The following is a 72,089-nucleotide window of genomic DNA, read 5'->3' on the forward strand; positions in this document are numbered from 1 at the left end:
AGCTGAAACAATAAACAATGTCTTTTAATATCTTACACACTTCTGTGATACCACTCTCATGCACATAATCATATAATGACAGGATATTTTTTTCTTTTCTTCTTTTTTTGGTTCATCCCAAATATATTCATATGCCTTTAGATCTAATCCAAGCAACGCTGTGACACAGGCAAAAATACAATTATTAATTATTCATTTTCTCTCATTCATTTCGCCACTGAAATAGATGAGAATGTCGGATGTAATGCAATTATTTTCATAGTAGTAGCAGGAATCTACCAGTAGGAGGCAGTGTAAGACTGTAATCGCTCCAGAACCTGTTAGCTTAACGCAATGTTTCTCAAGTATTTACGGCAAAAGTGCCCTTCCGTCCCCAGAATTAAAAACTATTGCAAATCTGTTTATATTTAATTCATATTTTATTATAGAAACCATTGGCTCAAGCATAATGTGACCTTATCAAAACCGCCGTTTTACTGTTCCAAGCCTCAAAATAATGTCCAAAATCAGCTTATTGAGTGAATCACTAACATTTAATCAAGACTACTCAGTTTGAAAAGGAAAAAGTGCAAATGATTTACTGGGATGTGCATTTTTACACATCCCACATCCCAGACTTAATATAGTAAAACTTTTAACAACTATAAGCATTGGTTACTATCAGCTTCTTCAGTTTAGTTTATCACAAGGTACAGCACAGGTCAAAAGTTTGGACACACAGTTGTGTCCAAACTTTTGGTCTGTACTGTATATAGTTTTAAACATTTGTTGTGGAAAAATTTGCAGCAATATTCCTAATATTTCAGCTGATCAGAGGAGAAGAAAGGAAAAGTGCATAACATTTTGCAGTAAAATAATAAAACAATAAAAATATAGGGTTTGTATATTTTCTGGCCTTTTTTCTGCGAGCTACAGTTACTTGTTTATGGTGGAGCATAAGGGCCGGGCTCCGACTTTTTGATTTGGATTTTAAATACAAATAAAGTTGGACGAGAATAACGTCCTCATGTCATGAAACTGATCATAATGACATAATAACGCCTTGTATCTCAGAAACAGAGTCTGTGAGGAGGTCGCGTCCACCTCTGGTGCCCGTGTGGGTTTTCTTCATGTGTTCCGACTTCCTTCCACAAAACAAGAACACAGTTCAAAGGTCAATACGTGACAGTAAGTCGAGAGGGTAGATGGCTGCTTCTCTTGCAACTCTCATGAGGAGCGCAAAGCGGCTGATGTGATGGGAGAATGGGGAGAGAACTTGCCGTTAAAAACCTGGAACTAGACTGGCTGTAAAACTGGAGAAAGACGACGAGACGACCTCTCAGTAAAATCTCATGTCTTTCAGCAGCAGGTTTCCAACTCAGCGTCAGAGGGACTTACTTTTCAAACCCAAATATTCTGAGCTTTAGTACGTAGTTCCAGTTTACATTTGGAGACTCAACAGGTAAAAAGTGTGAAAGCAAAGGTGTTTTTTTTTTTTACTTATTCATTGAATCCTTGAAAGAAGTAAGACTGGTTAAAACAAGCCTGTAGTTCCTAAAATCAAAATCTGATCATGGAGTCGACACTAAATGTATTATTACACAAAGCCTTTCTGCAGGAATAACAATTGTTCTGTTTTTCTAAAGCAAAGGGGGGCGATTATGTTATATCGCAAATGTACACAAATATAGGTAGAGGGTGCAGCGCATCCAGTCAGTTTCTAACACACATTCATTTATCTGTTTCATAAATTACTGCAAGCTTTAGAAATGTGTTGTTTTTGTCTGTGTGTGACTTATTTTTACTTTTTCGTTTCTGATCTCCTTCCTGTCTTAAATGCAGTTTTTGTGTTTAACCGAAGCAGGGAGGTTTCAATTCAGTTAAACTTGATGAAACAGCACCATCTTGTGTCCACCCTCTTGTGATATTTCTAATTTCTTCACGTTCACAGCTCATTAATGAGTCGGTGCTTGGTTATTGATTTCCATCAAATCAGTCAAATGCTGCTGCTCATCAGTTTTTAAAAATGTTTATCTTTCAGAAATAAACTTCTTTACAGGTGAAAGTAAAAATAGACTGGAAAAAAAAGGGTAATTTTGTGCGATTTAATCCCTTCCTTCTGGAAAAAAGAAGTTTTAAGATGCTATGATCACCATAAAGCTGTATGTCTACACATGTAGAGTTTAAAAACTAGGAGGTGTAGGAGACAACAAACGGTGCCTGTCATTTTACTTTTTAAACCAAAAAAATGCAGTCGGCTCTGTTCAAAAACAATCATTTCATCACCAGAATTAGGACGGTCCCCAATTGCAGCTGGTTTCCTGATGTTGGTTCTTGTTCTCATAAAGTCATGAAATGTTTTCTCTGAGGAGGAAAACCCAAAGGGCTCCAACGATGGAAAATCATTAAAAATATCAGCGGTTAACCACAGACATAAGGCTTGTCCGAAAACGTCTCATAAAACCCAAACGTTTTCTGGTAAAAACTTTAATGTGTCCACTGCAACATCCGTCAGCCTCCGGAGAAACGGAAAGCAACAAATTAAACCAGTATGTGAGTTTACACTTTGTTGTTTTGTGCTGCTGAAAGTGCTAAAGGTTAAAATGATTGAATTGAATCTGAAGGGAAACATGAAGTGGGATCCAAGAGGAGGATGTTCAAAGCTTTAAAGTTATTATTTTTTTTTTTTTCCTAAAGCAGGAGTTTTTACAAATCAAGCATACGTTTCTACTCTTGTTGTAGTCAAAGATATTTAAAGCCTTGCTTTTTCTCCCTCGATCGCTCAAGTGGTTTGTGTTGGCATCGCTCCTCGCTGCAGTCTGCCGTTACTCAACCAGAGCCGGATGATCACGCCTGCTGGTAATTCTGTTGTCTCGTAAGGCTGGATCCAATCTAATAAATCATTTAACTTATCGGATTAAGCACCAAATTAGCATACGGGCTCCCGTCCAATCAAAAGCAGCTGCTCCAGATAAAACCACCGCCCATTGGCTCACCAACACAGCGGTCGTAGGACTGTGTGCGAGAGGTCATGACCCCTGCTGACCTGGATTACTACATGCTCCTGTAGCAATCTCTTGAGCCACTAAAAATAGCCTGAGCCCGAGTTTCTCTAGTGAAGGGCTGCAGTGACCCGGCCTGCCCTGACCCAGTCTGAGGCCGTCTGGATTAGAGCTCTGCTGCAGAACAGCCAGAGACGCAGTTCAGAGCTGCAAACGGGCCAATTTATACATCCTTCTCCTGGTGAAGGTTCAAGTTTTTTTTTTTTTTTTGTCTTACATTTGAGCTTTGGAGATTTTTCATCTTTACTTCCTATATCATCTCTCTCTCTCTCTGTGTGTGCACAGTAGCAGAACAGACTTTGATCCTCACCCAGCTCTATTAAGAGCTCAAATTATGTCAAGTTTTTGAATTATTGCGTCAACTATAAATTTGGGCAAATTTAAGCAAGGAGCCAATTTCCTGTCGGGGTCGTTTTGTGCAATTCAATCCTTTCCTACTTACATTTCATGTCTGTAAAGACCCATTTAAACTCATAAACTTAAGCAGTCGCGGTTCAATTTACGCCTCGTACTCCATTTTTATGGCTCACATAGACAAAGTAATAATAATAATAAAAAACACTGAAATCTCAAGTACAGACAAGTTTTGCATCACTTTCCAGAAACTCATTTAGTCCTCATCTCATGTTAGCCAATTGACTCGTTACATACGACTATGATTCCAAATCAAACATCGATCTTTCAAAACGTTTTTTTAGCTTTAAGGATCCGATTACCCAACTGAAGCAAGAGCCAAATTTATTTTAAGGCTCTTAGACCAATTCAAAATTGTGTCAATCAATATAGAGGACTTTGAACCCATACAACTATCAATTCATTTGAAATTAAGGTTGCCAAACACATGTAGGTGAAGTAAAGCTTAATTTATTGGTTTATGGAAAATATATCACATTTTTTTACATTTGTGAGATACCTTCAGCTTTTAGTCCATTGAACATTTTATTCCAAACAGGTCTGAAAAAACATCTCAAAGCTGCATTTAAAACTCGCCCTGCGCAAAAATCCTTTTCAGTTATTTTAACCAAACCGTCCCACCGCCACCACTCTGACGACGCGTTAGCCAAAAGCACGTCTGCATCTTCGCTACAAAACATTTTCCCGTCCCGTCAAACAGTCCAAATCAAAGATACAACAGCCCGACCGCAAGTATTATTTGTGAAAACACAACGTATGAATTTTGGCGCATTAAAACAACAAGCAGACTGGAGTTTGCTCACTGGACTACAAATTGAAGAGCCGACACAAATACAATACATGAGTGAAACATACGCATTATTATAGCAGCAGCAACAGTGACATTTGGTTTGTCTTGTTTCTTTTTAGAACTTCTTTTTTTTTTTTTTTTTTTAAACATCCACATGGTTGATACCAAAGTGCAACTGCATGGAAAGGTTTACATCGTTACAGGCTGATTTATAATATTCTGATGAACTACGAGCCTTGCAAGGTTGAGATGCATTTAAAGAGTATTATGGCACATTTTAAAACCGAAGAGGAAACATGTCACAGATTTCTCTACTAGAACAATAGGCAATGCAAACGTTACGATACACTAATATATAGATATATTTTGTAACCAAAGTCTGTCGTCAATACATTAACGTAACATTTAAAAAGCATCACATCAATATATATATTTATATATATATTTTTTTTCATATCCGTTTGCAGAACAGATGTATTAACTGCAGTTACTACTGTGTTGTTGTTGGTTTTTTTTTCTTCCCCCCACAACAGTCATTGTGAAACGGCACAGAGTGCGCCTGTCTCCGATCTGCGCCGCAGGCCGCGTAAAGCCTGCAGCTCAAAACACATCATCATCATCGTATCCCACCAGGAAAAAAAAAAAAAAAGAAGCCTTCTTTACGTCTCAAGCTCTTCTTCCGTTCCTGAACTCCCAAGCCGCTCGCCTCCCGCTGAGCACAAACACCCTACATCTCAACTAACTGCTCTTGCAATAATCAATAGTGACACAAATTGTACAGATATATAGCTATATGTTCATGTATATACCTCCAGTGTGTACACAAGCTTGACCACTACCTCTGATGGGTTCAGAGCCTCCTTGTTGTCACAAGAGACGGCCACAAAAAGGGGTGCATGCAAGAAGAGTACTCGATTCATGTTTTTTGTTGGGGTTTTTTTTTTTTTCAGTTTTCTTTTTTAAGAGTTAACACAGGTGCAAGACAGTTTTCCTCCGTTGAAGACTATCTGGAAAGAACTAAAAAGCCAACGTCCCTGTACAGATTATAGCCTTAAGTTCTATCCTTCTACCAGTTCGGTGTTGCTCTTTCCTCTAAATTAATCAGCAGCTGGGTGACTCAGCAGATTCTTGGTGTGAAGTTGGAGGACTTTGGCCCTCTTAAAGCTTGGTCCTTTAACTTCTTTAGGGATTATTCTGTTGGTGTTTTTCTCTTTATGGTTTTTCTTTTATTTATTATTATTTTTTAAACAGATACCTTCGACGTATTATTTGGATGTTTTGAAGCACACATTGAGAAAATTCCTACAGGCGAGTGGTTTTTGAAGGGGGGGGGTGGTTGTTCAACATTTGAAAACTGTTCCTGCTTTTTAAGTTTCTTAAACGACGGTAATCTTAGTGGGACGAGCAACATTGAGAGAAATTTCATCGCTCTCTTCACTTGGCGGTCATCATCTGGACAAACTCTGGATGGAAGAAGACAGTGCAACATTTTTCAGATATACATGTTTAGAAATATTTTTTTTATTTTTATTTAAAAAAAAACAAAAAAAGGGCTTAATGGGTTGGTAGTAAAGACAACTCACCCTCATAGTTGACCTGGCCATCACCATCAATATCAGCCTCCCGGATCATCTCATCCACTTCCTCGTCTGTGAGCTTTTCTCCCAGGTTGGTCATGACGTGCCGTAGCTCCGCCGCGCTGATGTAGCCGTTTCCGTCCTGCAGATAAAACAACATCTTACTTTGGGAAGATAGGACATAAAAATGTTGTCTTGTAATATTCGGGCATTTCTTCTCTGTGGTTTGGCTCTTCCATGTGAAAATAGAAGGCCAGCCTTTTTCATCAACTATCCAACAAACCGGTAATTCGGTGTTTGATGCAAAACCCCGACAGACGAGGAAACGAAGAGGTTTTCAAAAATGTTGACCTGCTTTTATCAATTGTTTTTGGTCTGGAAAGTTGCTAGATATAGCCGGTAACAGTGGGGCGACTGTTGTTTACAGCAGACGTGATCCGGTGGGCGGGTTCATCTCTCAAGGTGGAGTACAAGAGGACGGTTTTTCAGATCTTTGCGGGGGCAGAAAATGTCAACGGACTAAAAGGTTTCACCTGCAAGAATTGAGCGATTATCCAAAATAAGGAAATGGATTCATCAGTGGTCTCCTAGTTTCTTTGTTTCTGTAGACTAGTTCAAAAATGTGAAAACAGAGTCCAGTTTAATATTTATTATGAGTTACTTTACCCAAAGAAAATTTAAAACCAAGATGGTGTTAAAATATTTCTCCTGTAGCTCTGCTTAAAACGTCTCCAGAAAGTTTAACTACGACTAAAGACAAATATCTTTTAATGTGTTTTTCACAACATTTGTGTAACAAATAAATTATACTTCAATACAAAAAAAAATAAATAGAAAATCACCATCTAGAATAATTTGGGTAAAATGTATTATTTTAGGACAACACAAAACTTGGACATTTTTCCACTTTGAAATAGTTTTGAATGCGTTTTTCTTGTCATGGTTACAGTATCAACATAAAAACATGATCCAGTTTTGCTGGGGACTGCTGAATAATTTATACCTTGTCAAATACCCTAAAGGCTTCCCTGATTTCCTCCTCACTATCTGTATCTTTCATTTTTCTGGCCATCATAGTCAGGAACTCGGGAAAGTCAATCGTTCCATTACCTGCAATGTTAAACAAAGAGAAACAAGTTGGCATTCATTTGGCTGACAGGGCAACCGTTACTGAAAAGCATCACATCGAAAACAAAATAACCGTTTAATTTTAGCAATAGTATAGAATATGTTGAATTGTCTCTAGGCTGAGGTAGACACATACATCTGCACTGAATACTTTCATTGTCTAGAACTAGGGCTGAAACGATTCCTCAAGTGATTTGAGTACCTCAATTATTAAAATTTATCTGCTCCGAAACTCCATTAAGTTACATTTTATTAGTTAATGCGCCCGTTGTGGCCGGGTTATTACTTGCGTTGCCCGGCGCTCTCACTTCTGCCTGAGTTGTTAGAAGTGTTAGCAGCATGACGTCCAGTTTTCATGTTCGGTCTGGGAGGATTTTATTGATTGATGATAATATCTGGGTCTTTGCAGTTTTTCACGGGACCAGTAAGGATCCTTAAAACAACTGGCCAATGTTGCCAATGTTTTCATTTTTTTTTTAATCCGATTAATTGTAAGAATAATCGATGGATTACTCGATTACTAAAATATTCCTCGACAACAGCCCCATCTAGAACATAAAGAAAAATCAGACAAGAGTGTCGAGTCTTTTGACTGCACACGGTTCTTTGTTTTGTAGGAGACCGATATGGTTGAGAAATTTTATTTGGCTTCTTTACCGTCAGCATCAACCTCGTTGATCATATCCTGCAGCTCAGCTTCGGTGGGATTCTGTCCCAGAGAGCGCATCACCGTGCCGAGCTCCTTGGTAGTGATGGTACCGTCGCCGTCCTTGTCAAACAGTGAGAATGCCTCTTTGAACTCTGCACAATAACAGAGACAGTGGCGCCAGTGGGCTTCAGACTTTAACAAAAAGTCTTAATAACGGTCAATAATTAAACATTGTGAAGCATTAACAAAGTATCTGCAATGGCATGCACTGCAAAGAAGAACCAAACCTTTTTGAAAACGTTGCTAATCTTGACTAATAATCGAATGCGACCTTCTTCAGAACATGCATTATTGGGGAAAAAAGCTTTAAAGGAAAGAGTAAACTGATAAAAATAATGTTCTAATAAGCACACATTTTCTCTAAACGTTTTGTCTTTCAAAGATCAACAGCTGAAAACTTGACACACATAATCCTAAGAACAACTTTTGACTAATTTGCTGGTTCACAAGATCATAACCATACTTGTACTGACAGAATGAACCCATTCCTAAACGCAACCTTTGGTTCGTTGACTCTGCTTTTTCAAATTTGGTGATGAATTAAGGTGCTCCTAAAGATAAAACAAGCCAAACATGGTTGAGGTATGCGCTCACCAGCAATCTGCTCCTCTGTCAGCTGATCAGCCTGTAAACAAAAGCACAAGACAGGAGTGAAGTACAGGCAGACCTACTAGAAAAAGAAGCACTTTTCACATTTCTGCTCAGTGTAGAATGTTCTGCAAGTTACAAGATTCAAAATTTATATAAATAAAGAGTGTTTGATTGCACAGATGTTTAAGGATCCAAATTTAGACAAGGCGATAAGTAGACCAGAAAAAATGAAGACTGAATAAAAATGCCTCTTTAAGGACCATTTCCCTACCTATACTCAATAAAAAAAAATAACATACTCAAAGTCTACCATATTTTAAAGAGTTGACTTTTTATTTAAAGGTCCACCCTGCCAAATTTATAACCTTGTGCATTTTTGGATGTAAATTATCTTTCAACAAGAACTCAAGTGGTTTGAAAAGCAATAGTGACTCCACTGTGGAAGGTCAGACAATGCAATTCCAAACTGCGTGAAAGTAATCTCTCCATGTGATATACCTATTCTCCCACCAGAACTAACACTTATCCAAGACAACACTCTCCCCTGCTTGTAAACTCTGAAGAGGCCTATCTAAGTCAGCCGATGTGCTCACTTCAGGCTGAGAAAGTGTGATGAGGGACGGGTATAAATTCTCCACAGCCCGAAATACACATGCCTGCTATAATTAGTGAGACACGAACAGGGTCGCCTATGTAGCACACTGAATATCACAGCAGCTAACCATCTCTTTGTAATATTCTTTACCGGGCAAATCTTAAGTTCAGGCCATAGAGACCCAACAACCTCAAGGACGGATCGTTTGGCCGTGCTCTGAATGCTGCTTTGAATATTTATGGAGTCTGAGGAAGACTGCGAGGTTGAATAGACTGTATTCAGCGATGAAGATGTAGGCTAATAACTGTATGTTGGCACAAAACCCAACTCTGATAAGTGGTGTGCATTTTGTGGCTCTCCCTCCAAAATGTAGACAGCAAAACTGTGCAGATTTCTTGTTCCTGTTGTTGTCCTTTTTCAAAACTAAACAGATTAAAGCGAACATTTCTGGAGCCTGAGGTGTTGGTAACGCCATGTGTTCTTCGAATCAAAATCAATGAGTCACTGTGTTAGATGAAATGGGGGGTGGGAGGGTTAAGCAAAGGGGAGCAAGACTATCCACACCGTCAAGAATGGAAGTGTGTGTGTATATATATATATATATATATATATATATGTTTATTGTAAGAAATGCAGTCAGCACAGCAGCTGTAAAGTGATGGTAAAACTGTCAAATTACAAGCATACAAGTATAAATTCCTATAGTGAAAACACAAACTCTATTTTGGGAAAACTGTAGCATTTTAAACCAGTATGTGACACACTGTGACAGCTCACAAAATTGACATGTTGCACGTTGTTTAGTTTTTTTTTTTCTCCCCCCTTGGCAACAAAGGTCATACAATATGAGAGACGTCCCAACAGTGAAACACACAGGGGTGGGAAAGAGGCAGGGAGTCATTTGTGTTCCGTCACTGGGCCGTTCAAAACTAGTTAGTTCCCGATTTGGAGGATGCACTGCGGCTGCTGCACCAAGCATGTTTTGGTTCAATGCGGGGGGAAGGGAAGGACGCGAGAGGAGGGGTGGCAAAGAGGATCATTCAGCAGAAGCAGAATGCGGTTCAACGTTGTGGCGCAATACGTAACCGAGAAGAATGGTGACATGGTGGTGCTGCCACAGCTGGAAGACTGAAATGTGGAAGAAACTGTAGCTAATCGCGTGCAGCCAGCTACTACCTGCAAGCCGTATTGTTATGTAATTGCAGTCATCAGATATCACCCCCCCATCTGCTTGTTGCGCATGTCAAGCTGCATTTAAACCATCCTGCTGATGTGCTTTGCAGGAAGAGCTGCATTAACAGCTACCGTGGAATGACAAAATGGTTGTTAGCATGCCATCTAACCCGAACGCCGAAGGCGTTCTTGTTAAATAAACAAGATGAGTCTTCGGATTTCGGCTATTATTACACTACAAAACCATTAAACGACGCTGCAACCACGCCCACTGACGGGTCAAAGAAAATAAACATGCTGCCAACCTTTATGCATGCAGGCTACAACCACCTAAATGTTTGCTTGGTGTCGCATTTCAAGTCGTTTCCGTAACAATTTCTTAAACCTGCGCTCCACTGTGTACACCAGAAAATTAAAGGGAGCTCTATAACTTGAGCTGCTGATTATAAATTTAAGTGAACTGCCAATAATAGGAAGCGCCACAAGGTAGATATGTTTGCTATAAGCTTCCCCACCGTCCTGCAAGATTACGATGCAAACTGCGTGTCACGTAGACTTTTAGGCTTTGCAAAAGCTTAAACGAAATATTCACGTTAACACACGAATGAATTCAACAGCGACCACTTAAGCCTTAGCATCGAGACGCCAGCGAAGCCTTGCTAACATGCTAAGCCTTAGCTTGATACTCACCATTTTTCCGTTGAGTTTTTAAGCTCTGCGAAGGAGACAAATGTTTTACCTGCGACTCTGACTTTAAATTTCTGCTGGGAATGTCACTCTGATAAGACAATCAAAACAGATGGAATATAAATGTCTAGAGTCTCGGAAATATGGTTAGCCTGCGCTCTAGTGTTGCCCGGAAACCTCAATCCAGCTACACCGGCGTTGTGACTCGGCTCCTTTAAAACAAAAAGATGTATCCCTCCGCAGCTGTTCCGCTGGTGTTCTACATCTCCAGAACTGACCAGAATTACAAGTACATAACCCACTGTTGTGTTGTTTGATTACTGCTTTTTTGTTTTTAAATCTTAATTTTAATTTAACGCTTAATAAACCACACTGCACTCTTTGCCACTCTAAGCAAGCAATGTGCGCAAAGACACAAAAAAAAAATCTAGGATGGGGACTTTTTCCCATGACAAAAAATGCTTTCAAGAAGTTATTAATGTTTTTGTAACTTTACTTGTGTAGTAAAATATTATCAACCTAAAATATCTATAAGTAGTTTATGTCATCCAGAGCATGTATCCCTATGGTGCAAGAAAAGCAATAAACAGACAGAATATTATGAATTGCATAAAATCTTGTTTTTGAGGTCAAAATATAGAGGAAAGCTGGCTCTGTAGTCAAATATTTGGAGATTATTGCGCAAGAAAGGATACTTCAGTCCAGTTTTACTTTTCATAAACTATTTTGATATAGTTCATATAAACATGAAATTTAAGTTTCAGAGGATTTTAAGTTTATGTTTCAGAGGAGACCACAAAAAAAAAGTTACTGAAACTACATTGATCAGGAAATCAAAATATCATGGATTATTATCTCGATTTCCTGAACAATGATAAAATAGTAAACCTTTAGTTTGCATCACAAATGTAAAACTTGATCTGCAATTTTTAGATGCTCCTCTGCTTCGACACACCTAAGTCAAATAATGAGATCATGAGCAATACTCTGTGGAACCTGACTGCAAATTCAGGAGGTAATCAAACCATTTGATACAGGTGTGTTGGGGGAGGGACACAGCTAAAATTTGACTAAAGTAGCAAAAGTAGCTACACCCTAATACAGCAGCGGTCCCTTAGGACTGGAAATGAGAAACACCGATTTACAGTCATGTTTGAATAACCCGAAAAAGAAAGGGAAGAAGATAGTGTTATAATATCCAAGGTGAGTGAAAATCAGAAGAAACAAGTGAAATTGAGCTTTTGACAAATGGACATTTTATTATCGCGTTCCCTGCTTTTTAGGTTAAATAAGCAGAAAAAGCTGTAAGTTTTGTTTAGACGTGTGTCATCACATCAGTTTTGTGACTAAGGCAGTAGGTGTTCAGTCAGATATGAACTCTTCTTTAAGAGGGTAGACGGCAGATCTGGAGAGAGCTTATGTCCTTTTTCTGATCAGAAACTGCATGGGGTTGTTTAGCTATACAACTTTGATACAATTAGCTCTTCTTCAGAATAAGTGGGATAGAGTTTTGTGCATGTTTTCTTTGCATTTTTTTTTCTGTTGCATACATTTGCAAACATTACACCGAACTCATCCTCTTGTGAACTTTATCCCTGTTGTCAGCTCATGTTAATTTAAAAAGAAATACCCAGTTGGTGCTGCAATAGGCTCCATGATTTATGCTGCACATCAAGTTGCTGCACATGGATGCCACTGATGTTTCCTCAATTATCATTGGTCCATCGACTTCCTAACTCAACCTTTGTTCAAAATTCTGCTTTAGCATATTCAGAAAATATGAAAAGAGGTTTCTTTAGTACCATTTGAGCGCTCTAGTCTTCAAAGCATCATTGTAAAAATGTTGTTTTGTTGTAAACCTGATTTCCAGGTGTCACAAAATTGGGACACTGTTTACACAACTGCACTCCTTTGTTTTTTTTGGGGTTTTTTACCAGTCAAGCAGAGATTTTCACAGTCCATCAGAGGGCAGTAAAAGATAAGACACAGGTTTCAAATGTTTATTCAGAGACTGTTTCCTTCCTTTTCTCAGGCATAATGTTTTACTTTATGTCTGTCTATATCTTTAACTATAAATCTATATATAGATATTACATATCTATATATACTGTGGATATCTATATATAAGGAGATATATACATATATATCTCTATAAATATATATCGATATATCTTTTTATATATATATGTATATTATTTATCTATCTATCTATCCATATGTGTGTGTGTATGTCCTTGAAGTTGCTAAACTAACATTAAAATCTAGAACCTTTTAATAAGTAACTCATGACAATGAAAGTACCACGAGGTGCAATGCTGTTTGTCGCTCTTCACTCTTAAAAAAGGCAAATGAACCTCTGGTACCAGTGAGGTTGCTGTCGATACGCATAAGTCAGGCTATCATCACAAGAAAATGTGATGATAGCCAGACTCTTATCTAGAGTCAAGGTAGTAATGGAAAAAAAAAAAAAAAACTAGAACTGTCATTAATGAGGCTGGAAGAGGATACATGATTTATTTTGCCAGAGCAGAATAGTATGAGGTACAGAAATCTCAAAAGTACACTGCCACTCTTACACACCTTTTGGCCTAAGCACATGCTACTCCAATGAAATTATTATCTTTTAAGGATTTTAAAACATTTTCACAAGGTGTACCAATAAATGTGCTCACATATACATTACCTGTCACTTAACAGAGAGGCACAATCTCATGTTCTCTCTATCTAATACCATCTTCTTCTCTGGTTTGATGGACAGTCAGGCCTTGAGCTTTCATTTTTTCTGGGCATGTCTGCGATAGCCAGAGCGTCTTCTGATGACGCTCACCTTCTCTGCTTTTATTTATTTTTTTTTATTTTTAGGGGAAACTAGGTTTAAATCCTTGAATCCTGAGAGATCGGACTGCTGAGAGTATTTTCTAAAAAGTTAAAAGATGGCTAATTTACAACATCAAGAATGGCCAATGTAGAACTAAGGCACCCAGATGTTACATTGAATGGTAGCAAACAGCCTCTCCCTTTATTTGGACATCTGGTAAACTTCCACACCTCACCTAAATCCCTTTCACAACTTTCTATCAGAGTTGTAACCTTTTGATCCTTTATTGACCTTCCGACCTTCTGTTCAGGTCTAAATGCTTGTGCTACCCAAAGACGTGCATCTGCTATGATGGCTGTTTTGACAAGACTGAAGCCACGGATCATGTATTGTTGTGTGTATATATATATATATTGATCTGATCAGCTGTGACTGTGTCTGTGACTTTTGTTTACATGTGAGGAAATAACTTCTAAATGTGACCACTGGGAGACACACAAATCCCACTTTTAGAAACAAAGATAAATGTTTCGCTGCTTCATCCCAAGCCTGAAGCTCCTCCTTTTCATTTACCGAGGGCGTTCAGCAAATGATGGATAACATCAAACGGGAGGCTGCATTGATGCTAACCGCGCTCGCAAAACGGTAACATTTATCTGATAAGCCATTAAAAGTTAATTTCACAAGTTATTTGTGAAATGTAGCATTCACCTGTTTAGTTACTCGGATTTCATTTTTGCTGGATTACTGCTCTTTCAGTGCTGTGGAGAACGGAGCCCTCTGCTGTAAAAACAGCCGGCACCAGGACAAGTGAGGATGGAGAGGAGTGTTTGACAAGCAGAGTGGCTCACACGGCTTCAGAGAGAGAGTGTGTTTGTGCTTCCGAGTGGCTTAAATCCCTGGAAGGAATTCTACCAGCCCCACGAAACTATCTGCTTCAAAGGACAAAGGTGAACAATCAAGCTGCTTTTTGTGATAATCAATGGATCAATATTTTTGCAGAGGTGAGCATTGGAGTAGATTGTTTTATGCAGACTAGGATTCTGGGTGTGGACCAACAGGTTTTGGGGAAAAACACAAACAGGAGTGGTGAGAAAAATTCCTTGGTGGACCATTTTCCACAATGTCTGGGATCCAGGAGCCAGGCTGGGTCTCTCTTGTTTTCCACTCTTATTTTATTTAAACAAAAGCAGCTGCCTCTGCATGTGAATGTTTAATCTGCGTCAATTTCTTAAATTCTTTCCACATTAAAACATGTTCATGTGCACGTCTTTGCCTTGTGTCTGTGCGGTTGGGTGTGCTGGTTTCACAGATCAATGTCTCTTGGAATTTTGCACCCACAAAAGTGAATGAGGAATATTTATGTGACATATTATTGTGAATTCCTAAATCATGGGTTGGGCCATGGGTTGACAAACTCTCCCACAGGACACGTAAATAAGTTTCAAATTTTACTTGAAACACGGACGGTCGCAGAGAGAGAAAGAGGTTCATAGATATAGTTGTCAAACAGTAAGGTATTTCTAGGAAGGTTCCACAAGGGTTAATTTTAGGACCCATGCTGTTTACCATTTATATTAATAAGTTGTGCCATGGTCCTACAAGTGTAGTTGTGCATTTTTATGCCAACAATTCAGTAATTGATTGTTGGCCAGAATCAGTTTCCTGTACTTTTGACCATCTGCGGTTCTCTTTTGACAGCTTTCAGTCTCAACCATTGCAAGTAAGACGAAGGGCATGTTGTTTTCCAACAAGAAGAAAGTGCCCACATTTCTCCCTGCTATCACTACCAGACAAGGTGTACTCCATGGATTTTGTACCACCTTAAAAATATGTTGGAATCACCCTAGATGCCAACATAACAAAAGTTGTTTCTTCATCAGTACTAGCACCTCATATTCTTGAGACACTTGCAGATTCTCACACTGGTACACTTTCATAAACAAATCCATTCATCCATCCATTTTCTGTTCACCCTTGTCCCTAATGGGGTCAGGAGGGTTGCGGGGTTCTTCTTCGCCTGGAAGAATCCTGCCTCTTCCAGGCGAGAGGCGGGGTTCACCCTGGACAGGTCGCCACAGAGACAAACAGGACACACAACCATTCACACACACACTCACACCTAGGGAGAATTTGGAGAGACCAATTAACCTGACAGTCATGTTTTTGGACTGTGGGAGGAACCCGGAGAGAACCCACCATGCACAGGGAGAACATGCAAACTCCATGCAGAAAGACCCCGGGCCGGGAATCGAACCCAGGACCTTCTTGCTGCAAGGCCACAGCTCTACCAGCTGCGCCACTATGCAGCCCCCACAGTCTCCACTATCAGGACTTTACTACCTTCAGTGTTCCTCCAGTACATACTGAACTTGGCGAAGAAAAAAAAGAAGCATTTTCCTTTTCTGATCCCTCCACCTGGAACATGCTGGAGCAGGACCTGAAGCTCTCCAATCTGGTCACACCTGGAGAATTCAACATTTTATTAAAGGTTTTGAAAATTTGCCTCTAGGCTCTTGCGTTTGCTGATACAAGGTTGGTACAACAGCTGATCTTTAATCTGCTATTCAATAATTCACTGCGTTCAGTGATTTATGAACTAACAACAGTATTACAAGTCTATTTTATGAGCTAGACTTTAGTGTAGGGACTTTAAAACTGGAGTGATGTGCTCTATCTTCCTGGTGAGCAGCAGCATTCTGGATCAGCTGCAGCTGGAGGTTTGATTTTTTTTCAGGCAGACCTGTGAAGACACTGTTGTAGTAATCAATGCGACTAAAGATAAACACATGGATGAGTTTCAACCATGTGTTGTAACTTGGGACATTAATCCTTTAACCTGAAACCTGAGATGTTCTTCAGGTGATAGAAGGCCGACTTTCTATCACCTGCCACATAACTATCTTTATGTGGCTCTGAATGTTCAGGTCAGAGTTCATCACTACACCCAGATTTTGGGCCTGATTCCTGGTTTTTAGTTGTAATAACTGAAGGTTTGCGTTAACTTTAGATTGTTCCTCTTTAGGTCAAAGATGATACCTACGGTTTTGTTTCTGTTTAGCTGTCGAAAGTTTTGGCACATCCACACATTGGATGGTTCAGAGTCACCCGGTGACATCGTGTTTTCTCTCTGTTCCATAATGATTCAGGATCATGGGTCGCTGGTGTCAATGGTCCACTGTGGACTGGTCACTAGTCCATCACAAGGCAACAGAGGGACACATGACAAACAACCGTACATACAGAGGCTCAGCTTGAAGAGCAATTAAAGGGACAATGTTATGTAAAATCCACTTATTGGAGCTTTACATCATGTTATAATTTTATTCTCTCATCAGAGGATGCGGGGGTTCTGGCAAGGTGGTTTTCGCAGGGCCCCAAACAGCCTAGGACCGCCTCTGGTATGTGAGCCACTCAAGAACTGGTGGGCACCATTTTATGTGGGAGCAGGAAGTTCACCAGCTGGATAGTCTGTGACTCCAGGCCCATTGGGGATATTTAGGAATGTATTCTTTAACCTTCGGTTGTTTGACTTAGTAAATTCCTGGGCTCAGTTTCCCATTTGTCTACATGCCCAGTTAGTCAGTGTCAACCTCCACCCAACCATTACTGGTTTGTTCATAAAAACAAAAGAGATCCTCCAGGCCTTAATGTTTTTGGCCCTGTGTTTAGATATCTGCTCAGACAACATTGACTGCATAAGACAGTGTAACGGATGACATCGGTCAGGGATAAAACAAAGTCATTTTCTCTCCCCAACATCCTGTAAAGCTCTATTATTCACAAACTCCACTCTCATAATTAATGCCAATGTTTTGTCTGTTTCCAAAGTTCTGCGATTGGTAAGCTTTTCTTCAACCTGAAACCAGCGCATTTCAATTAGACAGCTGTGCAGCATATGTATTTTATTCATTGAATAAACTTTGAAAAGTAAACACTTTTCAAATCGAATCTGAAAAGTAAACCTCAGTTCTAAAGATTTATCACTCATGAAACATTTAAAAAGTCTAAATTGAGTTTGTGAAAATTGAAACATTACAAATTCAAGAGCTGCTGGAGAAGTTGATTTGCAGCAAAAAGGTCATGGGTTCAAGTCACAGCCTGGAGTCTTTCTGCATGAACTTTACACATAGTCCTATTCAAGAAGTCTGTACTTGTTGAATATGATGGTTTCTGGTCAGTGAGCCCTCTGATGGAGGATGCAGCATACCCTGCCTCTCTCCCAACGACCCCTGGAGATTGGAACAAGACCCCTTTCACCCAATGGGTATAGATGACAGATGGATGGACTTTTCCAAAATGTGATAAAATGGCTTACACAGACGTGAAGAAGATTGTGAATGTCACAGTTGTCCAGTGGTCAAGACACTGACACACTCTAAAGTAGGGAAAGCTGCCAAAGACCAAAAGAAAAAAAAGTCAGGGCTTTCAGAATGCTGTATTCATGCACGTTGCCAGAAAGTTGAGTGGAAGGTAAAAATTCAGTAGTAAAAAAAGGTGTAGCAACACAACAGCTAAGGGCAGCCTTGGAGGGATTAAAGCCACCACCAGACATATCAATATCAATTCAGTTCTACTGATTTTCTTTTTCTGATCAGCAGCCAAGATAAGCTATTGGCCCAATGAGAAGGGTCAAAGGTCATTGGAGTGACTGCTCAAGGAGAGGATGCGAGATGACATCAAGGAAGCTTAAACTGAGGAAGGAAGCAGGAAACTGGAACACTATAACACAATAATACAATAATATTGGACTGCAGACTCATAAAAAAATGACTACAAGATTTATTACTGTTGATTGAGATCACTGAGTCACAATGTTTGTGCTGCACAGAATCATATATCCATAACACACCCACGCACACACACACACACACACACACACACACACGCACACACACACACACAAACCAGGAAGACTGTTCTTAAATAAATAATACAATATTTTAAAAAATGAATGCATTGTTTAGTAACACTGGGTTATTCTCCAGCTTTTTCTTATTGCGGGATTAATTGTAAGCAGTCTGTTGTCTGTATCCATGTACTAAATTGTTTGGTTGTGATGTGAGTGTATGCTCTGTGGCAGCCATGTTGTGTTGCAGCTAAACAGAAAAGCTGCCTCCGAAGCAGATCTTTTATAGTAGTTGAGGTTTTATCGTAACTTTATTGGTTGCTAAAATGGCTGTAATTAAGATAATAATAACAGGATTAATAAATTGTGTATGTGAATACTTACTTGTCGTGTTTGCTTGATATTTTATCATTGATAAATGTTAATATTGGGATTTATGAAAGAACTTTTTTGCATTTCTTTTTCTTCTCAGGAAAGCTAAGATAGTTGTTTAATTTAAAGCCAGGGTCTGAGAATATATATATATATATATATATATGTATATATATACATTTAGCAGTCACCTGCTGAATGTTGCGGATGCTCGGTATTTCCATTTAATTTACAAGACGTCCAGTAGGGGGAAGCAGTGAGCAGAGATCAGTATTAATAAGAGAAACGTTTCTAGGACCAGCAATGTAATCTATGTTGTATATTAACAACCCAAATCCCTCAAAGCTATTTTATTTATATCATTTATTAAGTGCATCAAAATCCCACTCACATTTTTGTTAGCATTTGATTTTTCCATTGACAAATAAGGTTTGATCAACTAAAGTTCTTTGTTATCAGGAATTACACAAAATTCCTAGTAGATGACACAATTATTTAGAGTTTCAAGAAAATAAAAGCACTGCACTAGTTGTCAGTTTTCTTCTATTTTACCATGCCAGTAAAGGCATCTTTTAAATAGTTTTCCACCTTCAGTAAAATTTCTATGTAAAGGTTAATCTAGAGCCAACTCCATCAGTAATCAAAATTAGTTGTTTAATTCTTTGGAACAATGTTTTCAGCGGCCAAAAAGATGTGGGTTTCCTTCTGGCATCACTTTCGGTTGCAATGGGGAGGAGTTCTCTGCTGATGCAACTTGACTAGTTTTAGAGAAACTGTAAACATCTTTTCTTCATTAAGAAAGGAAGTCTTTTCCAGTAACAATAAATCTGACTTTGTTTTTGTCTGAGGTTCATCTGGAAGTGCTTTTGATTTTGGGGAAAAAACAATGATCTTACTGAAATGTGAAATAAGACAAACCTCTTTGGGTGTTTCTTGTCTCCATTTGGCTATTAAAGATAAGTGATCACTCTAAGTCTGCTTCTGATGGAGCCTTCTTCCCATTAAAGTTGGGTTTTCTTTTGTCTGTCCCCACATGTTTGCTCAGGAGGAGAGCTTAAAGAGACTACTTGTCACAAAACGTTCAGTGAGAAAGTGATCACAGAAGAAGCCCTAAAGCCTTGTTTTGACTCCACAAACAGGATTTCTCTTTGGCAACCAGACAGAGATGACATCAACCTCATTGTCAAGTTAAAACAGCAAATGATGTCATCATAAATCAGCAACTGATCTAAAAAGTGATAATTGTGGATTTGACTTTAAAAGTTACCCACTCAAGAGATTAAAGTTCATTCAAACAGAAGTGGACAGATTCTGGAGAAAATGGAGTCAATTAGCTGGACCAAATTTGTTTATCAGAAGTAAATGGCATTCAAAGTGAAATGTTGCTGTCGGAGACATTATTTGGCTTGCAGACCAAAATGCTTTGAGGAGTCAGTACAAACTTGGCAGAGTGATCAGTGTAAACTGTGACGGAAAGGGGACTGTAAGAGATGTACATGTACGAACTTATCCAAGTTACCCTGTACCACTTATGAGAGCTGGAGGACAAACAAGGAGGACGAGGAAGGAACTTCAAATGAAGATACCCTCAACAATACTTCACAGAGATGTAAGGCGCATTGTTGTGTTATTGCCAATAGAAGAACAAGAAAACCCTGCTGGGACAAGATCTGGTGAAGAGAGAGAGGCGTGATCTCCTTGGGTTCAAAAAACCAGGAGCTCAAGTGGGAGGTGTCAAGTTAAAACAGCAAAAGGTGTATTTGTGTGAGCGCAGTACCATCTCCACCCAGGTGGCACGTGGCTCACAGAAAATCAAGCACACCCGTCTCTCACTCAGGCCTTCAAGAGCCTATAAGGCAACTCAGCACACCTGTGTTGAAATAATCTCTACAAACAAAGACGTCATCTTTAAGCTCCTGCAGAAACACCACTGGTTTTCAACCTGCTTGGGTGTCATGTATTGGAAAGTACAGTGATTTAAAGAAAAAAAAGAGAAAAGAGGAATAAAATGAAAAGATGACACTGAGAAGAGTTGGTCCTGGATTTCTTGGATGGGAGCAAGCCCTTGTCAAGTTTGGGCAGAAGCTAAGGTGATTTGTAGAGGCCAGAAAACTTGACACTCATGAATTTGTGACCAACATGATAAACTTCTGTGTGGGCAATTTTGTTTTACAGAAACAAAATGTTAAGTTTGAGAAGAAATAAATTTGCTTCAAAACCTCAAAAATCTTTAGAATTTATTTTTTTTGTATGTGTGTGTTATTTTGTGAGAAAATCAGATTTTTTTTTTCTTTTATAAAAAAGTTTTTGAGAAAGTCATGATTTGTGGTTTTGTTAGTTCGGACCCAGAAGCAGAGCGGTGAGGCAGCAGCAGCAGCTTAGTATGATGACACAAAACCAGGCAGCACAGGTGAGCAGAAGAAAGGAGTCTCACACTGGTAGCAACTGGCCTGAGACTGACAACAGACGTGACTTTCGACAAACAGAATAGACAAGGAGCCAACAAGGACCCAGAGACACAGGTGGGTTTAAATACACAATCAGGGGAACGACACACAGCTGAGAGCAATCACTGGGTGGCCGGGACGACGCTGAGACTGAACTGAACACAGAAACCTGAAATAAACACACAGAAAACTCAAATCCTCACAGAGAAGTGGAAAATTTGCTTGAAAGAAATGTTTAATTAAGTTTCGTCAAAAAAGTTTTAAAAGTCCTACATTTTTAGATATTAGAAATTTTCAACTTTTTTTTTTTAAGTGTCTGAATTCTTTTGAGCAAATGTAGCATTTATTTTTCTGAAAAATTAGTGTTTTTTTTGCAAGTTATTGACTTTTAAAACTTAGTTTAATGTTTAATAAAGTGATTAAAAGCTGAGAATTTCCTGACTTGTTTTTCGTGTATTACTTAGTTTAATAATTAAACGTAATCTAAGACAACTAAACATAGTTTTCCTTTTCTCCATCCTCTCCTGAACTAGACCAGACCCCCGGTTCTGCAGGATAGTATCCCAGTCCTGGACTGATTCCGTAAGTGGGAGGACACCGGACCTGAGCAGCATTGCTGTTTAATCTACTCAACCAGGATCTGCGACATGGATGGTGGTTCTACAACTGAGACCTTGTTTTTTTTTTCTCTTTTGTTGTTCTGCACTGACATGAACATCGGTAAAACCAAGCAACTCTACCGATGCATGGTACAACAGAGCCAGCGAAGCAGGAATAGATAAAACCAAACATTTGCCCCTCAAGAGCAAATAACACATCATTGGCAACAACACTGTCAAGGTTCTGGACAAAGACGTCCAGGAATAGCGGTGATGGATGCTTTGTCGAAAGGGAGCGACAAACATTTAACCAAGTTGGAGGGTTGTGGTCTCAACTTTGGTCTTTCTTCTGCTAACTAACAGAAAATAGGTCATATCTGTTGGTCTGTCAAGCACATATACACCTGTTTTGAAACTCACTCTATAGAAATGACTTTAGCAGTCTCATAATGATTCATTAAACTCACAATTCACTCCAAACAAATGAGCCAGATGAGGGTCAAGCAGGTTGGTGAGCAGGTTGGCTCTAAGGCCCTCTCTATACTTCTTATCATCTTCCAACTCCAAGTTGTTCACCTGCCGGCGTTCAGAAGTGGAAAACGCTTCTGGACAAATGTAGAAACGACTTTGGGTAAAACTGGTCAAAAATCCAGCTGCCTTTGATTCAATCCTGCTAGACACGATTGATGACATGAATGAATAAAAAAGAACAAGCTGCAGACATGAACCTTTTATGACTACACATTGTAAAATGTCCAAATGAGTTTTAAACTGATTAAGCAACTTTGCTTTGCACCTTCTGCAGGGTATAACACGGGGGAAACGTGATGCACGGCTTGCTGTATTTTGATAAGACAGACCAAATTTGGAGAGTCACAAAATTCTGAAATTAAAATTAAAATGAAAAATATTCACCTCTTGTAAGAAATTATAGAATCCTGCACTTTATGTGCTTTTCTGGAGAGTACAGACGCAGGGACAGCTGCAGAATTGACATGAAAAGATATGAAAATGAATTAATACCTGTCTTATTGTATTATTTCACAGTAAAGGAAATATGTTTGCTCTGTTAAAGACTCTTTATATCTCATCTGCTATGTGTACTTCAGCAGGGCTCAGGTTCATCTCAGCCAATTCAGGTGTGGAATCAGAATCACATGAAAAATACAAAGTCTGCACTGACAAGGAGTCATTTGGCTCACACAGTGGTTATTTATTCTGATTCATGGAGTTCTGTAATGTAAAACGTTTTTGATTGTTGTGGAACCACATGTTGTTGATGGTTTTGAGCACTTCATAGAATCAGGAAATGAAACTCACCTGTTTTGTTGTGATAATTCTTCACATGAAATATGACAGAATTTTGTGACTGTTTTCCACTGTAGGCAAGCATTGAGCAAATGTACAGATTCATTCCACAAAACAGAATATGACTGAAAAGTTCAATGTTTAGTAATTCCATCACCAAGTGAAAGACATTCTGTAGATTGATTAGACGACTGATGTTTTAACATCTTTATGACTCTAAGCATGCTAAAAGGTTATTATACTATTAATCAGCGGAACCTCATCAGTAAGGATATCCTAATTTATTGAATAAGACTGTGTGGCAGTCACATTTAAGTTTTGACCTTTGTCAGCACTGAAGAAGGCTTTCCATTTGCATAACTGTGGACGGATCTGCCAACCCCATAAATACTGCTTTTCTCCACCAATTTTCAACACAAAGTTACACCCTTCGCCTGCAAACTACGTGCAGTTTCAGTGTGTGTGGGATGGAATGATTCCCAGCTGACCGAAATTGGACTGGATCTGAGAAAACAGGAGTTTCTCTTTTGGCAAGGACAGCTGTGGGGAAAGCCCTAAAATGTCTTCTGATGCTGTTTTTGAGTTTATTATTGCTGGGTCAGAAAAACTGCTGAGGAAAGCGTGACCTCTGTGAGAGTCTGCGCGCTGTTCATCCGTTCTCCTGGTGTGGAGAGCCGAAGGTCAGACGGGACCAACCCCCATCATTTCCGACCGTGACACCTGCTGCGTTCTGTTTGAGCGATGAGCTCAGACTGCGGGAGGGTTTGATATCAATAACTTCATGTGATCTTGAATTAAGTCAGCTCAGTACACCAACTTTCAACACAAAGTTACACCCTTCGCCTGCAAGCTACGTGCAGAAACCCATGTAGCTCCAAGAGTTTCAACGTGTGTGGAATCAAATTCTTCACAGATGGCTGACATCTGACTAGTTAAGCCAAATGTCAGCGATAACAGCAGCTGCTCCTTTGGCAAGACACCTGCTGCAATCTATCTGAGTGTTGAGCTAGCTGGTGTTGTTCTCATGTTTTTTCCTCTTTTAAACCTTTAAAAAAATGAAGATGCGCATGAGAAACGCTTCTATTGCTCGCTGTTGCATCACTTGACTAACTTGGCATCCAGCCTTCCAAACACTGAAGTATTGAAACATGAGACAAATCCAGCTGCTGAGCTGTTTTTCCCGTCCATTCTCTCATATTCAACCTTTAGCCCTCCTGTGTTTCATCCCCCACATTCCCGCAAAAGTCAGACTCCTCAGGGAACATATAATGACAGAAAATGCATAAAACTTTTCGGCCGCTGTCAGTTTTTCCCTTGGCTGTTTGCCTTTATTGCTATCTCTCCTGAGTTTTTGAGCAACTGATAAAAGCTAATAAAAATAATGCTGCCTGTGAACTAAAAGGACACTTAATCCTGAAAGAGAAGAATCAGATCCAGTTCATTTAAAGTTAACAAGTTAATTTAAAGTTAATATTCCCTGTGGTTTGGTAGGGGAAACTTCTGATCTGGTTTTGGAGTCCAAATGAGGTCAAATGAAGAGCTAACCAGCCAGAAATCCTTAACTTAGTACTAACGGTCTATTTGTTGATGCTCAAACACTAGCAGGTCATTTTTATTCCTTCGCGGATGATAAAATGACAGATTCAATGTACACATACTTTTATTTCTACTCTTGTCACAAATGTGCAAGTGTACAACTTTAATGAAGTCATTTAAACCAACAGCATTCCTGTTTTAGGATACAGTGATGATTTGATCTTGTGGCTTCTTTTCAGTATTATCACTTGTTTCTTTTTCTCTTAAAGAAAACCAAAGAGGCCACTTTCCCTCTTGTCTCACAGAAAAACTAGCATCAAGTTCCCGTTTCTTCTTATCGCATTTTTGCCAACTTAAGATCCAACAGTGCTGAACGTTTTGAGGTGTGCTTCAATGTACACATGTAGTCTCATAATACATTTATTATATTTATACAACAAGCCATCATAGAACTCATTTACAAAAATAGGGTGTATTATCAGCTTTGTCAAACACACAACAGTGGAGAAAACTCACCATGAATTGCAATGTAAAGTGATGTAATCATTAATGTTCAAAGTTAGTTAGATGTGTGGATTATACCCACGTACCAGCTGTACCTTGTTGTTTTAATCTGCCAATTTCTGCCTGTATTTCTGACACATAAAACTTGTGATCTGGTCAAAGGCCAGCATACAGGATGATTCATTTCTCGTAAAGGAAATATCCTGTATCAAAACCAATCAAAGACATTCATATGACCTCATTGTTTGGCACAACTGCTGTCTGATCGTTATTTTTATGTTCACCCTTGTGTCAACTAACACATGCACCGGCCTGCAAACATTGTCACTTCCACCTCCTTCCTCTTGAGTTCATTTATTTTGCTTGTTAATGACCGGATAGTAGATTGTGGTATTCTGGGAAAGGGAAACACCTCCATGTAATCTGTAAACCTTCCTGTCATTTTATATCCTGTCCTAAGGTTACTGTTGTGGAGCTTGTCTGGATGGATCAGTAACTCCTGAAGCTTATTTCAAAGAAGAGACTGAAAGTTCAGGCTGAAAGTAAAGTGCTCTGATTTAACAGGATGCAGTATATTACTTTTGTTTGTTTATTCAGTTAATATATATATTTTTTAATAAAATCATTTTAACACTGGCTTTGAGCTTCTAGACTTGTTTCAATTTCTCCTCCAGATGAAGCCACAAAGGAAACATAATGCTACTACTTACTCTGTGCTTTTTCTTAAAAATAGATAAATGTTTAAGAAAAAAACAACATTCCTAAACAATGGAATGTAAATCTTTTAGTCTAGATATAAAGGAAGTCAGTGTTTTGGCTGTTTTGCAGTTTTCTGGAAGTTTGTTCCAGATGTGTGGTAATAAAGATAAATACATGGATGAGTTTCATCCATGCGATGTAACTTGGGACATTAGTCCTTAAATCCTGGAAATGTTCTTCAGGTGATAGAAGGCCGACTTTGTAACTGTCTTTATGTGGTTCTGAATGTTCAGGTCAGAGTCCATCACTACATCCAGATTTTAGGCCTGATCGCTGGTATCTTGTTGTAATAACTGAAGGTTTGCGTTAACTTTAGATTGTTCCTCTTTAGGTCAAAGATGATACCTACAGTTTTGCTTCTGTTCAGCTGGAGAAGGTTTTGGTACATCCACACATTGGATGGGTTCGGAGTCACCTGGTGACATCGTGTTTTCTCTCTGTCCCATAATGATTCAGGATCATGGGTCGCTGGTGTTAGTGGCCCACGGTGGACTGGTCACTAGTCCATCACAAGGCAACAGAGGGACACATGACAAACAACCGTACATACAGAGGCTCAGCTTGAAGAGCAATTAAAGGGACAATACTATGTAAAATCCACTTATTTGAAATTTAAATCATGTTGTTATTCCCTCTTCGAAAACATACGCTGAGTGTTGCTTTGATTCATTCATGCATGTTTGAGAAATCCCTGAATCTCCCGTGGCAACCATTCAGCTGTGCAAAACGCCTGAGTGAACCCGCCTCCACGTCAGAGATGTAGTTTCCAAACTTTCGCTTCACAGAGCACCCCTTCCCTACGACTCCCCTCTCAGCTCCTTCAGACTAGCCAGCAGCAATTAGCAAACACCTGGTGGAACTGCTTATCTGCTGAGGTCATTATAGGAGCTACTTTTCAGCGCAACACTGGTAAAAAACATTGTTCAAAGGTCAATGGAAGAGCAATATTGTGAAGACTTTCTGGAGAAAGTTGGAAAGAAGAAGAGTGTCTTAAGGATGCACTGGCCCAATTTAAAGGCTTCAAATTATTATGTCAAATTTCGCCTGTCATATCTATACCACTTTTAAAACAACTGAAGTTACTTGCTTGTGCTATAAAATGGCACTTTGTGGCTGGAAAACAAATAATACTGCCTGTTTAATGAAGACTACTATGTAACAGACATCATTTCGGACTGTGGGAGACAGAAAGCCTGAGAAAGGAAGCAAACCAGACCACCAACTGAGAACAAAAGGAGAGACATGTGAAGTGCCAAAAAATTACTTCAAACAATTTATTTCTCACAGCTCCGGTGTGGCCATGAAATAATGGAATGATTCAATTCAATAAATAGAAAAAAATTGCTGCAATGGAAATTAGTCAGAGCTCAGGAAACCCTGTCTCTCTGCTTCCTCTCGGTTGTTGAAGAACACCAATAGAACAGTAGCAAAGCTTTATCCCAGATGGATCTGGTTTAATTTTAGCTTGAAAACTAAATTATAAAAAAAAAATGACTGAGCAGGGCATTATCTGTCAACACATCCGATCTAGTGTATTGAAACTTGGTATTTAATTGTTTGCCATGGAACGACAAGACATTTTTCTAAGTTTGCTCTCATTTGGTAAACTGCAGCGCAGGGCAGTGGAAGCCGTCCTGCTCATCACATACAAGTCCCAACGAGACACATATGTGGGGAACCATTGGCACCAAAATGCATATTGGGATACCAACATGTGCATGTTTCAGGAGGAGGATTTATAGAAATTATACTTCCTGATGGCTTTGAACCCTTTTGGCAGGATAGTGCACCCTCCCACAAAGCCCAAACGATTGATTTAGGATTTTATGAGCATAAAAATGAGCTTAATTTACAAATCCCTCAGATGTGAATCCAAATTTCTTTTGCTGTTCTTGTGGGGTCCACTCTGATTTGTTTTCTAGTTGCTTTCTTTAGCCAACCAACAGAAAAATAACACTCAGGATGCAGCCTGTTATTTCCATGGATTGACGCACCAATCAATAAAGTGAAAGGATGCATCATAGTTTATAGTTACAGACTATAGAGTAATCTTCATTAATGAAGATTAATCTATAGTTACAGACTATAGACTAATCTTCATTAATGTAATGAAGATTAGTCTATAGTTACTTAGTGTAATGAAGTCTGGAATGAAGACTAATCAGTTTAGTCCCTGATCTTAACAAATAAATACATTTTACACAGGAGCAACCATTTATAATTTTCTGTCCGAGAACATGATATTTGAAACTAATAACAATTTTTAAAAAACTATTGGTGTCACAGATACTGACTTTTAAAAATACACCAGACAAAGACTGTCAAAAAACCTTTTCATGTGTGAAGCACATAACTTCAAATGATAAATGTCTTGCACTTATAAAGTCCAGAAAGAATCCTCCTTATGGCCAAATCTTTCATAAAATGGAAACTGGCAGGGTTGTGGCCAAGTGTCAGTTTTCTGTGTGTGGGTGCGTGTGTGTGTGTGTGTGTGTGTGTGTTGGGCCCACATGTTGCATCGTTTGCTAACTGCGGTAGGTCTGGAGTGAAACCGTTTGATAGTTATTAATTTAGCATGTGTCAATGTGGAGTCTTCCAGCCAGGGCCTCAGTGTTAGTGATGTTCCAGATGGCAGCGTGTTGCCTGGGCATGTGGCTATTTGACCGAGCAGGTAGGAGTCATACTTGTGCTTTTAACTAGATTGCATTGTATGTTTTTGTTTTTTTGTTTGTTTGTTTGTTTTTGTCGGGTAGGGCTACACCAGTTCCTTCAGGTCTGATTTTGAGTGCAGTGTTTTTAGATTGATTTGATGAAAGTGTTTATTATAACTCATAATTTAGTCATTTTTGTTTTTAACAGCATTATCACTGCTTCCTGCTGTCCCTTAGAGTTGTTTTTCTTTTTTTTCTTAGTCTGCCCAGGTTTTGGTTTGTGTTTGTTTCCCTTATTATACTTGAGGGGCGACTAACTATTTTCATTCTTTTTGTGTTTGTATATTCAGCGTTTTGTTTTCAGGTTCCTTTCCAGCATAAAATCATCGCATTTCGCTGTTAATCTTAAATGTCTAAGACCTGATCCTGCTTGGAGTGTTACTTTGGGTTTGCACTGGATGCAATTATTCTGCAGTGAATTATTCTGCATAGATTTGCAGTGAACAATTGTAGTGTTTTTTGTGGGTTTGTCCGCTTGAAGTGGTGTCTGAATTCGGCTTGACTGTTATTTGGACTGGTAATGAATGGAGAGAACCAACACCTGCACAGGGAGAACATGCAAACTCTGTGCAGAAAGAAACATAAATTGAAGCCACCTGTGAAATATGAGCCTCCGATTAAGTTACTTCACTCCAAGAGATTAGTAACACTTCAAGTTGAAAGAAACACTGGTAAACTTTAAAGATTACTTTACATCTAAAACTGTCAAGAATATGAATGATTTTGGGCTTATCCGTGTAGTATAGTTAACTTAGAACAATCTCAATATGGAAATAAGTTATGTTAATAAATAAATATTAATAATTAAATTATTATTAGAAACTGACGTAAAACATAAAGTGTTTCTGTTCCTCCCATTAGGAATCTCCAAACATAGCAAACGCTTCATTCTGAGAAGTAATCATTTAAACCAAGCTTAAAATTCACCCTCCTGCACACTTCAGGTCCAAACAGATTCAGGGAAACTGTCCAACATTGTGATGCAGCGAATTGTGGGAATTCACCAGACGGAAAGCAGGAAATCAAACCGATGGTGGCTTATGAATACCACATGTGAGCTACAGATGAGAAAGTCTGGGAGGTATCCTGCAGTCTGCATTTGTACAAGACAGACAGTGATTAAAGGTTATTAGAGGAAGCTGTCAGTGACTACCAGACAGAAAGTCAGCCAAGAGTCAGATGTTACTGGAGCTAAATGCTCCCATAATACAGAACGCTTTCTGATTCGCATTCAGATTATTTAAACTGGACATATTTCAATGCAGCAAACACCTTCCTGACCCTTTGACTCATACATCGGTTTCACATTTTCACAAGTCCTATGAATATATGTTTCTGTTCTTTCAGGTCTGGTAAAGGTTATTTTTCAGGGCCCACCTTGAATGTTTTTCTTTTTATATCTAGTTGTGGTTTAAATTCCAAGCTGAAATCCAGCTGAAAATCTGTGGCAAGACCTGAAAACTGCTCTTTGGAGATGCTCTCCATCCAATATGAGCTATTTTGCAACCAATAATGGGGTAAAATTTTCAGTTTCTAAGAGAGATGCTGCAGAAGAAGTTTAGCTGTGATGACTAAGTAACCTGGCTCTGCAAAGACCGGGGCTCCTGGGAACAGATGGCGTCACAAACCCTGGTGGGTCCGACAAGAGTTCTTGGTCATGAAACTGGGGAAGCGGTGGGTGACTGTCCCATAGGCCGAGGAGCAGTAGTTACACGGTTGTACCTATTTGTGGAAACGGTTTGCCGGCTAAATCAACCAGCCCAAGGAAGAGTCAAGCTTGACCAGCGGTAGATCGGTCACAGACAAGATGAAACTCCTCTCCGATATTTCCAGCCAGGATCACCCTTCTGGCTTATCAAAACTGGTGCCAGTGCAGATAGGGACGGAGCTGGTGCTGCATGAGGGAAGCTGCCTCTCCGGCTTGTTTGAGGCTGGACATGTTTGGCATTGGCAAACCACCCAGGGCGCTGGGAAATTCTTGATAGATTTTTTATATTCATACTATAAAATATAGCTTCACTGCTGCTTCTCACTGTTAAAACTGCTGGAGGGAATAAAATGCTGAACATCAACTTTTCATGTGCCAGACATATAAAAAGTCTGGCACGTCTAGTTTTTCTATTCAAAACTAGAGCGTTTTGAACAGAAGCGAGCGACTGATGGATGCTCGTGTTGTCAAAGTCTTTCATTATTTCGATGAGAGAAACATCAGAAATAAAAACCAGGGTCCCGTCAACCAGTTATTGCTGGATATAAGTCTCTGCTCCTTATCAACCCTGCACAGATGAATCGGTTTAGATTGATGGATGGAAAAACAGCGTTGATATGAAGTGTTTATTAGAAAATGAAAAGCACCACCAGTACATTTAGCTTCGTTTTCAACATGCAACACAAAAACAAATGTTAACTAGTTAGTATTGATAAAAGTAGATAATCACTGAGCTTCTCTTAGTTTCAGCTTTGTCTGGTTGTTCACATTTATACAGCAGAAAGAAATAAAATAACCAAACAAATTTAAGGCACTACCATCTCTTCTCCTGAAGATCACATTTGTTTGAGATGCTACCAAAATTACAGTAAAATTAGTCAGTTTTTCTTCGGATGACTGAGATAATATTCTGATTCTGGGGCAGAATCGCCACCCTTGATATTATTTATTAAAAATCTCTTTAGCTTTACTGAGTAAGTTAAAAATAAATCTTTTAAATATTTAAAGAGAGCGGTACAAATCCAATCAATGGATAAAAAAAAAAAAGAGAAAAAATAGCATATATTTAAAATGGAAAAATCTATTTATAAGTTTAGCTTATAAAAGCAAGTTTTTAATGTTCTCTCAGAACACCTTCTCTGTTTTAGCTGGTTTCTTTGTCTCCAAACCGTTTCGATGTTTGGATCGACGCTCTACTGTAGTCAGACTACGGTAATTAATGTAAAGAGGCACTCTGTGATGAGACTGTTAAAGTAAACTTGCTTTCTGGCAATATGAGCTTAAAGTAAAAGTTAGTGCTACAAGGTTTCGGGAAAATGCCCAGGACCAGACCAGCCAGTGGCGACCTACTGGGAACATTTGGACAGAATGAAATGCAGCGACTCCAGGACGGACTCGTGGTTGAAATCAGCGAAGACGTCGGTGTGATTGAAGAAGTAGGTCTTTCCGGCAGTCAGTTTGAAGAACTTGCACTGATCCGATGTTTCCAGGACGAAAACATCTGGTCCCACTGTGGCCTCCTTGCCTTTGACTTTCAGCACGTTGCTGAACACGGTGCTGCTCCGAGACACGCTTTCCACAACCCCAATGAACACTACACAGAGACACACACACACACACACACACACACACACACGAAAAACATATAAACTTAAGGACACACTTAGTGCCATATTGTTCAGCATAATTGCCTGCAAACACAATTCGGCAGTCGGCCAATCACACAGCAGCAACTCAATACATGAAGACAACTTTAAAGCTGAAGTTTAAAGTGAAGATTTAATAAATTCATGTGATTTTGAACATGAGGTGGTTGCTGGTGTCAAACAGGCTAATCTGCAACCAAGACATGCAGAATGTCATTTGGAATAAAAGTCTGGTTCTGTCTGGTGTGAGGGGGGATATTTTCCCAATAGTCAACCTTATTGCATCACGTTAAAGACATGGTGTAATGGTCCAGTGATACTGGGTTCACTGTACCCACTGAGGTCAATGGCACAGTGAACCCATTGTCCTCAAAGTGGGCTCTCTGTCCAGTGGGTCCAGTAACCTTTGGGATTTTGTGAAACAGGAGCTTATAAGCATTGCAGCTGGCAAGCCTGCAGCAACTCTGTGAGATTATCGCCTCACCAAGAACCTGAACCTCTCAGGAATGTTCCCAACAACATGTTGAATCAACACCCTTAAAAGAGACATTTTAGCGTTGCCGTACCTTCATTGCAAAGCTGCATTTTGTTCATATTGTTCACCAGTTGAAGTTTGGACTCTGCAAAAATGAAAATAAAAAAGATTTTATTGCTAAAATGCAGCAACTGGCTGAATTTACTCTACAATGAAATGTGTTACTCAGGCTCCATTTTTCTCAGCAGAGCAAAGTGACCTTTCGGGGCGGGTCGTAAGTGGGTGGTTTGATGGTGCGCTGGACTGAGCTTGCCCGCGCAGCAGGACCACAGAGTAGAGTCGTAGTATTGGTGACCGCAGCACTGAAATCCGTCCTTGGCTGGATAGAACAAGGACTGTTCCTCACCGGTGCAGCAGACTTCCTGGTTCTGAACAGCATTTATGAGGTTTTCAGAAGAGATGAATAATCTGTTTTCCAGATTTATGACTTTGATCGAGGAAATAGACCCTACCTCTGGGTTCAGCAGCTGGGATCCACAGCACTCCCGGTCATTTTCTTCCCCAATCGTCAAGTTGTGCAGAGTTCCTTCGCAGCACTTCTTTACTGGGTCCGAAATGTTGTAGGCATGAACGCCGCAGCAGCGAGTGTGTTTTCCACGATTGTATCTATTTTGTCAAACAGAGAAAAACTAAGTAGTGTGAGAAAAATGAGAAAAGGATAAAATGCCAAACGAAGATCCCTGCAGAAATATGAGCAGGTTGAACCTTTCCCATCACCGCTAATCTAATTGAGATATTGAGATCCAGGAAAGGTGTTTCAGAAAAAGAAACAACCTAATTGAACCAAAGAAGATTAACTATTTCATCTTCCATCAAAATCCACTGGATTCGTCAAATGTGCATTAATCATGCAGTTAGGCAATTATCTCTCTATGTTTGTCCATCTTAGAAGATGAGATGCTCGAGGCAGCAGGTAAACATTTTGTTCTCAAAATGAATGTGTGGAAAAACGCAACAACAATCTGAGTCATTTGAACAAAGACCTGGGTCTGAGCGTCCATGAAACTGCAGCTCTGGTTTGTTCCCGGTCTGCAGAGGTCGGCATTCATCAGAAACGATTCAATGGAGGAACCGCAGCGAAACGCAAAAAAGTCAAGGCTTACTGATGCACGTGGGAAGTGAAGGAGGTCCAGTGTGGTCGGATCGGCTAGAACTAATGTAGCTCAATCTGCTGAAGATCTTAATGCTAATTCTGACTTTAAAAAACAGGTTTCACAATAATAGTGCGCTGCTGCTTTGTGAGCTTTCAGACTAAGTCAGGTTCAATGAGAGCTTTCAGATTTCATCTGCTATTGTTGACATTAATGGCTTTTAAAAAAAAATAAATTATTTTTTATGGACGCAACTAGCACCAGATAAAACCAGTCTGCACTGTGCTGGACATCATTTGTTGAGAAAAAACATGTAAATAAATTACTATTCTGAAAAATGAAGATATAAAAACTGGGTCTATGAACCTATTTTATTTATTTTTTTTAAACTTAGTTTCATGTTAATCTAAACTGAAAAAAGTTGATGTTGTAATTGAAATAGATTAAATAAATAGCATTTACATAAAAAGAATGTATGTAAGACTGTCACATTAATTTTCAGTGAGAAGTCTTGGTAAGCATGTGAAGTTGTTACTGATTAATGCAGACAGTGACAAAAGGAAAGAGGTGGGATTTACTCACAGGCAGCAGACTCTTACTCTGTGTGTGTGTGTGTGTGTGTGTGTGTGTGTGTGTGTGTCCCACTCTCAGCTACTTCAGTTAAGTTATTTCAAAGTTTCCTTCTAATACAAAACATCTTGCCTCAGTTATTTTGCCTGCAGGATGTTGTAGGAAGTCTGGGAGTTGCGGTCATTAGGGTCAGACAGAGTTTCTCCTTGTTATTGCTACCTGCTCCTCATATTGGGGAGTGAATATTTCTCAAGTTGTGTGACTCATAGATTGGGTATGTCTAGCTGTCCTGGCATCATTTATCAAAACACACAACTTCCACAGCCGTGCACGCAGACAGATTTTAACATGGAAAGAATTTCAAGCATCAATTAAGACTTGGATGCAGCATTTTTGGCACAACGGTGAGCTGTGTTTAAACACAAGAAAAGGGAGGAGGGAAAAAAAGAAAAGAGATAGAATGAGACTAGGAGCTGAAACGTCTGCCTTTTCTCAGACATTGTGGAATTTCCTCGCCACTCCCGTCTGGAATTTTTATCACATTTTCTCCTTTAGTCTAAAAAGCAACAGTAACTTGTTCATGCACATCCAGATTCCAGGAAAAAAAAACAGCAGAAAGATCGACTCTTTGTGCATTCTCCCACCAGAGAAAGAGGTGGGAGAATGCACTTCAATTCAGCATCACTTGATTATTCACCTCTGTCCTTTGCAGCAAACAGTTTCTTTGGGCTGGTAGAGTTCCTCCCCACAGCAGTGCCCTCCAGGTGAGTTGTGCCGCTTCTGAGCACACACGGTCTCCGCGAAGGGTTTGTAAGGTACTCCGCTCTCCGAACACTCCTCTCCATCCTCTCTGTGATCGAACAGGCGGTTTTCACAGCAGAGGACTCCCCTCTGTGCTAAACCGTACGGTGCGTCTCCACAACACTGAAGGAGTCAAAGGAAAAACTGTAAGGAAATGCTGTTAAGTCTTTCACATCGTAAGCCTTCTTCTTTATCCAATTTAAAGATTTTTAAAAGACTGGTTACAAAAAAAGGCACAAATTGGTGGAAAAAAAGAATCAGGTCAAATGTCTGTCTAAAAAAATAAAAAAATAAATAATAATAATAATAAAAATAATAATCAGCTTCAGCATATGAACTGCAACCCTCTTTGTCTTGCCAGAGCGTTTTTACATTATCCTTTTACGGAGCAGGTTAGCCTCAAAATAGCGTGTGAGCTTATTCCTCGGAAAGAAAACACCCAGTGCAAATTTGAAATGGGAGGAGCGAAGAGCTGCAAACTGCTGCAAACCAGTAGATCTCAGTATCTTCTTTTAAAGCTGAACTATTCTGATTTGTTTCTGGTTCACATAACCACTGCATGTGCCAAAGGCCTGATATCCGTCACAGGCCCAGGTGTTTGGTTGTGCCACTGAACTCTCACAGGAAGCTCAGCACAGCAAAATTATTCGATAAGCAACGAAAAGCAGTGACACAAGGATATTACCTGATCCATCCATGGCTTCAGCATTGTCAAACAGCCATCACAGCAGATGTGTGTCTTTGGGTCGTAAACAGTTGGTGAAGGTTTTCCACCTAAACAAAAGGAGAGGGAGAATGCATAAAGTTAAAGAGCTCATATTTATCTATTTTCAAAGCACATATTGTCATTTTATACCACAATCAGGTATCTATGTTACCTTCAGTTATTATAAAAATGCTATGTATACACGTGAAACACAACTAAAAATAAATTTGCCGTTTGACGCCTTGAAATTAGGCCTCTGTCTCTTTAAGAAGCTCCTGCTCTTTCTGACACACCCTCTTCAGGAAGTCATCGCCACAGCATTTCTCCGTTAAGCCGCTCACAACGTTTCTAGGAGCATTGGACTGAGAAGTAGTTCGTATAATCAGCTCCACAGATGTGCAGTTCCGCCTGGCGCTAGTCTGAAGGAGCGGAGAGGGGGAGCCGCGCGGCCGGGAGCCTGAAGCTCGCCTGGAAAGTGCAGCTGCAAGGAGGAGCTCTGTGGAACAGTGGTGCCAGCAAGCGTTTAGGCACACCTGAATGGTTGCCATGGGAGATTAAAGTATTTCTCAAACTGGCATGAAAGAATCAAAGCAAAAACCCAGGTATGTTTTTGATGATGGGAAAATATTATAACACAATGTAAAGCTGACAAAAGTGGATTTTATTTTAGTTATTTTTTGCAAAGCAAGCAATTAAAGTTCTGATAGACGCTTGTGAAAAGGATGGAGATGAGCTTTGAGGATTTGGCTGCAGCTTAAACTGAACATTATACAAACAATACCATCTGTAGTTTGCCCAAAGGCACCATTCAATGAGCCGTTTGTGATGCGAGGGTGCTTTGTTTCTACACTGGCAGTCCTTTTCAAAAGAAAGCCTCCAAAGTCATTTCTCAGACACTTTATGACAAATGTCTGACTGGAAATTAATCTGGCCTGCTTGTAATGCTGAGTCCAACTTCCAAATTACATTCATGCTTTCAGTCTGGTGTTGGTTTTTGTCTGGAGACTTTTAAAAGTAAGAATGAGTGGGAGTGATTTCAGACAGGAGAATGTTCCATTTGAATTTATTTAAGAGTACTGCAGCTGACCCAAACTTTTGGTTTGCAGTCACAAACCAAAAGTTTGACAGTTTCCCTTTTTCACATTTGAGTCCAGCTGCACTGTTTAAATTATTCTGCATATTTACACGCTCTTCTTGCTTCCTCCTTTGCATATGTTACAGCACAAAAACCTTTTGTTTCAGCTTTATTGATGAAAGACATACTGTTATGAACTACTATTGGCAACTTCTACATGTATGTTTATACATACTGATATCACAAGAAAACATGTTTGAAAAAATTGAAAATATATCAATGTTTTGCTGCAGCTGCGTAATCTATAAAAAAAGGACATAAACTAAAAAAAGGGAAACATGTTAGAACTGTAAATGAATAAAGTTAAGGGAGATTGGCTGACACTGCAGATCATTACTACGAGATAGATGTGGAATGAAGAAACACTATCTTTGTTTTCGAATCTTTAAATCGAAGGTTTGTTTGGTTGCTAAGCCATCTTGTGACGGTCTACAATAAACAACCGTGGCTTTCCCTGTTGGTGTTCTAGATGAATGTTTATCACGATCTTGATGCCATTCTAACAGAGGATGCTTTATAGTTCTTCTCATGTAAAGTCTGATAAGATGCCGACAGCTGTATGCATGGTGGCCTGGTGTGAAAACAAACACACTGGTCGTTTTACCTGAGGGGCACAGCGCGTTTTTGTCCCCGTGTTTCCTCTGGCAGCAGCGTTCGGTCTCTGGATTGTAAGACGCTGACCCACAAAAATGTGACCTGTGGACAGACGAAGACTGGAAGCATTTAAAGAAGTATCATCTATGCATTATCCTTTCGAGTTATTGTATTTACGCAGCTATTATTATTTTATTATTATTATTATTATTATTATTATTATTATTATTATTATTATTATTTTGTGTGTACGTCAAGAGCCAAGCTACAATATTTTGTTGCCAAATTCACAGTTGCGCCTTTGTGTAATGATAATGAAGAATGTCTAAGTCTACTAAATTGCAATTATTTAAAAAAATATTTTATTTCAAAACATTGTTTTGTCACTCAACATGTGCTAACGAAGCAAAATGAAGCATTAAATACCTCTGATGCTCTTTGACAAGACTGGCAGGGGGAATCATTTCTGTAAGGCAAACATCACAAATAAATATGCAAGAATGGCAAAGTTCAAGCCATTGAGATAATAACTTGATTCCTAACACATCAAAAAGTTTATGTGTTAAACTCCAAGATATAGGTTTTATAAAAAACATGGCCAGCTTGTTACTAAATGGATCTCTTATTCTGGATCAAGCAAATCAACACCCTGCAAATGTTTAATTTAATCTCTCTTTAAGTTCTACATTCCTTTTTGTTTTACATTTAAAACAATGAATTTCTCAAAACATATTGTCCTAAATATAAGAATCTGGGTGTGGATTTTAAGACCTGCATGTTGGTTTGAGCCACTTGCAGCCCCAGACTTCAGAGAAACATGATGAGAGCACAAACCTCACACTGTAATTTACAAATAGTTATATGAAAATGTGTGCTCTCCATTTGCATAAAGCCACTCCGGCTTCACATTCATTGAACACTAACTCTAGAGGGTTGCTTACTAAAGTTATTCAACAAATCTCTGAGGCTTTCACACAACAGCTGGATTTCTAATAATGTCCACACGCAATATTTACTAATTAGGTAACCTCTGAAGATGATCGGTTCCTCTGGACTTCATCTAGTGGCAGTGGAGGGAGTTGAACACATGAACGCTCCAAACGTGTCCATTTTTTATTTAGTGGTCTAAAAGCCACACAAGCTGTTAAAGAGCCAAGCTAACCTGTCACAGTGGTGCTGTTCTCACCACAGCAGCCTGAGACTTTGCGTTGGATTTGACCTTTGCAGCAGCACTCAGTCTTGATGTTGAACTGATTCTCATAACAGCACTGATGGTCCGGAGAACGTCTGTCCAGGATCGTACGGCTTTTACCACAACACAGCTGAGTTTTGCTGTTGAAGGCCGCTGCAGAAATAAATAATTATGGGTCAGGAAATCTGGTCACGTGATTCCAACAAATGTTTTCTGGAGACAGGAGACACTTTATGCTTCGAAGGTCAGCTGGCCCAAACGGGGCTCCGAATCTAAGTCAACGACAACAAGATGGAGCATAAAGTCTTAATGAGACAATATCCAAAATATCAATTAGCATGGGCAAATTCAAGAGGTGTTTGTGATTGTTTAGATTTCTTTTTTTTTCACACCTACTGCTAGTTCTCTCCCAATACAGAGAAGGAAACTTTCTTTTTCTAAATATAAGTCAAGAGGAACGTCATGGAAACATTGTGAAAGTTGCAATGCCCCATTTGTGAACAACGATTAGGCTTTTTTTTGGTCCACAGACAACAATTCTGTTTGTTGTCTGTGTTTTAGTGGAAATCAGCCAAACTTATTATAAGCTGCTGATACAACCTAAATCAGATTTGAGTCTCAAGTTAAATAAATAAACCTATCACAGAAAGCTCCTTACACATCTGTAGACATATTGTGATCAGTGCTTCACAGTTTAATAGGTTTTAACCTTGAACTCACTTGAATTAAGCTTTTAACCCCGTCAAAGTCTGGATGATTGAAAGAGATAAAATAGACTTTCATCTCTATGAAAACTTTTTGATTCTTTGACTTTGGCTCATTAATTCCTCCTCATAAACTGTTTGCAAAGGATTGCCAATATAAGACATTAAATCCCTTTTTGTGGTCTCCTCTGCTGCTCTTTTTGATTTTTGTACTATTCAAAGGTTGAGATATAAAACAGCTGCTTTGGATGTCAGTCAGCCAATAAAAAAATTGGGACGAGCGCAGGGTTTTTTTTTTTTTGGTGTCCCTCTTTTGAATGTTGCTATTATGGATGGAGTGAAATATTTACATGATAAACTGTGCGGGTTTTCAGAAATAAGAGACATTAGTGATGAAGTCAAACTTGACTAAAATGCAAACACATAGCATTGGGACCACTTGCCTACTAGCATGTCAGAATGTTCTGCATGTCACCGGTGCTTGTTTCTGATACTATAATACGACACAAAGGTCAAGTAAAGGTCAGAATCCTGTCAGTGGCTAGTTTCTTTCTTGCTTGCTTTGTCTTTTCAAACCCAGAATAAACCAGCACTAACTCTCGCACAAATGTTTAATACCTACCTTTTCCACAGCACTCCGCCATGGGAAAAGGTTTCGCTTGGAGCGTAAAGTCACAACACATTTCATTGAGTGGGTTGTAAGCTTTGAGTCCGCAGCATTTTGACACCTTCTCACTCATGTTGTCTGTGGAAACAGCAAAAGAAAAAAGGATAATCAGCGTAAGCGGCAATGTAGTCGAAGGAAATGGTTTGTGTTGTCGGAGGTGTGATGTGTTGTTGAAGGGAAACCCCAGAGTTAGGGGAGAGCCAAAGTTCAATGGTTTAATAACTCAGGTAGCAAACACATCAGAGCAGCTGAAATATTCTTCCGCCCAGCATGATCCACCTCTGGAGGTTCATTTGGTGTTCCCCACAACAACATGAACGACATCTGGAGGTTCATTTGAAGGTTAGCCACTAGTTTCCTGAAAGGTTCAGAATTGCATAATCTCTGCTGTGCAAAGAGAACTTCGTGTAAACTCTCTGGGCGAAATGAAAGCACAGACTGTATAATTTTCATGGGACCATAAATATGTCAGGTTTGTACACACGCTCTTGTCAGAAACTTGGCACAAGTCCGCTGCCAACTGAAGGAATTAAAACAGTTCACTGCAGGGAACATCGATATCTTCCACAGAGGTTAAAGACACTTTTTCCAGTTTGAGAAAAAGCATCCAGTTGAAATCCAGTGCAAATCCGCAACTTATAAATTGCTTACAGTGAGTGAACATTATACCAACACATTCTGAGGAGTGTAGTGTGTATTCAGCCTGCGTACAGCTTTAACTTCCACACAACAAGGTTTTCTTTCAGAATGACCCCTTTGACCTTCATCCAATTTGACCACCTGCACAATTCCTGTGAAAGAGACGTTTCCCCACAGCAAGATGCTGCCACCGCAAGAAAAAGGAAAACTTTATGGAACTGTGAATGTGTGAGACTCTTTCAGAGCTTCAGGTTCACAGATTGACATGAAGACAAATCTTTTACGGGAAAAATAACAGCACATTCGACCTGGCTGATGGAAAGATATTACCTGTTTTTTCCTTTCCTTTATCTTTGCAGCACGTGTGAGTTTCTGGATTGTACGGCTTCCCAGCGCAACAATGCATTCCGGGGTCCTCAGATTTGGCTCCTTTGCAGGGTTTTCTGCAATGCAAGGTTATGGTCACGGGTTTCGGTTAATTACAAATGTATTCTACTGACACTAAAATGAAAGCACACAATTAAAAATAAAAAAGATCAAAGGGAACGCTTTCTCTCTTTGAGCCTTTAAGATATTTTTTATCTTCTGTTTTACTGCCCTCTGATGGACGTAAGAGAAAACGCTCATCAGTGTGAGTCATCCTGAACAGCAGCTAGAAGGAAACGCCAGCTGTTTGTTTTTACTATTATTGCTGAGTAGCAATAACAGTAGCTACGGGAACAGTGAAGGTCTCCATGAGACAACGCTTGCATCCATTCATGATTTCCTTTCTTTTTTGCATGTTTTCACATTTAGGTGTTTCAGAACATAAAACCAACTTAAATATAAGTCAAAGGCAATGCAAGTAAACACAAAATACAATTTTTAAGTTAAGTTTGTTATTACTGAGAGTGGGGGAAAAAAAACAAAACTTCATGGCCCTCTGTAAAAATCTGATTTGCCCCTCAGCCCTACACCTTAAATCATAGCTGTGGTCTATCACACCTGAGTTCATTGTCTCTGACTGCCTTGAAAAAAAAAAAAAAAAATCAATCAAGACGGCTTCAGCCGATCCAGAACGCCGCTGCTCGTGTTCTCACTAAAACCAGGAAGAAAGAGACTTTACGATGGCTCCCTGTAGCTCAGAGAATAGACTTTAGAGTGCTGCTGTTGGTTTATAAATCACTGAATGGTTAATCACCACAATACATTAAAGATCTGCTGCTGTTGTTGTATCAACCTTTCAGATCTCTCAAGTCTTCTGGTTCTGGTTCTGCTCTGCATCCCCAGAACCAGAACCACTATAAATGCACCTGCTCTGGGATAGTCTCAGAATTAAAGCGTTTAAAGTGTTTCAAGTGCAGAGAGCATCAGGAAGACCAAGGAACACACCAGGCAGGTTTGAGATACCGTTGTGGAGATTTGGATACAAAAAGATTTCCCAAGATCATATTGAAATGGAAGGAGTATCAGACCACTGCAAATCTACCAAGAAGCGGCCGTCCCTCCAAACTTTCATCTCGAACAAGGAGAAGACTGATCAGAGATGCAGCCAAGATCTACAGCTGAGGTGAGAGAGTCTGTCCACAGGACAACAATCAGTTGCACACTGCACAAATCTGGCCTTAATGGAAGAGTGGCAAGAAGAAAACCGTTTCTCAAAGACATCCGTAAAAAGTCTGGTTTAAGGTTTGCCACAAGCCACCTGGGAGACGCACCAAACATATAGAAGAAAATCAAAATCAAAATCAAACTGTTTTGGCCACAATGCAAAACAATATGTTTGGCGTAAAAGCTCCACAGCCCATCACCCTGAACACACCATCCCCACTGTCAAACATGGTGGTGGCAGCATCATGGTTTGGGCCTGCTTTTCTTCAGCAGGGACAGGGAAGTTGGTTAAAATTGACGGGAAGATGGTTGGAGCCAAACACAGGACTGTTCAGAAAGAAAACCTGTTGGAGTCTGCAAAGGACCTGGGACTGGGACGGAGATTTATCTTCCAAAGAGACACTGATCCCAAATATAAAGAAAATCTGGAATGGAATGGTTCGCACATAAACGTATACAGGTGTTAGAACGGCCAAGTCAAAGTCCAGACCTGAATCCAATCAAGATTCTGTGGAAAGAGCTGAAAACTGCTGTTCACAAACATTCTCCATCCAGCCTCACCGATCTCCAGCTGCTTTGCAAGGAAGGATGGGCAAGAATTTCAATCTCTCGATGTGCAAAACTGGCAGAGACAAACCCCGAGCAACTTGAAGCTGTAATAGCACCAAAAGGTGGCGCTACAAAGTATTAACGTAAGGAGGCAGAATAATACTGCACGCCCGACTTTGCAGTTTTTTATTTGTTAAAAAAGTTTCAAATCTCCAACAAATTTCATTCCACCTCATGATTGTGTCCCACTTGTTGTTGATTCTTCACAAAATAATAAAAATTTTAGATCTTCATGTTTGACGCCTGAAAAGCAACAAAAGGATGAAAAGTTCAAGGGGGCCGAATACTTTCGCAAGGCACCGTATATATATATATATATATGCCCTGCAGGAAGCTCGGTTACACAGAGGGTGGAAAGTTAAGAGTCTTGTGATTATGATGCAACAGTTAATATGCTTGTGCAAGCATGCAGCCTCCTTCCTGCAATAAAAGGCCTGCTTAACCACCCCCATACTCTCTGAAAAATACAATGACACCTTTCATATTAGCTACTGCATGTCAACAATCTGTCATCTGTAATTAACTACACAACACACCTGCCCACAAACACACACCCACACATGGACACAGACAGTTAAAACCATAACCTGTTGGGGGTTTTTGGGGGGTTTTTGTAACTGGTGGCTTGCCTGCTGGTATTCTTCTAGAAGAAAGAGAGCATTTTGTTTGTTATGCTTAACCCTCCTGTTATGTTGGTTTCTGGGGTACAGTAGTAATGTTTGTGGGTTTCATCATGCCAAACCAAAAAGTTCCTCCAAAACATTTTTTTATTTGATTATTAACTCCAATACTAACCATTTCAATCAATATTTTTTCAATGATGTTACTTTACTTCTCACTAAAAAAGGATTAATGACGATGACCTGCTCATTTACTCATTTGGACATAAAAAATAGAATTTCGATATTTTTATGTCCACTGGAAAAAAAACACACACAATAATTTCATTGAAATTGATCTTTTGTAAATTTTTTTATATTACATTTTGTTTTTTTGCTTTTTTCTTCAGTTGGTGATCTTTATAATTAAACTTGAGACACACATACTGTTCAGGGTCAAAATCAAGATAAATGAGTCATAAATGAGTATTTATGTTTTCCCATCAATTCTGCTAAGTGTAACTCAGTGTGGGTGGCATTTGCCCACAGGAACAGAAAAGGTTCCCGTCAAATGTTGTATGAACACCTACTTTCTCGCAGTTTCCCAGTGAAGTAACAGGAATAGTGAGAAAATGGGCTTGTATGTGTGTGGTGTGTTTGTGTGTGTGTGTGGTGAAGTTCATAGGTGCTAGGAAACATATTGGACATTTTTTCATCTTTTTTTTACCCTTCAACTTGACTGCAGGGTCAAATTGACTGGAACAGTATCTATGTAAAAAGTAAAATGGGGGGGTGGGAGGGAGTTGGAAATGTGTAAAATGAATTTATTTTCACTCCATTTCGTTCAGAATTACATATTTGTAACTTTTTTCGAGTGTATTTCTAGGTTTACAGCATTAAGACGTGCGTGCACGTCTTAATAAAAAGACAATGCCCAAGGCATTACTATATAAACAGCCTCTCAGGTCTCCAAACCTGTAGGGGACAAGAGCACATAGATAATAGAAAAAAAGTGATGACTGCATTTCTTTCTCTGTGGCTGCAGAACCACATATCTGTTTTCACGCTGGTCATTATCATGATAAGTTTGGTTGCTGTGTGATTGAAATCTTACTCGGGCCTGAAAGCATATAAAAAAAAAAAAAGACAAAACTCTTCTTGGCAAAAATTCACTTACAAACAAAGGAGGAGACAGCTCACCTGCTACTTCTGTCCTTTTGCAAGACTTCGTTGGCGTCACTGCCTCCTGAGGCAAAGCCTACCAACAACGATAAGACAAGGTTGAACTTGCAGTTGGACTTAATGGCACACGTCCACCACAGCACATGAAATGGCACAACGTCATCACGAGTTGTTGCAGTGCTGATATCAGTATCAAATGTCGAAACCACAAAAGAACACGTAACTTTATCAGGGGCAGTATAGAGCGCACCTTAAAATGCATTAGTTTGTATTGCAAGCTGCGCGCACTAATAGTTTTTGCGCTCTGCTGCGTGGAGCCCTCGTGGAGTTGCGCACACGCGGGCACGCGCTCCAGAGGCTACCGTAGACGTCCGCCGAGCTGCAGCGGCGGCAGCAAAGGCTGCAAGAACTAACCGCTGTGGCGACGCATCAGTTTCAGTGAAACCCGCAATTTGGATAAAAAAAGAAAAAAGAAAAAAAAAAGAAAAAGTGAAACCTCAAGGGAGAGAAAACGCTGAGGAGGCGCTCATTCATCAAACAAACACTATCATTCAAGTTTCTCCCCCGGGGCGATCAGCGATAGCAGACAAACTGATATTTAAACCACCCCGTACAGTTGTCTGGATTACTAATATTTCCCCTCAACCCTACTTTTTCCATCTCCTTCTCTCTGTTGGAACAACAGGTTTTCGCCCGTTGTTGATCATTAGCGTGGGGAAAATTGCATCATCATAACGGACAAGGCACCGCAGCGACGGGAAATCCCTCACTGCCGCCGCCGCCGCCGCCCCTTCTGCACGGGATTTGTTCAACCTTACAGTGACGTCAGCACATATCGCTTTTCGGGGGTGTAAGTGAGGAGGGCGGGGGGAGTCTAGATTTCCCCAACAGCAACACTGCCAGACCGACTGTCCACCACCTGTTAGTTTCTCCTCCCATCAAGACCAACAACCCATTAGTTCCACGTCAGAGTGTTTCAGATAAGTAACGAGATAAACGTGCGCTCGCAAAAAGGACACAAAAAACTCTTTCAGGATAAACCTAAATATTGTTCACGGGATTTTCATAGCAAACCTCCGTTTTCCAAACCCTCCATCAGTTTGAGGAGGCTGTTAATGTGAATCTGTTGGGGTTTTTTTTCCTTTAAAGCAAAGCTGCTGAATGTGATGCAAAGAAACGTTTTAAAAACTCTCCCTGATATTCACAAGAGCTTTTCCTCACATCTTTTTATTCATTCATTCATTCATTCATTCATTCATTCATTCATTCATCCATGCATGTATTTATTTATTTATTCTCGAAATTAATCCAAACAGACAACGGCAATTCGCAAAATCCGGCAGCTGTTGCGCACAATCTTTGCAGGACAGACTGCAAGAACAAGACAGAGAATTTGAGTCGTTCACATCCTCAAACCGGCTCGATCTCGAGACACAAACGCACTCAATAACTCCCCTAATCCAGGCGAAAGCAGCCTCGGGTGATGATAATGATGATGGTGATGATGATGATGATGCTGGGGGAAACTAATCTGAAGGCAAGACAGGTTGTGTCGGTGTTTTTGGCTGACAGGGAGATGCAAACGCTCATTTTATTACGTCTCATCTTCTAAATGTGGACAAGAACAAGTGCGGGTTTTAACATCCAAACTGAAAAAGGGAAAAGGACACTTGTAAAAGCAAACAAAAAGAATAGAAATGAACGCTAGTACCTTGAAACACAATGAAATCTAATGAAAGGATGTAGGGCGAGGAGGTGGGGCAATCGGAGATGAAGCGCACTGGGTCTGCTACTAAGAACTAAGCAATTCAAATAATAAAGAAAAAAGAGACAGGTACTTACTGTAAAAACTCGTGAAGATGACGATATAGATAAGGAGAGCTGAAACAAAAGACAGATTTTTATTATCAATCTTTTTCCTCATTCAAATAAAAATTGTCTGCACAGATGCGCCAAATGTTACCCATGTTGGAAGCATGGAGCCTGGGCATCTTTATGCGTTTCTCAAAGTTTGGGATTCAGGCTGAGCCTTCAGGAAGCTTAAGTATGATATTCTAATGAGTCCCACCTCTCACGTGATATCATCTAAAAATATGGCATTTAAAAAGCAAGGAGTGAGCTTTCTCACGTACATGCGTGCGTAAAAATGCTTGCCTTGACTAAGCATCTCCAAAGGCGCGTCACTTTTTAACGCCACGCACTTAATGTCAATGCATATAGGCTTGTTGCATCCTCAAGAGATTTTTAATGAAAACGTTTTTGACTATATTGATTAACTATTTTATTTCTTTTCTTTTTTTTTTTTTTTATAAAGTGAAATCAACTTTGAGACGTCAAGCCTTTTTTGGTACAATCTTATCCCACCACGCTATCATGAAAGGAGGATTTTTGATATAAGGCGCATTAAAGCAATCGTTTTTGCGCCTTCAAGATGGTCACTGGCGTGTGTCAAACCTGGCGTCTCAATATTTGCCTGCGGAATCAAACACTTTGTTCTCTTCATTGTTGTTTTGTTTTGTTTAAATCAAGGTCTTGCTGTAGTGATCATACAACTTTCCAATTCCAGTTTACGCATTTCTTAAAATCAGATATCTTCACCATAACCGACGATGGCCACCTGGAGAAGCTGCTCGACGGATAGAACAAAAGAAAATGTTTATAAACCGCAGAAGAGCTCATATCTCTTAAAAACCTTATCTCTCTGTGAGTCAGCAGGGGCATCATCCTGCCCGTCCTCAGCCCGTCGCTGCGTTTTAATCTGTGGATGTTTTATCAGTTTACATTTCTTTTCTTAAGTCTATACGGGCACTGAACCCGGTGAAAGGCTCTTGTTCATTATCTCATCCAGCAGTTTCTTTTGTGATATCTTATGGTTTCCTTCTCATCCAAATTTTGGTACTTGTGGATGAAAGACGACAATTTTACGGACGAAGAAGGTTTCTACTTTGGTGCGAAGGATTTATTATCTCACCTGGAAGTCTATAGTCTTTCATTGTACAAGCAACCTATGCATTTGGTTTGTTATAAAAAGTTTCACATTAGATGAAAAATGCGCTGATATCTGGTTTTGACGAGGATTTCTTCCTCATTTGTCCTGCGCAAGGAATAAGTGAATCTCTGAAGATGCACCTCGGTTTGTCTATTTTGTGTTCAAAGAATCTTTGTGAAATTGTGAAAGGCAGACAGCAAGGAGTTTCATACTTCATCGTCTCATTCGTTTACTCTTGTGTAGTTTGTTCATTGCAACAGTAAACAAAGCAGTTTCTTCGTTAAGTCAAAACTTAACATGACAAAATGGCAATCCTTTCGTCGTGCTGCGCCCTTTTCCCTTCCGTGCAGCACCACAGAATCATACATCCACAACACTTTCATACTTTCATCATGATTTGTAAGAACGTGCACTGTGAAGACTACACGGTTTGTCATCTTTGTATAGTTTCAAATGGAGTTCCAATACAGACAAAGTGAAGTGCTTTGTTCAGATTTTTCAGATGTCACACAAACCACTTTAAAGAGGAACTCAAACCATAATTATTCTTTTTTTTTTTTTAAAGGAATTATTGTGAGCATGAGGAGTGAATTCAACTTTTAAGTCAAAGAGATTTACACACTTCTGCAGTGTGCTGTTTTTTTCTGGGAGCAACACAAATAACTGAGAACAGATCTCACATGTCTTGGCTGCATTTGTAGCTCAGAGTACGCCACAAAAATCTATTACACCCATAGAAATATTTCCAACCTTTTGATAACAACAGTACTTTACAACTGGTGTGAATCTGCTAAGTGGAAGACAAATTATGTACATTTTCTCCTTTTTTCACAAATAACACTCATGACGTCAGTCACTCAGTAAGCGTCGTCCGCCTGTGATGTTGGATTTAAGAGAACAGGCAGCATCGTCAGGGGCAAAGAGACACAACAAACATGTCAGGGAGTTTAGATGAAGTCTGAACCAGAATTAGTTAAACAATGTCCCAACTTTTGTCACAGCCCCACCTTTACTGCTGCCGACACAGATATCCAAGTTGCTTCAGGAGAAATCTTCAGATGGGACAAAGATGGAGCTGCATGACCGTGATGTAAAGGAGTATATTTGGAAAAGTAAATTAAAATCTAAAAATGTAATAGCTGTAAAGCATGAGAGGTGTTTCCACCGTACCGAGGGACTGTTTTGACGTCAGCTGTATACCTGCGCAGCAACAACACATTCTCACACCCGACTCGTCATATATTGACGAGTTGGGACGCCGTCTGACCATGTGTCACATATTGACGCGAAGGGTAGCCCCTTCGCGTCAATATGTGACGACTTGGGCATGTTCCTTCACCGTAAAATGTTGACGAATTTGATGATTTCGGAAGGTCGCATGTTTTACATGGATTATTCATGCGAAGGGTCCTCGCAAACACTGCCGAAACTTCAAAACCCCGCAAATTGGTTAGGTTTAGGGAAAAAATTACGGTAAGGCATAAGGTAAAACCCCTCGCGTCACATATTGACGCGAAAGGGGTACCCGTGGACTTTTGAATCAAACATGCAAACATTAATTTCTTGAATAGCATGGGATTCCCCTCCGGCGTTATCTGAACCTCACTGATAATGATTTCCTCTCGTAAGCTGGACTGTATCAGGAAAACAATCAGTTAAAGTGAGCCGCGGCATTTACGGTTGGAAGACTAGTCAAATATTGACTCACATCTGACTGTGATCAAACTCTAGCATGGACTTCAGCATAAACCAGGGGTGGGCAATCCTGGTCCTCGAGGGCCGGTGTCCTGCAACTCTTAGATGTTTCCCTGGTCCTGGATTCAATAAACACACTTGAATCCAACAGCTGAATCACCTCCTAAATGCAGTCAAGTTCTCCAGAGTCCTGCTAATGACCTCATTATTTGATTCAGGTGTGTTGAAGTACAGACAAATCTAAAAGTTGCAGGAGACCGGCCCTCGAGGCCTGGAGTTGCCCACCCCTGGCATAAACCAATCATTAGTGCTAATTAGTTGTAAAAGCTTTTACCATTAATTCTAATGATTGGTTAAAAAAATAAAGTTATGAGTGAATAGGGAGAAAAAAGCTAAAACATGTTTTTGTTTTTTTTGCGTCTTTAATAGTCAGAGGTGGCCCTAGTCTATTTGGTGCCCTGGGCGAACCACCGTTCTGGTCCCCCCCCCTCCCCCCCCCAACCTCTGCTTATTTTTTGCCGGGCCGTTGGGTGTTTGCATTAGGCTTTATTTACATCTATATCCTTCAGTTGTAAGAGCGAGGAGAGGGGGGGCAGAGAGTGGGAGGGGGCTGTCAGACTGCCCCCCACAAGATCCTGCCCTGGGTGGTTGCCCATGTCAGAAACAGCCACTGTTAATAGTTAATGTATGTATATGAAACTCTTCCTTTCTCAAAAGTATTTTTATTTTACTACTTGCTTCTCTTCTATGACTTCCATCCATCCATCCATCCATTTTCTTTACACCCTTCGTCCCTAATGGGGTCGGGAGGGTTGCTGGTGTCAATCTCCAGCTGCGTTCCGGGCGAGAGGCGGGGTTCACCCTGGACAGGTCACCAGTCTGTCGCAGTCTTTTATGACTTAAAATTGTTAAAACATCAATAATTCATGAATTTACAAAAATTTCTGAAACTCACAAATCGTGGCAGAGTTTGGATCTTTCACATGGCAGCCTCTCATGTGACATTAATAATAGTATTTACTGTAGTCCACATGACAATACAAAGCAGTAATGTGCAAAATCACCAAAATGTGGGCAAAACTGCAAAGTAAGCTTTTATTTCTGAGAAATTATCAATTTCACACGCCTCTAAACACTGTACTTCCCATAATTCTCCCTGACTTGTGTTATTTATTCAACAGGTTGGTTATTGCTTCATGTCACTGGATGAATACCTAACTTTTTGGGATACTATTCATAGGTCTTGCATGTCAACAAGATTCTCAAGAATGATGTAATTTATATTTACGAGGGGAGTTTGGACTGTAGCAGTAGTACCTTATGTACAGCTGTCTTTATTCTGAATGTGACTTTAACCAAGCACAGCAATTATTCTTCTCACCGTTCAATAGAGATCTGAAACTTTTATGCCATTAGAAAACTAGAGGCAGCACACACGAAGCAAACCTCTATTTCTCCCGGGAAAAAAACAAAAAACAGCTGCATTCAGAACAGTCAGTGGATTGGAAAAGGACAAAAATGAAATCAGAAAATGCTTTACTACGATGTGTATATGTTGGATTTTCAGTTCAAGAGTAATACAACGGGCTGCACAGTGGAGCAGTTGGTAGAGCTGTTGCCTTGCAGCAAGAAGGTCCTGGGTTCGATTCCCGGCCCGGGGTCTTTCTGCATGTTCTCCCTGTGCATACGTGGGTTCTCTCCAGGTTCTCCGGCTTTCTCCCATTGTCCAAAACCATGACTGTCAGGTTAATGTCACCTAGGGGTGAATGGTTGTGTGTCATGTCTGTCTCTATGACAGTCTGGCTTCCTGTCCAGGGTGAACCCGCCTCTCGCCTGAAACGTTAGCTGGAGATAGACACCATCATCCCTCCTGACCCCATTAGGGACAAGAGTGAACAGAAAACGGATGGACTAATACAAAATTATGCAAGTTAAAAAAACAAACAAACAACAAAAAAAAAGAATACACCATTTTCAAGGTTGTTAGGAATTCAAATCTGAAGTGTGGAATAGATTTGTGTTTATCCCACTTCTGGTACAGAAAGACTCCTAAAAAATAAAATCCAGTCCCACTAAGTGACAAAATAGTTTTTGTCGTCTTAGCCTGACCTTTAAAAGAACTTTCATTGTGAGAAATCTGTTGTGTGTTGGGTTGTTGTTTGTTTTTGTTTTTTTTACTTGTACACTTTCCTTCCCTCACCCATCTCTGTTCCGTAATAAAGTAAATATGGTTTTTGCGACTGGCTCGGCACTGTTCACAAATAAAGCTTTGCAAATGCTGGAATAATGCACTGTGCCTGTTCAGCCTCTGTATTACAACAAAAGGAATGCTGGGCAGGGAGTAAAAATACCAGAGTCCACCTGTGTGTAATTTGGCCTCGTTTGTGGGAGTCTTGTGTGTTTGTCGAAGCACATTATTTGAACAAGCAGAACGACAAAGATCAAGGGAAATCTCTGAAATCTCAGGGATAAAGTTACAAAGAAAACAAAAGCTGCTAACATCTTGCAGAGCAATATTGAATCCATTCTCTCCTGATTTGAAATGAATTTGAGGTAAAAATGATCCACCTATGATTTTTACAGTTCATCCAAAACGTCTGCACATCACTTCACTTTGTCCACATTTTATGCTGAAGGCTTCTTTGTAATTCTATTAAATAAGCACAATGGAGTTAGCATCCCAGGTCTTCTCTGATGTAGGTACTCAGGAACCTGAAATTTGGCAGCATCTCACCCTATCCCCATTTATGATGATGGGCAAAATGTCTGGTTCACTCCTCCTACAGTCAACAATCAGGTCCCACGACTAGGAAGTGTGCAGAGGTCATTGGTCGTGCACCAATGGAGGCAGAACCACCTCTGCATCTGTATGCGGCTGAATTCCTCCTCCATCCTTGGCTTGTTGTTCACCTTGGCCTCTCTGAAGCCTCTCTTCACAGGACGAAGCTGGACAAGTCCCTGTTTCCGGATCTGATGTCTCATCCTCAGTAGTTATTTGACCTCTTTGTTCATCCAGCAGTTATCTGACCTCTTTGTTCATTCAGAAGAACAAAGATGTGCCTGTCCGATGTGATGGGACTAACTCAGTGCTGGATGTAGCCAAGTACTGCTGAGCTGAATACCACCAGATCCTGGAGCCAGAAAATGTCCTGGTCCATGGTTGCTAAACAGTCCTTACTTAGCAACAATTACAGCCTCAAGTCTTTTTCAATATGTATTTTGAACATGATAACAGTATAAAATCACACACAAGAACAACAAGGAATGCAAAAGATACATATTTATTGTATAATAATAATCTTCACATGCTTGAAAAGGAGTAGGAAGAAGTAAAAAAAAAATCTCCTACCCCATGAACTCACAACATACTTTCAGATGGACCTTCACTATTAAATCAAATTTTTTTAAAATAAATAAATAAACGTTGGTTAATTCATTTTCCATTTACATATGTTTAAATATGTACATCCATACCCACACACTCATGTGTGTTAGCCTCAATTTACATACATACATTTGTGTTATCCCTCACCCACATTTCTATATGTTGTGAAAATGACCCCCTTATATTTGCTTTTAAATTGTATTAAATTCTTCCCTCATTTAACTTGTTCCATAATATTACACCAGGAATTGAAATACAAAAACTCTTTCTTGTCGTTCGTAAACTACGAATCCTTAAGTTTGAGTAACCCCTTGAGTTACATCCTTCTTCTCTTTCTAAAAACACTGTCCTGTATTTGCTCAGGTAGCAGTTTATTAAATGCCTTAAAGTTGAAGCTTGAACTTAAATATGAAGAATTTTAAATTCAAAATTTGAGAATTCTAGATTATAAAAATAAGGGGTTTGTGTGCTCATAATAACCAACATTATGGATGATTGTAACGACTCGTTTCTGTAGGATACTTAGTGGATTAAAGAGCTTTTGTATTTAATTCCCCACACTTCTGATCAATATGTAAAATACAGCAAAAATCAGAGAGTTATATAGAACATGAAGTGATCTATTATTCAGAATATGTCTAGTTTTAGCCAGGATTGATATGCTTCTAGTTTCCAACTGATTTTATCATCAATTATTACTCCAAGAACCTTATGAACATTAACCTTTTCCGGAGTTACTGTGCAGCTGTGGCACAGGAATAGAAAATAAAACAAACAACCCTTTATGCAGCCATGGACAAGAGCTGTCTGTTGTTGGACTACTACTATTTAATATAATGAATATTATTTACGGGGATTTGAACCTAAAAGAAATTGCTTAAAACTGCTACTGAAAGCTTTTCAGAGTGGGAACCTTTCCTATAAATTAGTGAAACACTTTCATACAAACTAGTGAGAAGATCCATCCATCCATCCATCCATCCATTTTCAATTTACCTTTTGTCCCTAACGGGGTTCAGGAGGGTTGTTGGTGCCAATACCCAGCTAATGTTTCGGGCGAGAGGCGGGGTTCACCCTGGACAGGTCGCAAGTCTGTCGCAGTAGTGAGAAGATTTCAAATAAAATAGCCAAAACTATTCTGATTAGCTCAGCTGAAATGGAAGGTATTTCATTTAAACAGGAGGGTGTTTCATTAGACAGAAGCTCTTGGATCTGGATTTTGACCAAGAGGACAGATTGGAAAATGGGGGATGTGAGGGGAGGCAACTGCTGTTTTACTACAGTGCTATTATTATTCCGTCTAGACTAGAGCATAAAGGTGACTTGTTACGGGCAACAAAAAATGGCGGCTCTGACTTTTTACTTCAACACAATTTTGTCTATACGACTGTAACGTCAGAAAATACGGGAAAAGTTAAATGTGTCAAAGAGCATTCATGAGGAGTTCTGCCCATAAAACTTTGTTGGAGGTCCAAATTTCCAACCAAACCTGATTGCACATGAACACATCCAAACCAGAAACCACTTTGGTTGATGGTGGCCATCTTCCTGGAGGTCAAACTTCCAGCCCTGAATTAAAGAATTGACTGAGTGTGGCGTGGTGCGTTTTTCTGGGAACAGGTAACTGTAAAAAAACATTTGCTCTTGACAAACATTCACCGGGTCAGCCTTTCTGTGAGCACATTCAAAATGTGTCTGAGGATGATTCAGACTGTCTGGTGGTTGTATTTACATATGCCATTTCCTTTGGGGAGGGACGTTCAGAGCGATGCTCGCTGCATTTATGTAAATTTATTTTCAATTGCGTCTCTAGACAAATTAGTTCAGTGATGTTTGGCCAAATAAACATGTTTATTGAGGAGGAGAAAGCCTGTTAACCTATACTGGAGGGTGCTTTTTTCACATCTATTTGCTTTTGGAATACAAACACTGACATCAATGCAACAGAACTGACTCCTGTACTCTGACTATCCTTATCCTCGACTCATTTTCTTTGGCTACTTCTATTAAGACACGAATCAGAACCCGGGACTAAACTAAACACAATGACAAACAAGGATTGTAAGCAGAAAATATAAAGCAGACTTTCTTGTAGAAAAACTAATCATTAAAAGAAAAAGAAATTCTTATTCGTTATTTTTTTAGACTTTAAGTGAGAGCAAAGCAGAACCAAAGTCAAATCTGTTGTTTGTGTGAAAGCTTGATGAATAAAGTTGATTCTGACAAAGTGCAATTTAAATTTTATGTGTGGATTTCTATCAAAAATATCACTGTATCATTATTCTACATGCATAATTTGTCTATAGCCTTTATTAAAGCAACAAAAAGCAGGTCAGAAATATACCATCCTTTTACACAACAGTATTTCCATCCTTTGAATCGCTGAATACGCCATTACAGTTTTTCTTGATTGCTTTCATGCCGTTCAGACTCTACGTTTTCAAAACATTTGACACTCATGGTCAAAAGGACACATTTTGCTTACAAAAGGCTCTAAACGCGCCATAACTTTGAAAACATGAAGCAAAAGCAAATATTACCTTCAAACAGCACAACTTGCAAATAAATGTATCAACTCTTTCTGTCAGTCATTGCGTAATGGTGTGATTCTTTTGTGAGACCGAAGCAATTGTTAACAGCCACCAAACGACAACAACATCAACAAATCCTCAAGACTTGGAGGAGTTGACTGCTGGCCATGTGCTTTTGCTAAAATGAGTCGATATGATGCAGGAGGTTGCCCCTCATTTGGCGGGTTGCTGGTTGAATCCTCGTAACCTTTAGGCAGGTCAGAGGGCTTGGTGGTGCTGCTGCATGGCAGCCTCGCTTCTGTCAGATTGTACCTGTGGTTGTCATTGTGTGAATGGGCCTTGAATGCTGTGCTTTGGGGTGTAGTGACGATGTTTATGCATGTTGTTGCTGGTGGAAGCAAGTGCACTATATGTCAAATTTGTTTTGAGTGAATTTCAGTGACACCAGAAGTGGAATGACACTTTGTTGTAAGACATCTTGTGGTTCTAGTGGATGATTTTGCACCCTGCAATGATTCGACGACGGGATAAATTGTGGACACTGTTCAGGAATCTGTTCAATTATAATAACTTGCAAATCAAACTGGGACCAGTTGTTTAGACTGGACAATAACTAAAATCTGCCTTCGTCAGAAAGCAGACAGGCAGTGAAACCTCTTGGATTTGTTGCATGTGCACATAAATTTGATTTGGTCCTGTTTTCACATTTTCAGCTGTACATTTTTATGGACTCTGATTGCACTTTGAAGGATGAATAGTTCAGTTTTTATTCCAATTGTCTTTCCAATCTTTATGGGTGATAATGGTAGTGAATTATTTCTATGAAATAATCTAGAGCCAGTTTGTAGGAGCCATATATTGCTTATTTTATTCTCTCTGACCACTTATCCTTTTGTGCCGTCATGTGTGGACATGGTGGTGTAATGGTTTGTGGGCGGCACTTTGTGTGAATGGGATATTATTAGTTTGAGTGTGTGCAGGTTCACCGAGAGGACCTGGATCTTGTGGTGGAGAAAAAAGTAAACACACAGCAATGATCTGAAGCGTATTCAGTATACACCCATATTTTAGCTTGCTGTGGGATTTGGGGATTTGGTAAGTTATATACACAGCATTACTTGCACTTAAGAAAATGGATGCCAGTCCATTCTGAGAAATCCACATGTAAACAGAAAGGTTAACCAAATTGAATATGGTAAAAGGAAAAACAGGATGTTCTTCAGAATGTTGAGCTTCATACAATGTCGGGAAAAAATGGGATTGTCACAATTAGCCTCAGGTTTTGCAAGAGCAACAGGAACAAAAGTGTCTGTGGCACTAATTAGGCTGTTTTTGTTGTCAAGCCATCTATTGTATATTAAAACAAAATTGTCCCAGCAAAGATGCAGTCCAGTTTATCTAATTTCCGACGCGTTATTGTCTCAGTCTTCCTGTTCACGAGTTTCAGTATTGCAGCTCTTGTGCAGGTAGCTGCCAAGTGGCTGACCTCCAGAGTTCTCCAGAGTCAAAACATAAATTACTTGGCACTTCCAAATACCTCAAAATCCGTTTTCATTCAGTCATAAAAACCAAGTGACATGTGATAAGTAAACTCTTATAATCGTCCTTCAGATTATAAGAGTTGTTGACTCCCATTACAGAAAGATCTGGCCATGTTGCTTTCATTAGCTATCGGTTATTTCTGTCTGCGTACAGTAATCCGATCATTCTACTGCTGCTCCTACTTTTTGGAAGAAAGCGCAAAAAAAGCACAGTTGGCTAATCTTTCTGTATTCTTTCACTCTGCGGTGGCAACAATAAAATAACAATTACATTACAGTTTTCCTTGTAACATTGCTTCATTACATCAAACCATCTGTTTAACATTTGTTATCCTCCCTTTTGACTACCCAGCTTGTTTTATCTTTTTTTTCCCACTCATCGGCAGTAAGAAGCTCTGGACTGAAAGTTTCCCTCGTGTTTGTTTCTTTATTCCAGCCAGGTCACCTCCGTGCTGTTAGAGTCATATCTAAGGAATTCCTCTACAGATATTTTCTTATTCCATTTCCCCCCTATTCAGATATGTTGCACTTAAACATGGACTCTATGCCAGCTGTCAGTGGGGGTTGGTAGACTGGCTGGAACATCCTGAGTGGGTTGCCAGTCCAAGTCAAACAGCCATTAATTTTGCTGAATAGGACCCTGCTGAAGGCCTGCAAATTAATTATTTTTTTCTCTGTAAGCCGCAGTGCATTAGTCACGAGTGTGGCTGGCTGGCATTTATTGGTAGCATTTTTCAACTTTGCATCTGTGTGAGTTATTTTGTGTGATGGAGTGTTAGGGCGAGGAAAATAGTTTTTGGTCATTTCTGCAATAAATTTATGGCATAACAAGAATAAAGTCATAACATTGAGGAGGGAAAAGGGCATACTGGAATGAAATCATAATATTACAAGAATAAAAGTTCTCGAATCATGAGGATAAAGTAGTACAACAATAATGTTAGTATAATTGTGTATTGCTATCATTCTTACATTAGCAGTTTTACTAGATTGTTTTTCATTTAAAGGCTTATTATTCACACCCCAGAGAGGAGGAATTTGTTAAACAGTGTGAAAGACAAAACTTTTCCCTAAACCTTGAAGCTGCAGCTGCTTCTTATCTTGAGATACTTCCTGAACTTCCTGTGTGTAGGATGCAGTTTCTGTTTCTTTCTTCCTTGTTAAAGAATAGCCCCCTTCTTTGACTCATCACTCTCCCACATTTCACTCTCAGCTCCTTTCTTTTCTCCTGTTTAATAAGAACGCATGGTAAACACCTCGGAGAAGTGGTTTGCTGCGTCTTCTCCTTCTGCAGAAGATTGGTTGAAAATTCGTAAGGCAGATTTGAGAAGGTTTGAGAAATACCTATTAAATAAAGTCTAAATAATACAAGAATAAAATCATAATGATACAACAGTAAAGTCAGTATACTACCTAATAAAGTAATAATATTATGAGAATAATATTGTAACAATGCAAGAATAAAGTTGCACATTAGGAGAGCGAGGTAGTAGTTTTATGAGAAATTAATGAACCTCACACTACTAAAGCAGCCAACAGTTCCAGGATGTCTTCTTTGCACCACTTGAGCTCTTGCGACCAAAATGGCGGATCATGGCAGCGTGCATGCCTTTAGGTCAGATTGCCTCATGCTTGTTCCTGTCCTGCCTTTCTATTCTCACCATTCTGAGAAGAAAGACTTCTTTGTTTTGTACCTGTGATCCCCTTGTGAGGCAATCCAGAGGTGTGACTCAAAGCGCCTCATGTCAATTCTTTCAAGCCTAAAGTAGTATTCTTGATACCGCAGTTATAGTAAAAAGAACTCTGATTCATCAGACGTATTTCATCAGTAAGTATGTGGAAATACAGATTTGTTTGTCAGCAAATAATTGGACTCTTTGCACCAATTATCCACCATGTTAAAACATGTTCAGTTTTAATATGTTCATGCTTTGATTGGAAATAAATGAAAGGGCTTCAAATATATGATCTTCTCAATCATTTTAAATGTGCAATAATGGGTTGTTAAAAGAGAAACAAAAGATAATAATGAGATCATTGCGCAACACAAATAATCATCTGTCTGGAACACAGTACTCTGTGTAGTGATTTATGATTTAACGAAGCCTAGAGGCAGATAATTTGCCTCGTGGCATATTAAAAGTTGAGGTCCTTAAATCGTTCAATGAAACGTTACAGTCCTGCTGTCCTCCATTATTTGGACGCCTCCCTGCGACTGAATTATATCACCAGCAGGTTATCTGATGCATAAGTTTCTGTGGTCTCTATTTTTAACACCATGATCAATACTTATCCAAAAAACCTATTGTGTACAATTTGAGACTGGTCTCCTGCCATCTACTGGATGATCGTTGCACTGCAGGCAGAGAAACAGCGTCTTTTCCTCTTTTCAAAAGCAATCACCCTGGACACAGTCAGAAATGAATCAGTGAAGACTAATGTGAAAAACAAATAATACGAATGCAGAAAATACTGTCAAGTTCCATTGACTGTCACTGCCAGGGTTGAGGACAGCTCAAAGAAAAGCTGTTACATACATCCATCCATCCATCCATCCGTCCATCCATCCATCCATTTTCTTTACACCCTTCTTCCCTAAATGGGGTCGGGAGGGTTGCTGGTGCCAATCTCCAGCTGCGTCCCGGGCGAGAGGCGGGGTTCACCCTGGACAGGTCACCAGTCTGTCGCAGAAGGTGTTACATAAGTCCATAAATATATTCAAGCCATTTGTCACTTCTGAAATGCTCCAGGGGATTGCAGAACATTTTCCACTGGTTCAATGCCAACAAATGAAGAAACAGGTTCACTACCTGTTATACTAGATCACAGTTAGGTTGTTGTCCTGGTTCACTCTGAACTTCAGTCACCCGCTTCCACTCTTCAATTTATTTCCATTCCTTATTAGGCAGTTTTCCATCCACTCCAAAACTCATAAAATGGTTCTCAAGCCAAGTTTCAAGTTGAATCACATGAGTTCATTTCTCTTCTTGATGTATCATTATCAGCATTTTTGAAGCTCGGCTTTAGATCCCGAAGATGGTGCATGTACATCCAGTGGCTCACTGCTACAGTAACCATCATCAGTGCTTGAAACCTCTACAGAAGAGATCAACTGAAGCTACAACCTAAAATGCTTTGGTTGGCACTTCTCCTAAAAGTGCAGGAAAGGTCAACATCAAGTGTGGCAGATCACTTTCCTCTCCTGAAGCGACTTCAACGGCACCCCGTAGAAGACCGAGCTGCAGTGTGCCTCTGGATGTGAGAGGGAATGGCATTGATCATTTTCCAACGTGATGCAAGCGCCGTTCTGGAAACCACTTTGCACACATTTACTGTAAAAAGTGTAAGATACAGCTTTGCCTGAACAAGGACAGAAACTCTTTTGGTTCCTACCACGATGTGAAATAAATGGCTGTAAAAAGTTGTTGGTGGAAAAAGAAACTAAGAGGAAAAACTTCCTAAAGTGTTCCATACTTTCTAAATATTATGGGCAACATTTGTTTTTGCATCTAAAGCTCACATTGTTGTGGGCCAAAATTTCTAAGAAAGGCCTGCCGTGTCAAATGTGATACAAAAAATATATCATAAAATAAATGACATGGCAAAAAAACAAAAGGATTATGCTTCAAGGTTTCATGAAGATCCTAGTTCTAAAAAAATTGAATTTTCTCACTATTTTTTGATGAGTCAGGCTGTAAAGGCCTAGTAAAGAGTCATTGCCTTAAGCAAGATGTGTCAAACCTGGGATGCTTTTGAAAGATGCTGCTTCTTTGAAGATCCCCGTGTCAAATGCCATGTGTGGATGAAAACGAACACCACACCTCACCCTGATCATACCACCGATCCTGAAAGCATCGTCTTGCCTTCAGGGCGATTATTTTAAAAAGAAATGTTAAGGTGTCATTTATAGAGAGGGCTACGGAGGGCTAAACATCAAAGAACAACTAGGTCTGCAGGGAGAACCATCGGGGCTGACCTTTCCCCAGACCAGGAAATATACAGTCAAAGGGTTCTGAGACGGGCTGCTAACCTCACACATCCTGGACACAATCTGTTAAGACTTTCACCTTCAGTTGCATGCTTCAAAGTATATTTTGTAAACACAAGCCTCCACAAAAGCAGTTTCTTCCCCCGGGCTAATGAGCTCGTTACACGTTACAGCCTGAGCTACGAGGATATTGGAATGTTGCAACCTGCCTTGTTTTTTTAAGGTTTGGTCGGAGCCAGTAGACTTTACTAAACAGCATAGAAACAGTCGGTGGAAAGAGTGACGGGTATTTAAGCAACGCCGTGTCAAACCTGGGGTGACAACATCGTGTGAACACATACATATGTCCATTTTAACCATTTTTTATTTTTTATGGCATTTGAAGTTGATATATCGATGTCTGTAAGGTATGAAAATGTAAAACAAAGTGAAATTTTTTGTTTGTGCACACAAACAAGGCTGGTAAAGCTGGACTCTAGTGATAATAATCACTTGTTCATCATAAATGTGGTGTGTTCTAGCTCTATACTTTTATGAGAGCCTCTGGGTTCTTTGATCCAGTTTGTAGAGTTGTAATATATATATATATTACATTTATGTGCAGAGGGTTTTTTATTTTTTTGCAACCCCGCAGTGTGAGATATAATTTGTCTTCTCCTCATCTAACCTGATATCATCACTCTTGTGTAACAAAATGGGAGGTAATTTCCAGGGCTGCAGCCTCAGGCGCCTGACTACTCATGTCCGTTTCTGTTTGTTTGTTTTTGTATTTTTTGCACGGGCTGTACTGAAACGTAAATTTCCCCTTTGGTTACTGATAAAGAATATCCATCCATTCATTCATTCAAATCAGTGCAATGAGTCTAGCTCTAAATCCTGCAGTCTTATCATCCTTGTGCAAAGACAACAATTTAGCTCCTCAAAGCTAAAATAAAATTCTTTCACCCAAGAAAACAGAATAGTGCATGTCTTGTTCATTTGACTGAAAGAAATGACGAAATAAACTGAAGTTCAACGTTTCATATAGAAAGCCTTGCTCCAACTTGCTGTCGGACTCTGCCAACAATTCACTGGGCTTGAAGAAATTAATAAGCGATGTTTGCAAGTCCTTAAAACCACAAATGAGCCACTTCCCATTGCTGGAGGTGACTCTTCCACCACATTTTCTCGTAACAGAAAATGCTAGCCACATCACTTGCAGTCTCCCTAGTTACGGCTTTCCAGTAAATGTTTCAGAGGTTACAGTATGTGTGATCATCGTGATTAGTGATTTTTTTTTTTTTTTTTTTTTTGTGCTTTGTCAGCATCTTTTTTTTTTTTTTTGCCATGTCTAATCCAGTTGCTGAGAAAAAGATAGACAAAGCAAAAACCCTTGACTCAATCAATGTGTTAAAACATTGCCTGCACCCAGATGACTGTTGGTTGAATCATGTTACTCTGACGGAAACGTTTTAAAAGCTATCAAATTAACATGCTTGAAACCTTTTAATCGCCCCCTCAAACAGATAACAATTGACAAGAACAAATATTTTGACATATTGCCTTTTGATATCAATTGCCCCATTGTGCTGCTTTTTCATTCCTTTGGGCTTAAAGCTTAAGTACAGGGAAGCTCATTGTCCTTGTCATTGCATGAGTTTTGAACATTGCCTTGCAACAATATTTGCACCTCTTACAAACTCATGAACTCTCTCACTCACCTGGGTGTTTTACTTATATTTTGAGGACACAGAAAACATGCAGAAGAAGATTGAGCAAGAATCTGTAGCAAGTCCGAAAAGCTGATGATGAATGTGTTCATTTGCTTATTTTTTTGCTTGTTTTTTGGAAATATAGTAAGATTTTCATTCCTCTTCACAGTTTCTATGTGCAAAAGTATGTCAAGAACTTCTATTTGTCGCCGGGAGAAGGAAAAGCTCCTACAACTACATGATTTAGTTTATATAAGAAATGGTAGTGTAAATAGGTAGCATATATATTATGAATTTAAAAAAATTATAAAACAATTGTCTCAGAAGCATTTACCATTTTCCCACACATTCCTCTGAGTCACAGTCAAAGCCTGCAAAGACTAAGCCTGCAAAGACGAGCCGTCTACCAGCTCATTTCGTGGCCTTGGGTCATTAAAACGGTTAACAGACAAATGGCAAAAACTCATTTTTACGTCAGTTGTATTTATGCACATTGTACACCACTGCCAGTTTATTGGTCACTCATTAGCTTTTTTTTGTTGTTTTTAAACTGTAGAGTACTCACTATTTACATCAATAATAGATTATTTTTCAGATTATTGTGCAGAGAATAATAGAGTCTATTATTCAGACTCTATTGAAATTCTTAGAATTTTGAAATTCTAAGAATTTCAAAATTTGAAATTCTAAGAATTTCAAAATTCTTAGAAATTCTGGGTTCTAAGAATTTTTTTCTTAAAAATGATTTAACGAAGCCTAGAGGCACAGAACAGGAACATTTAGTTTTTATTATTACTTAGAAACGGTGGTGCATTCATTACTTTTACAAATTTAGAGCACGCTTAGAAAGTCCAGAGAATACTTGTACTGATCTAGCATCCCAGAAGTCCAGAGGATAATTACTGACTTACTTATTTATACTTATTTAGCAACCCAGAACAGGGATTAGAACTTGGGACCCAGAAAAATGACCTTAGCAATTACCTTTTAGACTCCTGTTCTCCCAACCCAGAAAAGGAATTAGACCAGAGGACACTTAGTTATATTAATCTAGGAGTATCTGGTTTATTTACTTTGGCTCAACATTATTAGCTTTTTTCTTCTTTTGCTCTTTCTTTTGGTTTGGTATTTTGTTTGTATTTCCTTTTAATTCCTGTAAAGCACGTTGCATTGCCTTGTTGCTGAAAATGTGGTGTACAAATAAAATTACCTTCACCTTTTACTACTGAACATCTTCATAAATGAAAAGGAATGCACTCAAGATTGAACACGTGTGGGATCCAGCATCATCTGTCTGCTTGCCAAGCAGTTCCGTGAGAAAAATTGTTGAGGTAACTTGGCAGATCATATCGAAGAAGGATTTCTATTGCTGCTTGGTAAACTATCAACATGAAGTCTTTGGAGACAATCCAAACAGTGGAGATCTTGTGATGTACAGAAGACGCTAAGGAATCTGTGAATTACTGTCTATATGAAAACTCTGAGCTAATTGTGTGAATTGATCTGCTAAATACTTTGACCATGTTTGGCTACAGGACTCCAGTCACCAACTGACCTGGGATCCATTACCATTTCCTCGCTGTTTTGTCTGTTCTTCTGCAGTTGATAAGCAGCAATAAAACTATTTCTAAAATATTTGGAATCTGCCACTTCAATATGTTTCTTTGCACTCGAGCTTTCACTTGATGGTCATGGATTGCAGGTGCTGCAATCGCTTGTGGTCTGGCTGCAATGCCTGTGGAGGAGCGTGACATAATGTCTGGAGTATTTTTAGAGCAAATCCCCTGACTTTCACTTCTCTTCCTGTTTGGCCTGCTGAGGAGCAGATGGTGGTCACAAACAGGGAAAACAATACACTGTCAAAGCCCTAACATGTTTTTGCCCCATAGTGCTGCTTTTATTTATCTATTTTATTATCTCTTTTGCACCTACTTTAGTTGATCATTTTTACAGAAATGAGCTCTGTGCACATCCAGTCTTATGGATGGAGATGCAGTTGTAAACAGCTTAACGTGTTTTAGTCCAAGTTCAGCTGGTTGTCAGAAGCTCCTTGATGTTTGCTTGCTGCATGTTGAACAGGATGGTGTTAACATCAACCCATTAAAATGTGTGATCTTGATTTGACACAATAAAGAGGACAAAGGTTGAGCATTCTCTAACCTCCAGTTGCCTCTGGCATCTGAAAATAAAGTGAAGCATCTTGATCATGTCTTGACAGACCATCTGTCTGCCTCTTAGACGTTTACCGTCAGTCTTGTACGTTATCTGCTCAAGCTACATGCGCTAGCTTGGAAATGTGGATTTTGTTCTGATGAAGTTAGAACAACTTGTTCTACAGCTGAACTCGTTGTAGATCATGTTGTACGTCACTGTATAGAGCGCACTAGAGTGCAATTAAATATATATTTAAAAAAAGCAAGTTACTAGTGGCTTACAGTGACAAATGAATGGGGTGATCTTTAAAAGATTTATGTGCGTAAAAACAATTACAAACTTGATAACAACCAGAACTGCATCAGCAAAATTAACCGAATAGCAGGGGAAGTCATTTATTGTGTCTGTCTTCATATATGCAGAGCATATAATGCCCAACAACAAAAAGTGCAACATACTGGAAGGAGGATGTACTGACTGACCACCCACAATGCAGTTTATTAAACCTGAGCCACGTTGTGGGTTCTGATTATTTGGGTCTGTATGTAGAACATTTAAAGGCAGGCGCAAACCCACAATATGTATGCACAGGCCATAAGGAAGCGTATAGGTATACTGACAGAAAATAATCAAAGTCATATGAGAAATAATCCCCTGCCAGGCCAATTTTGAGTTTATATAGAACCTAATGATACCCAATAAAAATACCTAATAATCCCAGCACACTATCGCTTTGTGGTACAACTCCGTCATGTCTGACATGCATCCTGTTAGCGGAGTTATACAGCTATTTGTGGTTCTAAACTTCATCTTTCTTTTTTAGAAATTGCCTGAAACATTCCCACCAACTGGACATGCAGTTGTTTATTTTTTATTTTTTTGTTTTTTGGGGGGGATTTTGGTGATGGGGTTGAACAAGTACTTTAGCACGTCTCACTTGGAGTCCGACATACAACACAACTCTTCATCCCTCTTTAATGTCTGCTCTTGATGACAGCCTCACCACAAATAAATCGGTCCGTATCAGTTTTGCACCAGTATTTAATCGTGCCCACAATCTTTGTAAACCACTCATAATCGCCCTCTAACTAAACATGTAATTAATTTTTTTGTTTGATGTTTTTTTCAGGAAGTGTCTCTGTGTAAACATTTTCATCCTTATGTAAATCCTAAGCAAAAAAAAAAAAAAAAACAGTTCCTGAAACAAAACCTTTACAAAAATAGTTTGGTGTCATCATATACTGGAAGAGGGCAGGATTTCACACTGGCTCCAGTTCCTCTTTGTTATCTTGTTACTGTCAAGATTTTTGTTTTCTCCAATTGTCTGTAAACCCACAGATATTTTTGACAAGCTCGTGTCTTTTTGGTCTGCACACGTGGGATAGATTATATTGCCTTGTGATCTTGGCAGGAATCCGTCTGAGCAAGTCTATGGTGAAAGTGAGAAGAACCCACTGACTCAGTCGTTAAAAGGGATGAGGTTCATAAATTAAGACTTCGGTCTTAAATTATCCTGTAATTCCTTATGCAGACATTTCAAACAGAGCAACCTTTGTGGTGCACGTTTTGGTGACGTCAACGCAGGTCTGATGCTCAACTGTTTCTCTATGGGTCGTAAAAGAGACTGTAGTTTCCTAAATAAAGAAGCCATAAGCTTGACGCTCTCCGTCTTTCTCTTTAGTCCACTTGATGATGACAAAACAACCAAAAAAGACTCGATCCTCTTAATATAGTTAAATGGTTTTACTTCAGAAATAAAAAAACGGTACAAAGGTTGTCCTTCCACAAAAAAAAGAAACAAGAAAATCTAAAAAGAAAGAGAGTGAGTGAGTGAGTGAGAGAGGTCAAAAAACTGTGTGGCTCCAACTGATTCTGACTAGCCACACCCTAAAAATCCTTAACTCCAATTAGTTATGCAAATTTACAAGACTTTAGTGTAGTCAAATACAATAAATTACTATGCAATACAGATTTAACTAGTTATCATTTTTATCCAAATAAACAAATTATATTAAGAAATATGAACATAACTTATCCTAAAGTCTGAATGAACAAAAACTTAATTTAGGCTTCTACAGAGACTAAGTAGCTGGAAGAAAGAACCGTTTTTAAATTATATTGCAGCCGTCCTTCCCATGACTGGCTTTAACAAAGATAGGGTCACCAGATTTGGGTTTCTGAAAAGGACGACGTTTCTTTTTATGTAGGCGGGGGGGTAGAATCGGCGGACAAACATGCGCCAACGGGGGGAGGTAACGCTATGTAATGTGTTTTGAGGCAGTTCACCAAAATCCCGGACGATTTTGAAATTCCCCCCGGAAATTTTCTTAGGTCTGAAAAGTAGGACCTGTCTGGGAAAAAGAGGACGTCTGGTCACCCTAAACAAAGACTTCAATTAAAGTTTAACAGATCACTGAGGTTTTTTCCGTTTGTGGTTTTTTGAGGTGTAAGTGCAGCAGGAGAAACAAAGCTGTGTATCACAGATCTTGTTTACTGGCGTGTTGAATACCTCAACAGGGACTGTACCAGCATTAGCTAAACACTTGTTGATCCCTGTTTCAGACTAGTGCTTTAGGGTGTGTGTGTGTGTGTGTGTGTGTGTGTGTTTATCTAAGTAAGCCTGTCCTAATCTCTCTAAGTGCAGAGAAATGTGGTTTCCAAAGCAACGGTGGACCACCGCTTCGTATTACCTCATCAACCTGCATTTTGCTAACACTACTTCCTTGCCCACTCCTTATCAGATGGGGCTTTTCAGAACTGTTGAAATCACCATAAAAGCATCCCAAGAAAATAATCTAGGGTTTTGCAAGGAAGGTTCTTGTCTTCCAGCCATATCTTAATTGTTACCCTTCGTAACAATTAATTCATATCATTTTTAAAATCAAAATAAAAGACACTCCTCTATCATCTAGCCAAAGTTTACTATAAAGAACCATCTAATGGTAGAAGAGGTGCACATTTCTTCTTCACTGATTGCTGTTAAATCAAATGAAACCTCTCTTATTTAAGGTTAGTTGAATTATTTCTATTTGCTAAATGGCAGAAAACAGCAAAAACGTTTTGTAGACACTTTTTGTAAATCATTTCATGTTCAGAAGTTCACAACCATTTGACTAGTATCAGGGATAATTTTAGAGTTCAAGCTGCTTAATTTGGGTCAAACATTTTGGGTTTCCTCCCTCCAGCTTGTCATGATTGTTGGCTGGAGTTTTGACACGTTCCTCTCGATTCATTCCTCCGGAACTGGCATTTCTCAGTCATGTTTCCAGGTCACATTTTTATATCTTCCCACAAATTCTCCATTGAGCTGAAATCTGGGCTTTGTGATGGTAACGCCAACACACTGACTTTGTCGTTCAGTTGATGGTGTTCAGAAGCTTACTATTATTCTCCTTCTTCCTCCATTACTTGATGGCAGATCAGTGATCATATGACGTCTCCAAAAATGAAAGCCTTTATCGAATGCTTGGAAGGGGGGTTGTATCTTACCCTGGACGTCGGGGAAAAAAAATGAAAAGTTGCAACTTTTTACTCTTGCGTAAAAAGGGAGTATTATGTGGCCCTGAGGGATGTAATATTCAGTAATGGAAAAACAAAATGCTGCGGGAATAGGAATTGTCTCAATGGAAATCACAGTCTGAGTCATTTATTCTTAGTCATCCTGACAGTGGTGTCAATGTTTCATCCTCAATTAGAGATTTATTTCATCATGGACATAATCTGTGTGTTCTTTAATATTCAAAATAGTCAAAGTGCATGAACCAGCTGACACATAAACTTCATGATTAAAAGTCGTTTTCAACAACAAGCTATATCATGATAAGATAAGACATTATAACTACATTAATCACACTTCTGCAAATCATCGTGTTGACATTAGTCAGTCGTACCACCTGCAGGTTATGCTGGTATACATGAAATACTACAAAAGAAAGTAGGCGTAATCAAAATAGGGGTGTGACTTAAATAATTTCTTTTTAATACCCATAATGAGGTAATGGCTAAAGATCAAATTGAGTCAAGCAGGAATTTAAAGAATCAACAAGTGTGGCCCTCCTGATCCTCGAGGGCCGATCTGCAACTTTTAGATTTATCTCTACTTCAACTCACCCGAGTCAAATAATGAGGTCATTAGCAGGATTCTGGAGAACCTGACTGCACTTAGGAGGTGATTCAGCTGTTGGATTCAGATGTGTTGGACCAGGGAGACATCAAAGAGTTGCAGGACACCGGCCCTCGAGGACCAGCAGGGACCACCCCCGATCTAGACCCTGAATCAACAGGGTTGAGTAAGTGTTGACCCTGTTAAGTCAAGGTTTACCCTGACTCAACATCTAAGAGTTGTCAAGCCCGTTCCCTTGGCAACTCTTAGATGTCCTGCAACTCTTAGTTGTCTCCCTGGTCCAACACATCCTGACTCAACAGAGTTTAGTAAGAGTTTATCCTGTTGAGCTTCACTCAACATGGTCTTCTTTCCCAGCTGATTCTGCCAAGCCCATTCCCTTGGCTGTGGTTTCGCACACAGAAACTGTGTGCTGGGCTTCTTATTCTCTTTACATACTTTAATGTCATTGAACCTATTATCACTGCATGTAAGGATTTAGTTTTCTCTGAGTTGATGTGAGTTTTTCTGTGTGTTTATTTTGGGTTTCTGTCCCCATGTTGTCCTGGCTACCCCTGGATTGTTCCCAGGTGTGTTTCATTACCTTCTGTGTATTTAATGCCGCCTGTGTCTCTGTCTGTTGTCTTCAAGTCGAGTCCAGTTACTGCCAGTGCGAGTCACTGTTTTTGCTCAACTGTGCTGTCTAGATTGTTGAGATTTTCATAATTAAATCACCGTTGCCTTCACTTCAACCTGGGTCTTCTGCGTTTATCCTCACCATAAAGTGTAATTTTAAATGCCTTTAAATTAGGGTGACCAGATTTGGGTTTCTGAAAAGGAGGACACTTTTTTTTTTTTTTGTTGGGGGGGGGGTACTTCATAACCCCACCCCCCAAAAAAGAAAAAAATAAATAAATATTGTGTCTCGTTACTGACCGTATACTGCTTAACAGTATGGAAAGCAAAGCTGCCTTCTGCTGCATTGACGGCTGCACTGTCTGACTGTCACAAAGAAATCTGTGACTTTAGCCGAAGAGCTTTCGCCTCTGGCTGCTTTCCCGTGCTTTGCTGAATTCACTTGCAGGTCGTTGGCACCTTTATTTGCCACAGACACATTAGTGCCTGCCTTACACGTCAAACACTCCGCCTCATAGGGATCACGACCTTGACGAAAGCACGGGAATCTTTTCTTTAATTCCTCCGTAAACTTACACTTTCGTTTAGGCATTTTTGCCGTAGAATCGGCGGACGCATGTGCTATCGCCTGTCACACTTAAGGTTTAACTAGTCTAGCGGCCGGTGTACAAGTCAACTCAGCTATCTTTACTTTTCCCACATAATGCAACGTGATTGGATTTGGGGAGAAGGGCGAGACTAATTTGCCATACAAAGAAACCTGGAATGGAGTGGTGGAACGGAGTGGCAATGTAATCACAATGCACTGTAAGCTATGTAATGTGTTTTGAGGCAGTTGACCAAAATCCCGGATGATTTTTAAATTCCCCCCGGACATTTTTTTAGATCTTAAAAGTAGGACATGTCCGGGAAAAAGAGGACGTCTGGTCACCCTATTTAAATTACATTGTAATTTAAAGGCCCAATAGTGCCTTGTATAATTTGTTATTCTAGAAATTAAATTAAATTAAATTACCCTGTAATTTAAAGGCCAAATAGTGCCTTGTATAATTTATTCTAGAAATTTTCTGCTTCCAGTCAAGCCATTAAAAAAAATAAAAGCTAGCGATAAGATTTTAGATAAAACTCTGCTTACAAGAGTCTATTTTCAGCAAAAAGAAATTAATAGAAAAAGTCTCAGCAGTCTGAAAATGTAAGATTTTGAACTAGAGTCCCCAATGGTGCTTCTTACTAAAAAGAAGTTTGTTATTTGTACTCATTTCAGCTAAATTGTAAAAAGTAACTTTTATAAATTGAGCAGAGTAGATTTAAAACAAACAGCTTGATGTACTAAATCATTTACAATAAGTGCACATGAATCATTTAGTTTGGTCTGAGTTGGTGATCACAACTTAAAACAATTCAAAGCAACAATACTCAAAGAAACAAAACCTCTTTGTCACTGGCACACGATACTGAGGCGTTTTGCCCGGACTTGTCTGCTACTAGTTAGAGGAAAGTTTCAACACGGAAGAGTTTTATTAGCTGCTGTGTGAAAATTATAGGTTAAGTGTTTTGTCTTTCATCGTTGTGTTTATACAGAACTTGCAAGTGAAATTGTGCTGACATGCAAAAAAATGGACCATGCTAATGGAGCCTCCCAGCACAACTTCCGCCTAGCATAGTTTGAAGTCAACTTGCATAAACTGAAAATGTAGTGGTTGGTGGCTCATTTGGTTGAAATAGTTAAGTGACTTTCTAAGTCAAATCTACGCAGCACACAACTTAAAATACAGTTTCATCTTTTTAACTGCAGTTTTTCTAGTCCATATGATATGTAGAAGCAGAATGTGTCAAAATGGTAAAAAAAAATTTATGAGGAACTGCCAATTTACACTGCTTGCATCTCTGGTATGAACGTTAAGGAGTGCGTTTACTCTGCCTCCGCACGGCTGGCGCTGTGCAGTCCACATCCTTAACCCCTATCAAATAAAACTAGGATGGAGGAAGAACGTCAACGTTAATGATTTTATAAGACCAAAGCTTAATCTTAATGTTTTTGAAAATGTTTGCTGTTCAACTTTTGCATTTTTGGGTGCAATAATTGGAGTAAAAGTACAATAAAAGTTCTTTTAATCTCCACTTGAAGCAATGTTTGTTTTTTGTTTTTTTTTCCATGTTCTCCTTTTTTGCTAAGTCTCTACTGCGACATTCACTGGATTACTAATTAGTATGGATGTATGTCCTCCTCAGCTAATTGGACTTTTCACAAAGAAGAAAACTGGAGGAGTTGGTGAAATGATGAACCACCTTTATGAGACACAGGTGCTTCAAAATACCCTTAATTGGATTGTTAGCATTACAATTCCCATTGTCATGATTTTTTATAATTTTTAGAATTTGGTTCTAAAAGATTGAAATAATTTTGACTTTGTACAGTATTCTAATTTATTGATGCAGACCCAAATCAATGCTTCAAAAGCATTTAGCAATTTGAATAGAAATACAAATATGTAAGTACCTTTAAGGTGCCAGCTTTAAAAAAATCAATTTTTGATATTCTATCAAAAATTCTGTAGTCATGATTTATGCATGAAGCTACAGTTTTGAGTTAATGAAAACTGGTTGATAAAAGTTTGCTGTGTTAATATCACTCATCAGTTTTGTGTGATCCATTTCCCCATTTGGATTGCACAACTCCAGTAGGGCTAAGTTTTTTAAATACGAACCATTCGTGTTAACTTGACTTAATTTTGAACATGTGATACATTTAAATAAGTCTGACTAAATAGAGCAGTTTAGTCAGACATAGTTAATGAGTT

General features: G+C 39.4%; 2 protein-coding genes and 1 long non-coding RNA gene across 5 annotated transcripts; 1 reads left to right on the forward strand and 2 right to left on the reverse strand.

Moving 5' to 3' along the window:
• Positions 1-3,889: 3,889 nt before the first annotated feature.
• calm3a (calmodulin 3a (phosphorylase kinase, delta)) lies at positions 3,890-10,937 on the reverse strand. The gene is made up of 6 exons (XM_044120695.1): positions 10,709-10,937; positions 8,254-8,284; positions 7,608-7,751; positions 6,826-6,932; positions 5,829-5,964; positions 3,890-5,708 (listed from the first exon to the last, which is right to left on the reverse strand). The coding sequence occupies exons 1-6, from the start codon at positions 10,709-10,711 to the stop codon at positions 5,680-5,682; spliced, it is 450 nt and encodes a 149-aa protein (XP_043976630.1). The 5' UTR covers positions 10,712-10,937; the 3' UTR covers positions 3,890-5,679.
• Positions 10,938-11,790: 853 nt separating this feature from the next.
• Positions 11,791-18,755, forward strand: LOC122833253. Of its 2 annotated transcripts, none has more exons than XR_006370948.1 (4): positions 11,791-11,908; positions 14,072-14,168; positions 14,283-14,473; positions 18,125-18,755. It is a non-coding gene; the product is annotated as an uncharacterized LOC122833253 (long non-coding RNA). The 2 variants fall into 2 exon arrangements; XR_006370949.1 differs by having other exon boundaries at positions 14,101-14,168.
• Positions 18,756-30,928: 12,173 nt separating this feature from the next.
• Positions 30,929-49,397, reverse strand: LOC122833254 (galaxin-like). Of its 2 annotated transcripts, none has more exons than XM_044120697.1 (14): positions 49,274-49,397; positions 46,419-46,457; positions 44,595-44,652; positions 40,927-41,039; positions 39,913-40,035; positions 38,557-38,739; positions 37,821-37,860; positions 37,405-37,496; positions 35,645-35,733; positions 34,856-35,082; positions 32,950-33,103; positions 32,697-32,865; positions 32,529-32,582; positions 30,929-31,910 (listed from the first exon to the last, which is right to left on the reverse strand). In XM_044120697.1, exons 4-14 carry the CDS (start codon positions 41,000-41,002, stop codon positions 31,663-31,665), a joined length of 1,455 nt encoding a protein of 484 aa, XP_043976632.1. In that variant the 5' UTR covers positions 41,003-41,039; positions 44,595-44,652; positions 46,419-46,457; positions 49,274-49,397; the 3' UTR covers positions 30,929-31,662. The 2 variants fall into 2 exon arrangements, with proteins under 2 accessions (XP_043976632.1, XP_043976631.1); XM_044120696.1 differs by lacking the exon at positions 49,274-49,397 and adding an exon at positions 46,540-46,584.
• Positions 49,398-72,089: the final 22,692 nt, after the last annotated feature.

This window comes from Gambusia affinis, linkage group LG06 (genome assembly GCF_019740435.1).
Source record: "Gambusia affinis linkage group LG06, SWU_Gaff_1.0, whole genome shotgun sequence".
Lineage (NCBI taxonomy): Eukaryota > Metazoa > Chordata > Actinopteri > Cyprinodontiformes > Poeciliidae > Gambusia > Gambusia affinis.

What these genes read in the sequence shown, in the direction of transcription:
- LOC122833254 (XM_044120696.1), bottom strand. Translation starts at nt 46,567, where the DNA reads ATGCCCAGGCTCCATGCTTCCAACATGG. An exon ending in GCTCCATGCTTCCAACATGG is followed by an intron (nt 46,458 to 46,539) that starts GTAACATTTGGC and finishes CTTTTGTTTCAG; the next exon opens with CTCTCCTTATCTATATCGTC. An exon ending in GAACAGCACCACTGTGACAG is followed by an intron (nt 37,861 to 38,556) that starts GTTAGCTTGGCT and finishes TTTGCCTTACAG; the next exon opens with AAATGATTCCCCCTGCCAGT.
- calm3a (XM_044120695.1), bottom strand. An exon ending in CAACGAGGTTGATGCTGACG is followed by an intron (nt 6,933 to 7,607) that starts GTAAAGAAGCCA and finishes TTAACATTGCAG; the next exon opens with GTAATGGAACGATTGACTTT. An exon ending in CCTTTAGGGTATTTGACAAG is followed by an intron (nt 5,965 to 6,825) that starts GTATAAATTATT and finishes TTTTATCTGCAG; the next exon opens with GACGGAAACGGCTACATCAG.